Source organism: Oncorhynchus mykiss, chromosome 7 (genome assembly GCF_057628025.1).
Source record: "Oncorhynchus mykiss isolate SJ-2025 chromosome 7, ASM5762802v1, whole genome shotgun sequence".
Lineage (NCBI taxonomy): Eukaryota > Metazoa > Chordata > Actinopteri > Salmoniformes > Salmonidae > Oncorhynchus > Oncorhynchus mykiss.
The window spans coordinates 24,672,498-24,735,220 of NC_143028.1; the positions used below are offsets into that span (position 1 = coordinate 24,672,498).

General features: G+C 41.2%; 4 protein-coding genes across 7 annotated transcripts in view; 1 reads left to right on the top strand and 3 right to left on the bottom strand.

The window, feature by feature from the left end:
• The window catches only part of LOC149982482 (uncharacterized), an 11,857-nt gene extending 2,008 nt beyond the window's left edge, over positions 1–9,849 (bottom strand). The window contains exons 1-2 of the mRNA XM_021609029.3: positions 8,551–9,849; positions 1–798 (exon numbers count right to left, since the gene is read on the bottom strand). The exon at positions 1–798 is cut by the window's left edge and continues 2,008 nt beyond it. Of these exons, the coding sequence (XP_021464704.1) occupies positions 1–798; positions 8,551–8,782 (1,030 nt within the window). The 5' untranslated portion in view covers positions 8,783–9,849. The remainder of the gene's footprint in view (positions 799–8,550) is intronic.
• Positions 9,850–22,267: 12,418 nt separating this feature from the next.
• On the bottom strand, positions 22,268–33,654 carry LOC110527636 (uncharacterized). 3 transcript variants are annotated; one of them, XM_090240577.1, is made up of 3 exons: positions 33,102–33,654; positions 25,961–26,110; positions 22,268–23,016 (listed from the first exon to the last, which is right to left on the bottom strand). In XM_090240577.1, exons 1-2 carry the CDS (start codon positions 33,391–33,393, stop codon positions 25,998–26,000), a joined length of 405 nt encoding a protein of 134 aa, XP_090096703.1. In that variant the 5' UTR covers positions 33,394–33,654; the 3' UTR covers positions 22,268–23,016; positions 25,961–25,997. The 3 variants fall into 3 exon arrangements, with proteins under 3 accessions (XP_090096703.1, XP_021464716.2, XP_090096702.1); XM_021609041.3 differs by having other exon boundaries at positions 33,099–33,650; XM_090240576.1 differs by having other exon boundaries at positions 22,268–26,110; positions 33,102–33,653.
• LOC149982483 (uncharacterized) lies at positions 32,002–41,026 on the bottom strand. 2 transcript variants are annotated; one of them, XM_090240574.1, is made up of 4 exons: positions 40,269–41,026; positions 39,961–40,077; positions 37,833–38,104; positions 32,002–37,724 (listed from the first exon to the last, which is right to left on the bottom strand). In XM_090240574.1, exon 4 carries the CDS (start codon positions 37,563–37,565, stop codon positions 36,927–36,929), a length of 639 nt encoding a protein of 212 aa, XP_090096700.1. In that variant the 5' UTR covers positions 37,566–37,724; positions 37,833–38,104; positions 39,961–40,077; positions 40,269–41,026; the 3' UTR covers positions 32,002–36,926. The 2 variants fall into 2 exon arrangements, with proteins under 2 accessions (XP_090096700.1, XP_090096699.1); XM_090240573.1 differs by having other exon boundaries at positions 32,002–38,104.
• LOC149982484 (uncharacterized) lies at positions 40,937–49,026 on the top strand. The gene is made up of 2 exons (XM_021609027.3): positions 40,937–41,575; positions 46,094–49,026. The coding sequence occupies exons 1-2, from the start codon at positions 41,245–41,247 to the stop codon at positions 47,164–47,166; spliced, it is 1,404 nt and encodes a 467-aa protein (XP_021464702.2). The 5' UTR covers positions 40,937–41,244; the 3' UTR covers positions 47,167–49,026.
• Positions 49,027–62,723: the final 13,697 nt, after the last annotated feature.

Genomic DNA, 62,723 nt, shown 5'->3' on the forward strand with positions numbered 1-62,723 from the left:
TCTCTCCTGTGTGTGTTCTCTGGTGTATAGTCAGATGGCTAGATGTAACAAAACTCTTCCCACATTGATTACAGCTATAAGATTTCTCTCCTGTGTGTTTTCTCTGGTGTGATAACATGCTGCTTGAGTGAGTAAAACTAATCCCACATTGAGTACAGCTATAAGGTTTCTCTCCTGTGTGTGTTCTCTGGTGGACAGTCAGATGGCTAGATGTAGTAAAACTCTTCCCACATTGATCACAGCTATAAGGTTTCTCTCCTGTGTGTATTCTCTCATGTGCTACCAGGATGCTTGACTGAGTAAAACTCTTCCCACATTGATTACAACTATAAGATTTCTCTCCTGTGTGTTTTCTCTGGTGTGATGACAGGTTGCTTGACTGAGTAAAACTAATCCCACATTGAGTACAGCTATAAGGTTTCTCTCCTGTGTGTGTTCTCTGGTGTACAATCCAATGGCTTGATGTAGTAAAACTCTTCCCACATTGATCACAGATAAAAGGTTTCTCTCCTGTGTGAATTCTCATGTGTACTTTTAGTGAATTTGATCTTAAGTAGCTCTTCCCACAATCAAAACAGTGGTAAGATTTCTCTATTGTGTGTACTCGTTGGTGTATTTTAAGTTCTGATGAAGATTTAAAACCTTTCCCACAGTCAGAGCAGCGTTGAGATTTCTTCCCTGTGGGTCTCCGATGATGTTTCTTGAGGTGTTCTGATCTGGAGAGACTCTTCTCTGCCTTGTCAGCATCATGATGTTGTTGAAGCTCCCCCGAGGACCCACTGTAGTCCCGTCTCTCTCCTGTGTGAACAACAAAATCAGACAGATGGTAAAAGGCCCACAACAGCAGAATCCACTGTAAAAAGGGACGCCAACAGCGTAGCCATGATGTTGTACAACAATTGACATCTAATGAATGTTAAAATTATTTGACAATTGTCTTAAAATGAGCAAAAAGTCATATTTTGTTTTGTTTTCACATTAGCAGTAAAATCGATGACTGTAGGCTAGAAATAAGTTAAAGTTGTTGAAACTCTAAGCAATGTGCCAAAAGACTTTTGGTCTTTTGGTCAATATAGGCCGCTTTCTGTGTTTGCCAAAATTGCGGCACGAGGGCAAAGCATACACAATTTGGTTGCAGACAAAATTACTTTGTCCTCTCACTATAGAGAACCAGCCTCAGAGAATTAAACATGCAATAATTGGACTTTAGGACAATGAGTTTCGAACAGTAAGAGCTTTCCCAGTATACGCTTGATGTTTATACATTGATTTGGACATTTTCCACACAACGTACAAAGAGAATGTTTTGGTAAAGATGAAATGTGAAGTTAGTTGTCTAAAATTGGATCTCAGTAAAATCCAGACCTCCAGCCTCTTAACTTGGTAAAAGGCGTAAACGTCCACTTCTGACCCGAGGGTATAAGACATGCGAGTTAAGAATTAGCATGCTAAACTAAGTCATCCGAGCTGCAGTCAAGGTCTGAGTAGTCAATGAACCCAAAATGCAACAAGAGGTTGAAGACAAAGGAACCTTGTACCAAATCATTGCTACGGATGAGTAGCTGCGTCTAAGAGGGTGAATTCAAGCAGGACCACCCAGTCACCACACTCCATCGAATCGTGTATCTACACTGCTTTCTTTCCTAACACTGAGCCCTGAGCTGCAGGGCTGGCTGTCCTCAGAAGACCCCTTTTAGAACAAGGGGGAGGAAACAGACCACGAAGACAAGGACACTGACATCGTGAGGACAACCAGAGAGTAACACCAGAGAAGTGAAACATCCGAGGAACCAGGTCCACGCGGAGACCCCCCATCGGAGACCTTAAACACGTAATTACATCATTATATTCCGACCCATAATAGCGTCAGTTCGGGGCAAGGTTAGGGTTAAAATAAGCAACGCTGATAAATGCACATAAATGTACATTTCTCTCGTGTACATTCTCTTTTTCTCTCTTTTAAATCCCCATTTTGGGTAACACGCCATACTGCGTTGGCCCGTTGTACTAAGTTCTATTCAATAGCCTAGACTGTGTTTTGTGTATGTGTATCTCATATTATAATTTTAGCTTGATAGTAAATAAATAATCAACTAAAATTGGTGTGGTACAGACTCATTGGTGGGAGTCGGGTTTGTACAGATTCCCGGATTATGCGACGTTCAGAATGAGACTGTAGAGGAAATTGATTAATTAGCGACTGTTGTAAAATCGATATTCTGAAATTCTTTGAGTTAATAATTTGGGAAATAGAAACTCAATAAAACCAATTTTCTCATGGTGCCCCAGATTAATGAGTTAATAATTGACAGATTTATTTAATCACGCAATTATAAACCACTAATCATTCGATGAGCAGCAGTCGTCACATTAACCATCACGATAATATGGATGTAGTGTATCTGGTTGCAGAAACTCCCCCTTGCTAACGAGGAAACCGCTAGTTATGGATGTAGTATATCTGCTAATGAGGAAACCACTAGTTATGGATGTGGTATATCTGCTAATGAAGAAACCACTAGTTATGGATGTAGTATATCTGGTAATGAGGAAACCGCTAGTTATGGATGTAGTATATCTGGTAATGAGGAAACCGCTAGTTATGTATGTAGTATATCTGGTAATGAGGAAACCGCTAGTTATGGATGTAGTATATCTGGTAATGAGGAAACCGCTAGTTATGGATGTAGTATATCTGGTAATGAGGAAACCACTAGTTATGGATCTAGTATACAGTGGGGCAAAAAAGTATTTAGTCAGCCACCAATTGTGCAAGTTCTCCCACTTAAAAAGATGAGAGAGGCCTGTAATTTTCATCATAGGTACACTTCAACTATGACAGACAAAACGAGAAGACAAAAAATCCAGAAAATCACATTGTAGGATTTTTAATGAATTTATTTGCAAACTAATGGTGGAAAATAAGTATTTGGTCACCTACAAACAAGCAAGATTTCTGGCTCTCACAGACCTGTAGTTTCGTCTTTAAGAGGCTCCTCCGTCCTCTACTCGTTACCTGTATTAATGGCACCTGTTTGAACTTGTTATCAGTATAAAAGACACCTGTCCACAACCTCAAACAGTCACACTCCAAACTCCACTATGGCCAAGACCAAAGAGCTGTCAAAGGACACCATAAACAAAATTGTAGACTGCACCAGGCTGGGAATACTGAATCTGCAATAGGTAAGCAGCTTGGTTTGAAGAAATCAACTGTGGGAGCAATTATTTGGAAATGGAAGACATACAAGACCACTGATAATCTCCCTCGATCTGGGGCTCCACGCAAGATCTTACCCGTGGGGTAAAAATGATCACAAGAACGGTGAGCAAAAATCCCAGAACCACACGGGGGGACTTAGTGAATGACCTGCAGAGAGCTGGGACCAAAGTAACAAAGCCTACCATCAGTAACACACTACGCTGCCAGGGGCTCAAATCCTGCAGTGCCAGACATGTCCCACTGCTTAAGCCAGTACATGTCCAGGCCCGTCTGAAGTTGGCTAGAGAGCATTTGGATGATCGAGAAGAAGACTGGGAGAATGTCATATGGTCAGATGAAACCAAAATATAACTTTTTGGAAAAAACTTCCATCAGCAAGGGCATTGAAGATGAAACGTTGCTGGGTCTGTCAGCACGACAATGATCCCAAACACACCACCCGGGCAACGAAGGAGTGGCTTCGTAAGAAGCATTTCAAGGTCCTGGAGTGGCCTAGCCAGTCTCCAGATCTCAACCCCATAGAACATCTTTGGAGGGAGTTGAAAGTCCGTGTTGCCCAGCAACAGCCCCAAAACATCACTGCTCTAGAGGAGATCTGCATGGAGGAATGGGCCAAAATACCAGCAACAGTGTGTGAAAACCTTGTGAAGACTTACAGAAAACGTTTGACCTCTGTCATTGCCAACAAAGGGTATATAACAAAGTATTGAGATAAACTTTTGTTATTGACCAAATACTTATTTTCCACTATAATGTGCTAATAAATTAATTAAAAATCCTACAATGTGATTTTCTGGATTATTTTTTTTCATTTTGTCTGTCATAGTTGAAGTGTACCTATGATGAAAATTACAGGCCTCTCATCTTTTTAAGTGGGAGAACTTGCACAATTGGTGGCTGACTAAATACTTTTTTTGCCCCACTATATCTGGTAATGAGGAAACCACTATTTATGGATTTAGAATATCTGCATGGAGCCAAAATGGTGAGCGAAGATTTTAGTTTTCACAATGTGTTCTGAATATTACGGTAGGACCCATAACTTCACCTAACAACAACATAGACCTACTGTAGGACACATACAGTGAGGGAAAAAAGTATTTGATCCCCTGCTGATTTGGTAAGTTTGCCCACTGACAAAGAAATGATCAGTCTATAATTTTAATGGTAGGTTTATTTGAAACAGTGAGAGACAGAATAACAACAAAAAAATCTAGAAAAACACATGTCAAAAATGTTAAATTGATTTGCATTTTAATGAGGGAAATAAGTATTTGACCCCCCTGCAAAACTCTTCTTGGCAATCACAGAGGTCAGACGTTTGTAGTTGGCCACCGGGTTTGCACACATCTCAGGAGGGATTTGTCCAGCTCCTCTTTGCATATTTTCTCCAAGTCATTAAGGTTTCGAGGCTGACGTTTGGCAACTCGAACCTTCAGCTCCCTCCACAGATTTTCTATGGGGTTAAGGTCTTGAGACTGGCTAGGCCACTCCAGGACCTTAATGTGCTTCTTCTTGAGCCACTGATTTGTTGCCATGGCCGTTTGTTTTGGGTCATTGTCATGCTGGAAAACCCATCCAAGACCCATTTTCAATGCCCTGGCTGAGGGAAGGAGGTTCTCACCCAAGATTTGACGGTACATGGCCCCGTCCATCGTCCCTTTGATGCGGTGAAGTTGTCCTGTCCCCTTAGCAGAAAAACACTCCCAAAGCATAATGTTTCCACCTCCATGTTTGACAGGTGGGATGGTGTTCTTAGGGTCATAGGCAGCATTCCTCCTCCAAACATGGCGAGTTGAGTTGATGCCAAAGAGCTCCATTTTGGTCTCATCTGACCACAACACTTTTACCCAGTTGTCCTCTGAATCATTCATATGTTCATTGGCAAACTTCAGACGGGCATGTATATGTGCTTTCGTGAGCAGGGGGACCTTGTGGAAGCTGCAGGAATTCAGTCCTTCACGGCGTAGTGTGTTACCAATTGTTTTCTTGATGACTATGGTCCCAGCTGCCTTGAGATAATTGACAAGATCCTCCCGTATAGTTCTGGGCTGATTCCTCACCGTTCTCATGATCATTGCAACTCCACGAGGTGAGATCTTGCATGGAGCCCCAGGCCGAGGTAGATTGACAGTTATTTTGTGTTTCTTCCATTTGCGAATAATCGCACCAACTGTTGTCACCTTCTCACCAAGCTGCTTGGCGATGGTATTGTAGCCCATTCCAGCCTTGTGTAGGTCTACAATCTTGTCCCTGACATCCTTGGAGAGCTCTTTGGTCTTGGCCATGGTGGAGAGTTTGGAATCTGATTGATTGCTTCTGTGGACAGGTATCTTGTATACAGGTAACAAACTGAGATTAGGAGCACTGCCTTTAAGAGTATGCTCCTAATCTCAGCTCGTTACCTGTGTAAAAGACACCTGGGAATCAGAAATCTTTCTGATTGAGAGGGGAGGGTCAAATACTTATTTCCCTCTAAAATGCAAATCAATTTATAATATTTTTGACATGCGTTTTTCTGTATTTTTTGTTGTTATTCTGTCTCTCCCTGATCAAATAAACCTACCATTAAAATTATAGACTGATCATTTCTTTGTCAGAGGGCAAACGTACAAAATCAGCAGGGGATCAAATACTTTTCCCCCTCACTGTACAACATAACTGTGTTGTCATTCTAAATGTCCTGAATAAGAAAATAGCTATTTGTGTTGTACAATAGCCTATCCATCAAGGAACAGTTCTCTACACATTATGGGATAAGTATCTCTGTTTCCAAACAGACTAACGAGACCCTACTATAAATCAAGCAGACAATAACATTATAAACATCAATTTGTTAGGGATGTTGGATCCAACATGGAGCACGGCATAACTGTCTTTACCAGAGTAATGAATGAAGAAGCCCGTTGGTTGTTGTTGTTGCATGTCGTGATGTTTGTCATTTATTTATTTTTTACCTTTATTTAACTAGGCATGTCAGTTAAGAACAACTTCTTGTTTTCAATGACGGCCTAGGAACAGTGGGTTAACTGCCTTGTTCAGGGGCAGAACGACAGATTTTTACAATCTTGCAACCTTTCGGTTACTAGTCCAAGACTAACCGCTAGGCTACCTGCTGCCCCTATTTGACTGTCATTCAGAAAATGATTTCCTGGATCAGCTGATGATGGTTCACCAACTACTTTGCAGAAAGAGTTCAGTGTGTCAAATCGGAGGGCATGCTGTCCGGTCCTCTGGCAGTCTCTATGGGGGTGCCACAGGGTTCAATTTTCGGGCTGACTCTTTTCTCTGTATATATCAATGATGTTGCTTTTGCTGCGGCCGATTCCCTGATCCACCTCTACGCAGACGACACCATTCTGTATACTTACGGCCCGTCCTTGGACACTGTGCTATCTAACCTCCAAACGAGCTTCAACGCCATACAACACTCCTTCCGTGGCCTCCAACTGCTCTTAAACGCTAGTAAAACCAAATGCATGCTTTTCAACCGTTCTCTGCCTGCACCCGCATGCCCGACTAGCATCGCCACCCTGAATGGTTCCGACCTTGAATATGTGGACATCTATAAGTACCTAGGTGTCTGGCTAGACTGTAAACTCTCCTTCCAGACTCATATCAAACATCTCCAATCGAAAATCCAATCTAGAGTCGGCTTTCTATTCCGCAACAAAGCCTCCTTCACTCGCGCCGCCAAACTTACCCTAGTAAAACTGACTATCCTACCGATCCTCGACTTCGGCGATGTCATCAACAAAATTGCTTCCAACACTCTACTCAGCAAACTGGATGCAGTTTATCACAGTGCCATCCGTTTTGTCACTAAAGCACCTTATACCACCCACCACTGCGACCTGTATGCTCTAGTCGGCTGGCCCTCGCTACATATTCGTCGCCAGACCCACTGGCTCCAGGTCATCTGCAAGTCCATGCTAGGTAAAGCTCCGCCTTATCTCAGTTCACTGGTCACGATGGCAACACCCACCCGTAGCACGCGCTCCAGCAGGTGTATCTCACTGATCATCCCTAAAGCCAACACCTCATTTGGCTGCCTTTCGTTCCAGTTCTCTGCTGCCTGTGACTGGAAAGAATTGCAAAAATCGCTGAAGTTGGAGACTTTTATCTCCCTCACCAACTTCAAACATCTGCTATCTGAGCAGCTAACCGATCGCTGCAGCTGTACATAGTCTATCGGGAAATAGCCCACCCATTTTTACCTACCTCATCCCCATGCTGTTTTTATTTATTTACTTTTCTGCTCTTTCCCACACCTATCTCTCTACCTGTACTTGACCATCTGATCATTTATCACTCCAGTGTTAATCTGCAAAATTTGTATTATTCGCCTACCTCCTCATGCCTTTTGCACACAATGCAAATATACTTTTTTTCCTACTGTGTTATTGACTTGTTAATTGTTTACTCCATGTGTAACTCTGTGTTGTCTGTTCAAACTGCTATGCTTTATCTTGGCCAGGTCGCAGTTGCAAATGAGAACTTGTTCTCAACTAGCCTACCTGGTTAAATAAAGGTGAAATTAAAATTAAAAATGATAGTTGAACATGTGACTAACTAAACAGTGTTAAGAATGTGTACTTATTGAAGAACTGCGTTAATGACAGTATCGATTTGGGTGTTGTCAATAAAGTTAAGGAGACTTTCGGTTAGAACCATTGGATTTAGCAAACTCTGAAAGGATTTAGGATTTCTGTGCCTATGAAAACTGTTTTCCCAGCATAATATAAGTCGAACACGAAATGTTACGTAGGTAGAGTGCATTTCAGAGATCTGAATACAAAAAACTGTACTAACAGGACAATAACCTAAACCACACAATAACCTAAACTACACTGGAGGAGCTTACCAAGATGACATTGAATGTTCCTGGGTGGCCTAGTTACAATCGTATTGAAAGTCTATGGTAAGACTTGAAAATGCCTTTCTAGATCAAAAACCAACTTGACAGAACAGGAAGGATTTTAAAAAGAATAATGAATTTCACATGAAGATCAGTCGCCTATTGGATGACATCACGATTTCCCATCAAGCCAACTCCTTGAAGGGCTTACTATGACATCACTCACTCCTTCTAGTTTGCAGTTGTCTAAAAAAAACACTATTTTGCTCAAAACATTTGTTTCCCATTAGTGTGTTTATACTTTACTGTATTTATGTCACTTTTCAACAGGAAATGTTAAAAATCACTGGAGGACGTCATGAACAATTCATACAGTACAAAAACATATTCAAGTGTAGAACGCCCATTTAAAAATCACACATTAGTTCAACAACTGCAGAGTTTGGGCCCCTATTAAGATAGTACTCACGGTATTTACTGGTGTTAATCAGATCTCCAGTCTTCTCTTCTTCGTCCTCCTCTAATGTGACAGTAATCTCCCCCTCTTCATCCTTCATTCCAAAAACGTCTTTCTCTTCTTCGTTCACTGTAACATCCTCTTCTTCCTTCTTCTCTTTCACGACAATGTTCAGCCCCAGAGCTTCTTTCTCCGTCCAGCAGACCTCTTCTTTAACAGGAGAGGATAAGTTTAGGGAGCTCATGGTCAGGGATGTTAACTAGCTATCATTAGCGACTAGGATTGTGCTAACTTAACCAGCCAGCTACTATAGCTGACTAATACAAAATAACGCAATATTAAATTAAATAGGTTAACAAGTAGATACGACAGAAGTGTGTCGAGTACACAGTAGCTAATATACACCGAAGGCGTATAAATAGCTTGAATCTTTCGGCTATGTTGGTTAGCAAGCTACCGAGGTGGTTGACGAGCTGTTTCTGAAGAACCGTCCACTAGATTATACGTCACGCTAACAGCGTCGCCTGAAAGACGCAAATCGCCGTCTGCTGACTGGAGGGGAAACGCAGTTGAGGATCATATTTTATTTTCAGACAAAGATTATTTTACATGGATTTAATTCAATAATACTATTGTATTGAGACATACAAAGACCTGAATGTGTTGATTGATTAGTGCGAATATTTTTTTTTACTACAGCACATTCAAGGCAGATTCATTAAGTCAAACAACATCTAAATAAGTAGCTAGCTACTGTTGGTCTATACTGTTCCTACATGGTGTAACAATACATCACGTAGATGTATATAATGAACAGACTAGGTCTATACTGTTCCTACAGGGTGTAACAATACATCATGTAGATGTAGATAATGAAAAGACTAGGTCTATACTGCTGGGTTTGATTCAGACCCTGTCAGTGTGCCAGGTGTACATTGGGTTTGATTCAGACCCTGTCAGTGTGCCAGGTGGACATTGGGTTTGATTCAGACCCTGTCAGTGTGCGAGGTGGACATTGGGTTTGATTCGGACCCTGTCAGTGTGCCAGGTGGACATTGGGTCTGATTCAGACCCTGTCAGTGTGCCAGGTGGACATTGGGTTTGATTCAGACCCTGTCAGTGCCAGGTGGACATTGGGTTTGATTCAGACCCTGCCAGTGTGCCAGGTGGACAATGTATTCCAAGGTCAGTAACTTATAACCACAGAACCACCACAGACCTTTTATGCGTAACTAAAAACACCTAAGTATAAGACTTACTGCCATGGTCTAGTATGTCACCGCCTCAGACACCATTCACAATGCTGGCTGAGGTACAAGTAAAACATTACATATTATTTCCTAACCATTCACAATGTTGGCTGAGGTACATGTAAAACATGACATATTATTTCCGAACCATTCACAATGCTGGCTGAGGTACGAGTAAAACATGAAATATTATTTCCTAATTGTAAAAAAAATCAAAGCTCAGTGGGATTTTCCATTGTTGAGGAAAGCAGGGGAAGTGTTGTGAGTAACAGAACTGCCTGAGATGTGGGGGAAGGGAAGCTGCTCACTGATTGGCTGTAGTGACAAGGGTCCCTACAAAAATCTATCATTATTCCAACTGACATGTCAAATTCACAAATTCTACAGCACAACGACAGTTATGTCTTACGTGTAAAACTAACAATGACTCAATAATCCATGCCTTCTGGGAATGTTATGATGTCATAAAGTTATGGGAGGAGTTAGAAAGTTGGCTGTCAGAAGTACAGTATTATAATGTAAAATTCCTTTTAATCTGTCTGTCTGCATATTTTAAGACATGGCATATGAGGGTGCAGTGAGATACCCGATGGTTGGATGATACTTTTCTCATCAATCAACTTAAATATTATACTTAATTAAAACCTGGAAATCAACCAATCCTCTGTTGTTAATTCAATAGAAAGGTAAAATGCTTTATTATCTAAAAGTTGAAAGTGAGTGTGCAACGGAGAGAAATAAAATGGTGCTGATGCGGGTGCTAGAGATGGAGATGTGTTCTAGTGGGTCTGGGCAGGTGTGATGTAGTTAATGGAGATGGGGGTGTGTTCTAGTGGGTCTGAACTAGAGGTCGACCGATTAATCGGAATGACCGATTAATTAGGGCCGATTTCAAGTTTTCATAATAATCGTAAATCGGTATTTTTGGGTGCCGATTTGCCGTAGTTTTTTTTAAAATTACACCTTTATTTAATCTTTATTTAACTTGGCAAGTCAGTTAAGAACACATTCTTATTTTCAATGACGGCCTAGAAACGGTGGGTTAACTGCCTCGTTCAGGGACAGAACGACAGATTTTCACCTTGTCAGCTCGGGGGATCCAATCTTGCAAACTTACAGTTAACTAGTCCAACGCAATGACCTGCCTCTCTCTCATTGCACTCCACAAGGAGACTGCCTGTTATGCAAATGCAGTAAGCCAAGGTAAGTTGCTAGCTAGCATTAAACTTATCTTATAAAAAACAATCAATCATAATCACTAGTTAACTACACATGGTTTTTGATATTACTAGATACAGTGCCTTGCGAAAGTATTCGGCCCCCTTGAACTTTGCGACCTTTTGCCACATTTCAGGCTTCAAACATAAAGATATAAAACTGTATTTTTTTGTGAAGAATCAACAACAAGTGGGACACAATCATGAAGTGGAACGACATTTATTGGATATTTCAAAAAAAATTAACAAATCAAAAACTGAAAAATTGGGCGTGCAAAATTATTCAGCCCCCTTAAGTTAATACTTTGTAGCGCCACCTTTTGCTGCGATTACAGCTGTAAGTCGCTTGGGGTATGTCTCTATCAGTTTTGCACATCGAGAGACTGACATTTTTTCCCATTCCTCCTTGCAAAACAGCTCGAGCTCAGTGAGGTTGGATGGAGAGCATTTGTGAACAGCAGTTTTCAGTTCTTTCCACAGATTCTCGATTGGATTCAGGTCTGGACTTTGACTTGGCCATTCTAACACCTGGATATGTTTATTTTTGAACCATTCCATTGTAGATTTTGCTTTATGTTTTGGATCATTGTCTTGTTGGAAGACAAATCTCCGTCCCAGTCTCAGGTCTTTTGCAGACTCCATCAGGTTTTCTTCCAGAATGGTCCTGTATTTGGCTCCATCCATCTTCCCTGTCCCTGCTGAAGAAAAGCAGGCCCAAACCATGATGCTGCCACCACCATGTTTGACAGTGGGGATGGTGTGTTCAGCTGTGTTGCTTTTACGCCAAACATAACATTTTGCATTGTTGCCAAAAACAATTTTGGTTTCATCTGACCAGAGCACCTTCTTCCACATGTTTGGTGTGTCTCCCAGGTGGCTTGTGGCAAACTTTAAACAACACTTTTTATGGATATCTTTAAGAAATGGCTTTCTTCTTGCCACTCTTCCATAAAGGCCAGATTTGTGCAATATACGACTGATTGTTGTCCTATGGACAGAGTCTCCCACCTCAGCTGTAGATCTCTGCAGTTCATCCAGAGTGATCATGGGCCTCTTGGCTGCATCTCTGATCAGTCTTCTCCTTGTATGAGCTGAAAGTTTAGAGGGACGGCCAGGTCTTGGTAGATTTGCAGTGGTCTGATACTCCTTCCATTTCAATATTATCGCTTGCACAGTGCTCCTTGGGATGTTTAAAGCTTGGGAAATCTTTTTGTATCCAAATCCGGCTTTAAACTTCTTCACAACAGTATCTCGGACCTGCCTGGTGTGTTCCTTGTTCTTCATGATGCTCTCTGCGCTTTTAACGGACCTCTGAGACTATCACAGTGCAGGTGCATTTATACGGAGACTTGATTACACACAGGTGGATTGTATTTATCATCATTAGTAATTTAGGTCAACATTGGATCATTCAGAGATCCTCACTGAACTTCTGGAGAGAGTTTGCTGCACTGAATGTAAAGGGGCTGAATAATTTTGCACGCCCAATTTTTCAGTTTTTGATTTGTTAAAAAAGTTTGAAATATCCAATAAATGTCGTTCCACTTCATGATTGTGTCCCACTTGTTGTTGATTCTTCACAAAAAAATACAGTTTTATATCTTTATGTTTGAAGCCTGAAATGTGGCAAAAGGTCGCAAAGTTCAAGGTGGCCGAATACTTTCGCAAGGCACTGTATTTTCTAGCATGTCCTGCGTTGCATATAATCTGACTGAGCATACAAGCATACAAGTATCTAAGTATCTGACTGTGTGGTGGTAGGCAGAAGCAGGCGCGTAAATATTCAATCAAACAGCACTCCGGTGCGTTTTGCCAGCAGCTCTTCGTTGTGCGTCACGCATTGTGCTGTCTATGACTTTAAGCCTATCTACTCCCAAGATGAGGCTGGTGTAACCGAAGTGAAATGGCTGGCTATTTAGCGGGGGCTACTCGCTCTGAGCCTTGGGGTGGTTGTTTCCCTTGCTCTGCATGGGTAACGCTGCTTAGATGTGGTGGCTGTTGTCGTTGTATTGCTGGTTCGAGCCCAGGGAGGAGCAAGGAGAGGGACGGAAGCTATACTGTTACACTGGCAATACTAAAGTGACTATAAGAACATCCAATAGTCAACGGTTAATTAAATACAAATGGTATAGAGGGAAATAGTCCTATAATTCCTATAATAACTACAACCTAAAACTTCTTACCTGGGAATATTGAAGACTCATGTTAAAAGAAACCACCAGCTTTCATATGTTCTCATGTTCTGAAGAACTGAAACGTTAGCTTTCTTACATGGCACATATTTTACATGGAACATATTGCACTTTTACTTTCTTCTCCAACACTTTGTTTTTGCATTATTTAAACCAAATTGAACATGTTTAATTTTTTACTTGAGGCTAAATTGATTTCATTGATGTATTATATTAAGTTAAAATAAGTGTTCATTCAGTATTGTTGTAATTGTCATTATTACAAATACATAAAACATTTTTTTTTTTTTTAATCTGTCGATTAATCGGTATCGGCTTTTTTGGTCCTCCAATAATCGGTATCGGCATTGAAAAATCATGATCGGTCGACCTCTAATCTGAACAGGTGTGATGTAGTTAGTGGAGATGGAGAAGTGTTCTAGTGGGTCTGGGTAGGTGTGATGTAGTTAATGGAGATGTAGGTGTGTTCTAGTGGGTCTGGGCAGGTGTGATGTAGTTTTTTTTTTTCTCACCTTTATTTAACCAGGTAAGCTAGTTGAGAACAAGTTCTCATTTGCAACTGCGACCTGGCCAAGATAAAGCATAGAAGTTTGACACATACAACAACACAGAGTTACACATGGAATGAACAAAACATACAGTCAATAATACAGTAGAAAAAAAAAGAAGTCTATATACAGTGCTGTATTAGGTGAAATAAGGGAGTTAAGGCAATAAATAGGCCATGGTGGCGAAGTAATTACAAAAGATGGATGTGCAAGTAGATATACTGTGGTGCAAAAGGAGCAAAATAAATAAATACAGTATGGGGATGAGGTAGATAGATGGGCTGTATACAGATGGGCAATGAACAGGTGCAGTGATCTGTGAGCTGCTCTGACAGCTGGTTCTTAAAGCTAGAGCGGGAGATGGTAATCTCCAGCTTCAGTGATTTTTGCAGTTCGTTCCAGTCAGTGGCAGCAGAGAACTGGAAGGAAAGAAGACCAAAGAGGAATTGGCTTTGGGGGTGACCAGTGAGATATACCTGCTGGAACGGGTGCTACGAGTGGGTGGTGCTATAGTGACCAGCGAGCTGAGATAGGGCGTGGCTTTACCTAGCAGAGACTTGTAGATAACCTGTAGCCAGTGGGTTTGGCGACGAGTATGATGCGAGGGCCAGCCAACGAGAGCGTACAGGTCGCAGTGGTGAGTAGTGTATGGGGCATTGGTGGCAAAACGGATGGCACTGTGATAGACTACATCCAGTTTGCTGAGTAGAGTGTTGGAGGCTATTTTATAGATGACATCGCCGAAGTCAAGGATCGGTAGGATGGTCAGTTTTATGAGGGTATGTTTGGCAGCATGAGTGAAGGAAGCTTTGTTGCGAAATAGGAAGCCGATTCTAGATTACATTTTTGATTGGAGATGCTTAATGTGAGTCTGGAAGGAGAGTTTACAGTCTAGCCAGACACCTAGGTACTTGTAGTTATCCACGTATTCTAAGTCAGAGCCGTCCAGAGTAGTGATGCTGGATGGGCGGGCAGGTGCGGGCAATGATCGGTTGAATAGCATGCATTTAGTTTTCTTTGCGTTTAAGAGCAGTTGGAGGCCACGGAAGGAGAGTTGTATGGAATTGAAGCTCGCCTGGAGGTTAGTTAACACAGTGTCCAAAGAAGGGCCAGAAGTATACAGAATGATGTCGTCTGCATAGAGGTGGATCAGAGAGTCACCAGCAGCAAGAGCAACATCATTGATGTACACAGAGAAGAGAGTCGGCCCGAGAATTGAACCCTGTGGCACCCCCATAGAGACTGCCAGAGGTCCGGACAACAGGCCCTCCGATTTGACACACTGAACTCTATCAGAGAAGTAGTTGGTGAACCAGGCAAGGCAATCATTTGAGAAACTGAGGCTGTTGAGTCTGCTGATGAGGATGTGGTGATTGACAGAGTCGAAAGCCTTGGCCAGGTCGATGAATACAGCTGCACAGTAATGTCTCTTATCGATGGCGGTTATGATATCGTTAAGGACCTTGAGCGTGGCTGAGGTGCACCCATGACCAGCTCGGAAACCAGATTGCATAGCGGAGAAGGTACGATGTGATTCAAAATGGTCAGTAATCTGTTTGTTAACTTGGCTGTCGAAGACCTTAGAGATGCAGGGTAGGATAGATATAGGTCTGTAGCAGTTTGGGTCTAGAGTGTCTCCCCCTTTGAAGAGGGGGATGACCGCGGCAGCTTTCCAATCTTTGGGAATCTCAGACGATACGAAAGAGAGGTTGAACAGGCTAGTAATAGGGGTTGCAACAATTTCGGCAGATAATTTTAGAAAGAGAGGGTCCAGATTGTCTAGCCCGGCTGATTTGTAGGGGTCCAGATTTTGCAGCTCTTTCAGAACATCAGCTATCTGGATATGGGTGAAGGAGAAATGTTGGGGGCTTGGGCGGGTTGCTGTGGAGGGTGCCGGGCAGTTGACTGGGGTAGGGGTAGCTAGGTGGAAAGCATGGCCAGCCGTAGAAAAATGCTTATTGAAATTCTCAATTATAGTGGATTTGTCGGTTGTAACAGTGTTTCCTAGCTAGCCTCAGAGCAGTGGGTAGCTGGGAGGAGGTGTTCTTATTCTCCATGGACTTAATGGAGATGGAGGTGTGTTCTAGTGGGTCTGGGCAGGTGTGATGTAAATGGAGATGGAGGTGTGTTCTAGTCTATCTGGGCAGGTGTGATGTCATTAATGTTTGTATGATGTTGTTGTTTGTATGTGTATGTTTGTATTGTTTATAAAATATCAAATAAAAAAATTACAAAATTACAATGCAAAGTAACACCTCACAGTTCTATTTTTGGAGTTGTTACATAAAACCAATCAGAATTCAGAAGAATGATAGTCAGGTGTGAAGTAATATGGAGGACCAGCCTATTCCCTATGATGTCAACTTCAACAGAAATAAACGGTAAACATCTGCAAAAAAGCTCCAATTAAATTGTTGCCAGCAGCACAGTTAGTCACTAACGCTCTGGATAACATGAAAACAGCCTAACCAGCTCTGCTAGGGCAAGTTTAATGGTAAGAGTGAGATTTTCTCTCATTTGTGTCTAGCAAGCTATCCAACGTTAGCCAGTTAGCTTGGGTGCTTTACTGTCATTGTGAGGTCAGAACGCTTGGATCGACCCTACTCCTCAGCCATATAGTATTAGTTTACAAACAGTGGTGTTATACGAGCTTATGTTTTGGTTTCTGGTGGGGTAATACGGTTGAAACATTTGAAGAATTTATAAGTTATATTCTTCAAGAATCAATGGTTATATAGTAAATGGGTCTTTCCATAACTGCCAGTGTACATTTCCTGTTGGGGTCAAATTGTTAGAGCTGTTGAAAAGTCATTGTATAATATTCTGCCAATTATTTTCATGCCATTACATTAAAGGCGAAAGATGGTATTTTCTTAGCAAGGTGTTAATCAAATAATGTTAGCAGCTAATCGCTAGTTAGCGGGCTAGCTAGCTTGCTAAATGTATTAACCTTTCTAGGACACAGGTTCTGCTCGCGGAACCCCCCCCCCCCCCAACATTCCGCTGAATAGGCAGCGCAGGAAATTCAAAAATATTTTTTTGAAATATTTAACTTTCACACATTAACAAGTCCAGTACAGCAAATGAAAGATAAACATCTTGTTAATCTACCCATCGTGTCTGATTTTTAAAATGTTTTACAGCGAAAACACAACATATATTTATGTTTGATCACCACCAAATCCAAAAAAAACAGCCATTTTTCCCAGCCAAAATTGTCACAAAAGCAGAATTAGAGATAAAAATGAATCACTAACCTTTGATAATCTTCATCAGAAAATAAACACGAACCAAATTTACTCCACTACCCTGAATTTCAAACAAAAATGGTACTATTCAGATCCCTACACAGGTTCAGGAACCTGGGAGGGGAGAACGTCTTCATTCAGTACTCCCTGTAACATTTTCTCTGTGATGTCCTGGAGATCCAGAAATCAATTTGCCGCCTACACGATGATGTCTAGCTTCTTAGATGTTTTATTAGTTTATTATTAATGCAATTTATCACTGCGGCAATGAGGGCAATACAAACGCATTTTTGTTGTAGAAACTCCTCCAAGCTAATGCAGAAACTGCTAGTTTTGGACGAAGGTTACTAATAATTTATTAATGCAATTTATCACTTGCTCTATAAACACAACAATGTCCACCTTCTACAATATTAGTGTGTTGGGATCCTTCTCCTGCATGGCTTCACTGCAGACTGTGGGACATCCACAACCTTCCCCTCTCTACTCCTTAAGCTATTTTCACTCCCTCCACATAGGACACCTGCTGGATGGGCCTGATCCTAGCTGCTGTGACATCCTTCATCCGTACAGGGCATTCCAAGGACTTGGGAACGTGATTCCCATCACAATTTCAACATGCTTCATCTGACTACGACGTATTTATTCCTTCGACAAGCACTTGTCACATGTCCAAACATTTTTACAATGGTAACACTGCAGCGGCTTCTGTATATCTCACTTACCCAGGTTTTACATAAGATGGGTGAACCACTTCACCAAACCACAGTAAAACCATCTGTCTATCATTCATTTTAATCAACGTGCGTCTACCTGAAATGTTTAACCTAAACCACACAAAGCTTTCTCCTTTTGCGCTGTTGACATACAATCAGTATCATACCGCTCCTGGTCACTCGAACCGATTCCACTTTACCCAATTCATCCTTCACCATCTTTGAGACCGTTAACAGGTCACCCACAAAAACATCCTTGCTGATGATTCCCACTCAGACCCTAAACTGCTGTTCATTACCAACTCTAGCCCTTTTCACTCCACTGTTCTTCACCATCGTCCACTCAGTCTCACCAACTGTACTCACGCCAAGAGAATCCCACAATACTTCCTCCATTGTTCCTCCAGTCATCCCTGGACTGCCTCGCTCTGTGCTGTGAAAGATGTGAGAGTTTGTGTTCTCAAAGTAGCATCTATATTGTTCTTGTTCCATCTATATTGTTCTCGTTCCAGCACATCTGTTGCTTCGCCAACTTGTTATCACTTTCGTCTGCACTACTTGCTGCCCATTTTCTTGGGCACAGGGACTATGGTCTGCTTGAAACATGTTGGTATTACAGACTCAGACAGGAGATGAAAATGTCAGTGAAGACCCTTGCCAGTTGGTCAGCGCATGCTTGGAGTACACGTCCTGATAATCCGTTTGGCCCTGCGGCCTTGTGAATGTTACCCTGTTTGAAGGTCTTACTCACATCGGCTGCGGAGAGCGTGATCACAAAGTCATCCGGAACAGCTGATGCTCTCATGCATGTTTCAGTGTTACTTTCCTCGAAGCGAGCATAGAAGTTATTTTGCTCATCTTGTAGGCTCGTGTCACTGGGCAGCTATCGGCTGTGCTTCCCTTTGTAGTCTGTAATAGTTTGCAAGCCCTGCCACATCCGATGAGAGTCGGAGCCGGTGTTCAAGGGGTACATCAATCTCCCCAGGGTAGCAGTAATACGTTGAGAGATTTGTTCACAAAGGGTTACCCCTCCCATAGGTGGCTCATTATTGGGATTCATTGCTGATTCCTACCTGTAGCTCACTATGAAGTGTCTCGTGATACAGGTAAAGGGCCCTGTTGGAGATTGGTGGTTGGTAGTGGAGTCGAGCGAACAAGCAGGGTTGGACACGGCCATGTTATTATCCCACACAGTCCCTGTTTTTCATATGAACCCCGTTCCTGGGAATTAAATTTGATTACAAATCGTCCCAGTCTGTTACCACAGAAGGGGCTCGTTTGTCCCATTCCCAGCAAGGTTACGAGGCGCTTTGTCATTTCCAGAGTCATTTTATTTTGGTACTGTCCATATGTAGCTTGTTTTTGGTCACAGAATGGGTAAATAAGTGCAACATTTTACCTGGAGCTTACTATGCAGAGCATAGGACATGTCGAATGACTTTAGCTTCCCTCCAGGCCTGAGTGCACACGCTCTCTAGTAGGCTTAAATTAAAGATACGGAAAATAGGAGTGGCAATATAGCCCGCTATTATCCTCAGTAATTTTCCATCTAGATTGTCAGACCCCTATGGCTTGTCATTGTTGATAGACAACAATAATTGTTTCACCTCTTCCACACTGACTTTACGGAATTCTAAATTACAATGCTTGTCTTTCATAATTTGGTCCGATTTCCTCGGAAGTGTAGTGTCAGCGTTTGTTGCCGGTATGTCATGCCTAAGTTTGCTAATCTTGCAAATGAAAAAATCATAAAAGTAGTGGGCTTTGATGAATGAGCCATCTGATTCAGTTAATGATGGAGCAGAGTTGGCCTTTTTTCCCAAAATTGTATGCAAGGTTCTCCAAAGCTTTTTACAATCATTCTTTGTAATTTATCATTGTTTCATTGTTTTTATCTTCTTTTTCTTCAGTTTAGTCACATGATTTCTCAATTTGCAGGACATTTGCCAATCGGTTGTACAGCCAGACTTATTTGCCATTCCTTTTCCCTCATCCCTCTCAACCATACCATTTTTCAATTCCTCATCAATCCACTTGAATTTAACCATTTTTACAGTAATTCTCTTCATGCTTATTAGTAACTGGAATAAGCAATTTCATAAATGTGTGCAGTGTCTGGTTGCTCCTCATTACACACCACAGAGCAGCAAATATTCTTTACCTCATCATAGGAATCACCTGTTTTATTAAATAATTGAGACACACAAATGACTCGAGTGAACCAGAGATTAAGCTAGCCTAACCAGAAGAAAAAAAACCTCTTCCTTAGCATTCTCCTCACACTGCTGCTGGCCTTCGTAAATTCTGACGTTACGCTCCTGAAGTTTCCAGTAATAGGCTACAACAGCAGTCTTTTCCATTTGGTGCCAATTTATCTGACCATTTCTACTGATCTGGTGCCACTGGAACAGTTTCATTTAATTTATAATTGTAATAATAATAAATAGTCTTTGTATCTCAAAATCATTATCTGTGACTAATCTATATTCTATATAAATCGAAGTGAAAATTATACAAATTTAAAAGTAACTTTTATTGCCATTGCCAACTGTGTAAAAAATAGCCTACATAAAGCCAACAAACAAAAACAGCTAGAAATATCCAGATAAAAATAAATAACTTTGGCTGTGCATGGCCTATCTACATAGAACTTGAAACATTGTATGAACTATCACCTAGGTCGGTCCGAAACTTGATATAAAATATTCTGGGCCCTCAGTTTCCCGCGCCAGTGAGTTTGGAACAGACACAGCTGAAGGCTATTTGTGTAAGGGATAAGAAGTAATCAGATATTTTATGAAATTTCCACTGGATCAGAGCATTACATTTTTGCCTTTCATGTCGAGTGGTTATAAAGAGTGAGAGCTGGAAATATTTTACAAATACTTTGAGGAACTTTGTTTACTTGCTGTTTGAGGTGAAGAAAAAATTACTTTGAGAAGCTCCACAAATCATTAGTGGTGGTGCGTAAATACTATCACATATCTCCAAATAGGTGCATCCCTCTCTGCATCGCTGTGTGCCCTCTGTTTGCTAAAACGCAATTTGGTTGCAGAAACTCCATGCTAATGCGGAAATCCCTAGTTATACCAATACCATAGACCTAATGTAGGACCCATAACTTCACCTAACAACAACATAGACCTACAGAAAGGTGCCTATATTGGAGACCAAAAGCTGTCTGGCACACTGCTTAGGATTTCAACAACTTTAAAACGTATTTCTAGCATACAATCGTCAATGTTACTACTAATGGAAAACAAGACAAAATATGACTTGTTGTTCACTTGACTGTCTTAAGACAAATGTAAAATAATTTACATTCATTACAGATGTCATTGTTTGAACATCATGGCTACGCTGTTGGCATCACCTTTTTACAGTGGATTTTTGCTGTTGTGGGCCTTAAACCACCTGTCCGACTTTGTTCACACAGGAGAGAGACGTGACTATCGTGGATCCTCTGGGGGGCCTCAACAACCTCATGATGCTGACGAGGCAGAGAAGAGTCTCTCCACATCAAAACACCAGCAGAGACCCACAGGGAAGAAATCTCATTGCTGTTCTGACTGTGGGAAAGGTTGCAAATCTTCATCAGAACTTAAAATACACCAGAGAACACACACGAGAGAAATCTTATAGCTGTGATCAATGTGTGAAGAGTTTTACTACATCAAGCTCTCTGACTATACACCAGAGAACACACACAAGAGAGAATCCCTATAGCTATAATCAATGTGACAAGAGATACTCTGATAAAAGATCTCTGATCAAACATCAGAAAATACATGGAGTTGTTTCATGATATCAATGAAATAATGTCACAATGTAGAATGTTTTAACATTGTAGTAAGAGTATTTTAATGATGTTCTACCTTATCGTTTGCCCTGTTCAATGGATTGCAGCATGATATGGATATTAGTCTCAGGGGAAAATCCAGGCTCTGAATTGAAAGAGTATTATTTAACAAAAAGTGACTAACAAAAAAAGAGCTGTGTTACACTTACTGCGTTGGTGACCCACTTTAATCAAAATGCAGCACTCCAAAATGTAGCTAGCTGTTTTCTACAAGTTGAAAAATCTGCTTTTTAAAAAAATACATGTAATATGATCACTGTTGCAGATGTTTCTGTATATACACATGAAAGCAGTATAATAAATTGGTCTATAATCAGTTTTATTAACAATCTGACATCACTCCAGTATTTCTTGATAACATTCAAATACTAATTGTCTTTATTCCACTACTGAAGAAGCATGACTCAAATCACCTCATATTACCAACATCCAGCCTGACAAAAGATACATGTTTTATTATTCCATGCCTCACCCTTAAGTGAATTATTGCAAATACATATTAACAAAGGGGTGTACATTTGGTTTTGATTTTCACATTTACAATTTGTAACATTTAGTAATCAATTACTTATGTGTTACGAATCCCTTTTGGCCCGACAGTCTAGGGGGGGATGGTAATGAGACGCGTAACATAACTCAAGCAAATTATAATTGTGACAAAGTAAAAGTGTGAACGAAATAACCAGGACAACTGAAATCTACCGTCAAACTCAAGGTTTATTAATAAACACACGGTAATGGGGGGGGAGCAGGAAAAGGGGCTGAGCTGGACCCAAGGAAAGAAACAATAAGTATTCAAAACACCCCTAAGCTAGACTAGCCTATTTCAACAACAGCTAACTAACTAACCAAAAATACAGTGGGTGGTCCGCCCAGTTCTAACTAGTGTATTTAACAAAGTCTACCTACGGGTAGTGTATGCCCATGGGCGACTTGTCTTGGTTTCCCCTTTTCCCACCAGCAAAAACAATACTCACAGGAGATGACAAAGTGATTTGGAGGTGCTCAAACAAAAGATAGGTTAAGACACAAAGACAGTGAAACACAGAGATCTACATACATCGCATTTACAGAGAGATTGCGCTCTAGAGCAAACAACTGATGGTGTTTTTAAACAAAGGGAAAGGAACTGTGATAGGGTAGGAAACAGGAGGAGGTGTGTCTTCTGATTGATGATTGATTGTTGACTGATTGGGGAGTGATGATTTTCACCTGTGAGGGGAGAAGGAGAGAAAAGAAACAGACACAGGATACCTGTATCCGTAACATATGCAACCAGCTGACCATTTTTGGGTACAATTATATTGGTTGCCCTGCTTTTAGATATAATTATATTGAAGTTTTTACCCTTATTTTAGAATATCAGGATTCATTCTCAGATGTGCCAATCCAAATGCATGACATTGGGGACTGGGCCCCGATCCCACAACATGCCTATCGAGTGAACCCTGAAAAGAGAGAGAAGCTCCGCAGTGAGGTGGAAAGTTACTATGGATATTGCAGGTGTTGGTTGCGGATTGTCACAAGGGTGGGCAGTCAGCAAGATTTGTGTTTAGCCAGTGAGTTGCCATGGATTACAATGTATTTTGACTGCATGTTTTTCCGAGATTAGAATTACAATGTATTCTGTTCCAAGGGGACGAGAGTTGAACTCGGTGAGTTCTAGAAGCTAGTGTTGTCTTAAGGGGAAGGTGTTACAGGCTTTGGTTTTTCCATTTATGTTTTGAGGTTGGACTTTCGCACATAGGACACACTGATTGGTGTCACCTCATTAGTCAGTATGTGTTACACCTGTGCTGGCTTGTCCATCTCTTTAGTGGGAAGGTGTTTCAAGTCAAGAAATGGAACGGCAAGGCTGCAGAGCTGTGTTCGACCACCTCAAGCCCCTGGTAGAGCCGGGGGTAGTGTTTACCATGCCTTCAGCAGGCCGGAAAAGTGGGATCTATCCAAGTTTTCGGCTGTTGAATCCTTTGACGTATTGTTGAGTTCAACAAATGCACTGCGTTGGTTGAAAAGTGATACTAAAATGACATACCATAGTGGAAGATATCTTGATCAATCTTCGTGTAAATTCAGTATATATTGGTTTTGCAAGAGTCTGATTGGTTGGTCATTGGGTTCATAATGTTTAAATCAAGCTTTATTTATACAGCACATTTCAGACATGGATGCAACAATGGCTTCACAGGAAAAAACAATGAAAATAAACAAATATTTAATACAAACATAACAGAAAAAACAATAACTCAAACTAAACTGGAAGACTAATGGGCATTCTAAGTAAATGTCATATTTAAAATATTAACAATTCACACATATCCAACCCAAAATATCTTGTCTTACTCCATTGTTTGATGTTACGTTCTCCAGCAAGAAAACCAAAAATGTCCCTCAAACAGAAGAGGGAACAAACAACAACTAAAACTAAACAGGTTTTAGGAAGGGCTCTGAAAGACACTGAGGGTATCCACTGAAAGTTTTCTAGTAACAACAACTGGGACCTTAAAGACACCCACCATGAGACCCACTAAATCTGCCCAAGAAGAGGCAAACAAAAAAAAAAGCCACACCAAACTTAAAGACAGGAAGCAAACAAAAAAAGATGGAGCAACTAAAGGTGTTGACTCTCCACATCTATCAAGACAACAGGAGCACTGGACCAGACACTCTTAAATAAAACCTGGACCAGCTCAGGAAAAACACCTTCCTACTAAAGAGATGGACAAGCCAGCACAGGTGTAACACATACTGACTAACAAGGTGACACCAATCAGTTCTCCCTACATGCTAATGAGCTATACGTGCTAAAGTCCAACCTCAAAACCAAAGCCTGTAACACCTTCCCCCTTAAGACAACAAATATATCCTATACTTTTGTTGGACAAGTTTGCTCACCACCAACAGAAAACAATTTCCATTTCACATTATAATCAACTACAATGCTTCACCAATATCAACACGGTGTCTACTGTCAACAATTTAAAATTTTAAAAACTATTTTTTCCCACTAGCTTCTAGAACTCGTCTTTCTAAAACTCACTAGATTCGAAAACTCTCGTCTGCTTGGAATGAGCCCAAACAAAACTAATCTCAATACAAAAAAACGTGCAGTCAAAATAAATTGTGATCCATGGCAACGCACTGGCTAAACACAAAACACAAAACTTTTTGACTGCCCACCCTTGAGAAAATCAGCAAGCAAGTTGTCCTTACCACAGACATGTCTGATTTCAAGAGGACTCCTGCAATATCCGTAGTAATTTTCAGTTTTAATGTGTCCAAATCAATAACCAATATGCAGAAACAGTTTGGGATCAATTGAAAACCTAAACATAAAATGGGCTATATACACAAACATCTGCCACAATAATAATATTACTTGTAATTTTTAAAACAAACCTTTTAAAATGCTGTTGTTTTGACAAGTAGCAATAAATCACTGATATCGATTTGGGGGAAATCAGGCTGTATGTGCTGTTGAAACTAACTCAAAAACCACACGGAATATGGGAATAATGTGTACATCCCTGGTTAGAGCACAACTTGTAGAAAGCAGATCGCTACATTTTGAAGTGTTGCATTTTGATTCAAGTGGATCACCAACGCGGTAAGTGTAACAACTCATTTTTTGTTAGTCACTTTTTGTTAAATCACATAAATAGTACTCTTTCAATTCAGAGCCTGGATTTCCCCCCTGAGGCTAATATCCATATCATGCTGAAATCAATAGATCAGGGGACAAACGTTTAGGGTCCTACATTGTGACATCATTAATATATTCCTAGTACAATGTTAAAACATTCTACATTGTAACATTAATTCCCTGATATTATGAAACAACTCCATGTATTTTTAAATAATTGATATGAGATCTTTAATCAGATTATCTCTGGTCACTGCTATAAAATGTCTCTCCTGTGTGTTCTCTGGGGTACTCTCAGACTGCTAGATTGAACAAAACTCTTCCCACATTGATCACAGCTATAAGATTTCTTTCCTGTGTGTGTTCTCTGGTGTGATATCAGGTTGCTTATCTGAGGAAAACTTTCCCCACATTGATCACACCTGTAAGATTTAACTCCTGTGTGTGTTCTCTGGTGTACTGTCAGATCGCCAGATTGAACAAAACTCTTCCCACATTGAGTACAGCTAAAAGATTTATCTCCTGTGTGTTCTCTCAGGTGTACTGTCAGGACGCTAGATGAAACAAAACTCTTTCCACATTGATTACAGCTATAAGGTTTCTCTCCTGTGTGTGTTCTTTGGTGTATTTTAAGTTCTGATGAAGATTTGATTTGCAACATTTCCCACAATCAGAGCAGCAGTGAGATGTATCTCCTGTGTGAATTCTCTGGTGGAGTTTTAGTGAATCTAATCTTAAGTAACACTAACCACAGTCAGAGCAGCAGTGAGTTCTCTTCCATGTGGGTCATTGCGGGTGTTTCTTGAGATGTTCTGATCTGGAGAGACTCTTCTCTGCCTCTTCAGCATCATGAGGATGTTGAGGCTCCCCAGAGGACCCAAGATAGTCCTGTCTCTCTCCTGTGTGAACAACAAAGTCACACAGATGGTTAAAGGCACACAACAAAAAAACACAAAAAATGTGATGCCTACAGGGTAGCCATGATGTTGTACAACAATCAACGTCTGTAATGAATGTTAAAATTATTTGACAATTGACCTAAAATGAGCAAGAATAGTAATATTTTATCTTGTTTTCACATTAGTAGTAACATCGATGATTGTAGGCTAGAAATAAGTTATTCATGTTGTTGAAACTCTAAGCAGTGTGCCAGACGACTTTGGTCTCCAATATTGGCCCCTTTCTGTGTTTAATAAAATTGCGACACGAGGGCGATGCCCACACAATTTGATTGCAGAAACACCTCCCTGCTGATGAGGAAACCGATAGTTATGGATGTACTATCTGCCTGAAGCAAAAATGGTGAGCAAAGATTTTAGTTTTTCACAATATATGTGAATGTGAATGGGGGAAAACTCAGGGGAGTAACCTCAATTTACAGGTTGCTTATGAGTGCATTTCACACTACTTTGGATTATAATTGTAAGGCTCGTTTGAATGTCCTGCTTAATATGTTTGTGTCACCACAGCAAATCAACCGCTTTGTACTTAAAAAAACACTTCAACCAGTAAAATGCTCTTTGGCTAGCTTTTCCATCAGCCTGACAATGAGGGGTTGTACATTGTTTGCCAAATTGCCCATAACTTCACCTAACAACAAATATACCTATGTTGTTGTGATGTTTGTCATTTGACTGGCATTCAGAAAACGATTTCCTGGATCAGCTGATGATAGTTGAACATGTGACTGTAACTAAATAGCTACAGTATTAAGTATTATGTGTAATTATTGAAGAACCGCGTTAATGACAGTATCCATTTGGGTGTTGACAATAAAGATATGATTTTTTAAATGTTTTTTTTTTAAATGACATTTTTCTTCACCTTTATTTAACCAGGTAGGCCAGTTGAGAACAAGTTCTCATTTACAACTGCGACCTGGCCAAGATAAAGCAAACAGAGTTACACGTGGGATAAACAAACGTACAGGCAATAACACATTAGAAAGTCTATATACAGTGTGTGCAAATGGAGTAAGGAGGAAAGGCAATAAACAGGCCATGCTATGGGTGGGTGTTGCTATGGTGGCCAGTGAGCTGAGTTAAGGCAGAACTTTACCTAGCAAAGACTTATAGATGACCTGGAGCCATTGGGTTTGGCGACGAATATGTAGCGAGGGCCAGCCAACGAGAGCATACAGGTCGCAGTGGTGGGTGGTATATGGGGCTTTGGTGACAAAACGGGTGGCACTGTGATAGACTACATCCAGTTTGCTGAGTAGAGTGTTGGAGGCTATTTTGTAAATGACATCGCTGATGTCAAGGATCGGCACGGTAGTCAGTTTTACAAGGGTATGTTTGGCAGCGTGAGTGAAGGAGGCTTTGTTGCAAAATAGGAAGCAGATTCTAGATTTAATTTTGGATTGGAGATGTTTAATGTGAGTCTGTATGGAGAGTTTACAGTCTAGCCAGACACCTAGGTATTTGTAGTTGTCCACATATTCCAAGTCAGAACCATAAAGAGTAGTGATGCTAGTCGGGCGGGCGGGTGAGGGCAGCGATTGGTTGAAGAGCATGCATTTAGTTTTACTAGCGTTTAAGAGCAGTTGGAGGCCACGGAAGAAGAGTTGTATGGCATTGAAGCTCATCTGGAGGTTTGTTAACCTCTCTACACTACTGTCCCACCTGACCAACATCCAGTGAAAGTGCAGGGCGCCAAATTCAAACTACAGAATTGTAAGTATTTAACATTCTTGAAAAGACACATGCAATATGTCAAATTAAAGCTTGACTTCTCGTTAATCCAGCCAATGTGTTAGATTTCAAAAAGGCTTTATGGCGAAAGCAAACCATGCGATTATCTGATGACAGCACCCCATAAAACAAACACAGACAATCATATTTCATCCCGCCAGGAGCAACACAAAACTCAGAAATAACGATATAATTCATGCCTTACCTTTGAAGAGCTTCTTCTGTTGGCACTCCAATATGTCCCATAAACATCACAAATGGTATTTTTGTTAAATTAATTCTGTCGTTATATCTCCAAAATGTCCATTTATTTGGTGTGCTAGATCCAGAAAAACACCTGGTTCCAACTCGCGCAACATGACTACAAAATATCTAATAAGTTACCTGTAATCTTTGTCCAAACATTTCAAACAACTTTCCTAATACAACTTTAGGTATTTTTTAACGTAAATAATAGATAAAATTTAAGGCGGGATAAACTGCGTTCAATAGGGGATAAAAACAAAGTGGAGCGAGATTTCAGGTCACGCGCCCCAACCACAACATTACATTAGACTCGACCCTTGTTCTGAACAGGGCTACTTCTTAATTTCTCAAAGGAAAAACATCAACCAATTTCTAAAGACTGTCGACATCCAGTGGAAGCGATAGGAACTGCAAGCAAGTGCCTTAGAAATCTAGATCCCCATAGAAAGCCCATTGAAAAGAGAGATTTTCCTGGATGGTTTGCCCTCGGGGTTTCGCCTGCCAAATAAGTTCTGTTATACTCTCAGACATCATTCAAACAGTTTTAGAAACTTCAGTGTTTTTTCTATCCAAATAGAGATGGATAGAGTTGGGGTAGCCAGGAGGAAAGCATGGCCAGCCGTAGAGAAAGGCTTATTGAAATACTTGATTATCGTGGATTTATTGGTGGTGACAGTGTTTCCTAGCCTCAGTGCAGTGGGCTGCTGGGAGGAGGTGCTCTCATTCTCCATAGACTTTACAGTGTATCCCAAAAACTTTTTGGAGTTCGAGCTACAGGATGCAAATTTCTGTTTGAAAAAGCTAGCCTTTGCTTTCCTAACTGACTGTGTGTATTGGAGCATGCCCAAAATAAACGGCCTGCTACTCGGGCCCAGAAGATATAATATGCATATAACAGATTTGGATAGAAAACACTCTAAAGGTTCCAAAACTGTTAAAATAGTGTCTGTGAGTATAACAGAATTGATTTGGCAGGCGAAAGCCTGAGAAAAATCAATTCAGGAAGTAGTTTTTTTTGTTGGTTTTGTAGTTTTCTATTCAATGCCATTACAGTATCCATTGACTTATGACTCAAATTGCAGTTTCTATGCCTTCCACTAGATGTCAACAGTCTTTGGAAATTGTTTCAGGCTTGTATTCTGAAAAATGAGGACGTAAGAGCAGTCTGAATGAGTGGACCCTAAAGTGTCACAGAGCTTTTTCATGCGCGCGACCGAGAGAGTGCCTTTCTTGTTTAACTTTCATATTGACGACGTTATTGTCCGGTTGAAATATTATCGATTATTTAGGCTAAAAACAACCTGAGGATTGAATATAAACATCGTTTGACATGTTTCTATGAACCTTATGGATACAATTTTGATTTTTTTTGTCTACCTGTTTTGACTGCATTTGAGCCTGTGGATTACTGAAGAAAACGCGCGAACAAACTGAGGTTTTTGGATATAAAGAGACTTTATCGAACAAAGGGAACATTTATTGAGTAAATTAATGTCTGCTGAGTACAACCATTTAAAGATCAAAGGTAAGGGATGAATTCTCCCTCTATTTCTGACTTGTGTAACTCTTCTACTTTGCTGGTTACGGTTTGTAATGATTTGTTTGCTGGGCTATGTTCTCAAATAATGTATGCTTTCGCCGTAAAGCATTTTTTTTTTAAAAATCTGACACCGTGGTTGGATTCACAAGAAGTTCATCTTTAAACCTATGTAAACTGTTTTCTGAATTTTGGCGCCCAGCAGTTTCACTGGCTGTTGAAGAGGTGGGACGCTAATGTCTCACGTACCCAAGAGAGGTTAACCCAGGCCCTGTGTCCCCCCAGGCACTCTCACTTGTTAACTTCTGTAACCATAAAAGCCTTGGTTTCATGCATGTTAACATCAGAAGCCTCCTCCCTAAGTTTGTTTTACTCGCTGCTTTAGCACACTCCGCCTACCTTCATGTCCTTGCCGTGTCTGAATCCTGGCTTTGGAAGGACACCAAAAATTCTGAAATTTCCATCCCCAACTACAACATTATCCGTCAAGATAGAACTGACAAAGGGGGAGGAGTTGCAATCTACTGCAGAGATGGCCTGCAAAGTTCTATCATACTTTCCAGGTCCATGCCCAAACAATTCAAGCTTCTAATTTTAATCTTCTAATCTCCAGAAGTAAGTCTCTCATTGTTGCCACTTGTTATAGACCCCCCTCAGCTCCCAAACAGGTGACCAAACTGGGATATGCTCAACACACCGGTCATCCTACAATCCAAGCTAGATGACCTCAATCCCACACAAATAATCAAGGAACCCACCAGGTACAACCCTAGATCCGTAAACATGGGCACCCTCATAGATATTATCCTGACCAACTTGCCCTCCAAATACACCTCTGCTGTTTTCAATCAGGATCTCAGCGGTCACTGCCACATTGCCTGCATCCGTTATGGGTCCGCGGTCAAACGACCCCCCCTCATCACTGTCAAACGCTCCTTAAAACACTTCTGCGAGCAGGCCTTTCTAATCGACCTGGCCCGGGTATCCTGGAAGGATATTGACCTCATCCCATTAGTAGAGGATGCCTGGTTGTTCTTTAAAAGTAATTTCCTCACCATCTTAATCAGCTAAGACAACAACAGGTAAAATGACGATGAATGGGCAGATAGGGTCAGTTAACTACACACAGGGCCTGAGTTCAAGGCTGGGGCCGACAGATAAACAAAATAGAGATTTGTGATTAATGAACAGTCCAACAGGTATCAGCTATGTAGCCAAGTGATCATAGGGTCCAGCGAACAGCAATATATGAACCAAGGAAGCCGTTAGGTAGTCGATATTAGGCTAGCCAGGAGATGCGCCTGGCTCAAGGCTAACTGGTGCTAGCTTCGGGACAAGGACGTTAGCCACTATAGCCACTTCGGTGAAAAGGTCCAGAGCTTACAGCAGGAATCCGGTGATGTAGTGGCTTCTAGTCATGTTAGTGAAGAGTCCGGGAGGCATCAGCTGTGTAGCCGAGTGATCATAGGGTCCACTGAGCAGGCCAGAAGATGGGCCTGGCTCAAGGCTAGCGTCGGGGCTGGGCCACTCGGTAGCAGCTAGCTAGCTGCGATTATCCGGAGCTTATGGCAGGAATACTGTGATGTAGAGGAGAAAAACAGTCCGATATGCTCAGAGTTGATATCGCGCTGTGCAGACTGGCAGATATTAAAAAATAGCAGATCCGTATCACACTGGGTGAGGCGGTTTGCCGGAAGGTATATTTAATTTAAAAATGGAAAAAGAGATTGAAATATATTGCAACATATACAAAGACTTAAAAATATAACATTTACAACAACAAACACGTCTTACTAGTTTTGGAATAGTTTTCATTTTTCAAACAGGTTTGTTATTTTATTTCAGTTTACTAAATAGTTTTCCTCTAATTACTTTTTCTATAATAAGCATGTGGGTTTCCCCTATCAACCAGTCATAGGTACTGGCGACAAAGCGCCTCGTAACCTAGCTGGGAATGGGACAGACGGAACCATTCTGTGGAAACAGATGGGGGCTAAATGTAATCAAATCTAATTCCCAGGAATGGGGTTCATATGAACCACAGAGACTGTGTGTGGGATAATAACATGGCCGTGTCCAACCCTGCTTGTTCACTCGACTCCGCTACCAACCACCAATCTCCAAAAGGGCCATTAACCTGTATCACTAGACACCTCATAGTGAGCTACAGGTAGGAATCAACAATGAATCCCAATAATGAGACACCTCTGGGGAGGGGTGTCAGAAACATTTTAAAAAAGAAAAAAATAGATATACATATATATAGTGTTTTAAGATTAACTGTTTTTTTTTACAAATCCGTCAAGACACCAACTTAGACTTTACCGTGAAATGCTTTACTTACAAGCCCTTAACCAACAGTGCAGTTCAAGAAGAAGAAAATATTTACCAAGTAGACTAAAATAAAAAGTAATAATAAAAAGTAAACAATGAGAATAACAATAACGTAGCTATATACAGGGGGCACCGGTACCGAGTCAGTGTGCAGGCTAGTTGAGGTAATCTATACATGAAGGTGGGGGCGTAGTGACTATGCATAGTTAACAAACAACCAGCGAGTAGCAGCAGTGCACAAAGGGGAGGGGGGTGGGGGGTCAATGTAAATTGTCTAGTGGCGATTTTATGAATTGTTCAGCAGTCGTATGGCTGGGGGGTAGAAGCTGTTGAAGCTTTTGCTTCTAGACTTGGCGCTCCGGTACCGCTTGCCGTGCGGTAGCAGAGAAAACTGTTTAAAACTTGGGTGACTGGAGTCTCTGACAATTTTGTGGGCTTTCCTCTGACATGCCTATTACATAGGTCCTGGATGGCAGGAAGCTTGGCCACAGTGATGTACTGGGCCGTTGCACTACCCTCTGTAGTGCCTTAGGGTCAGATGCCGAGCAGTTGCCATACCAGGAGGTGATGCAACCGGTCAGGATGCTCTTGGTGGTGCAGCTGTATTACCTTTTGACGATCTGGGACCGATGCCAAATCTTTTCAGTCATCTGAGGGGAAAAAAGTTTTGTTGTACCCTTCATGACTGTCTTGTTATATACCCACGTAGGTGATTGAAAGATGAACTGAGGTCCACACTCCAGTCCAGTTGATGGTGGTAATGCACCTTAAAGTTGGTTTCCAACCTCCATATAAAGTCCAAGTAAGAAAAAGAAGCCTGAAGGAAGGAGAAATTACGAGAAACTAATTTGGTTTACCGTTTGGGGCATCGCGACTGGTTACTTATTTTGATGTGATATGAAAGTATTGTGTGAAATTATTTTGATGTGATATGAAAGTACAGCGATTTGTTTCTAGAAATTCATCCCAATTGAGAATCGATTCACATTTAGATGCTTCAGCCATTCCTACAGAACAACATTAAAGTGTAGAACCCCTTTACTGCATATTGGTTCAACGACTGGAGACGGTACATACTACTGGTGTTGAACAGATCTCCAACCTCCTCTTCTTCCTCCAATGTGACAGTCATCTCCCCCTCCTCTTTCACTCCAAAAACTACATCCTCCACTTTCTCTTCCTCCTCTTCTTTTACTGTAACATCCTCCTCCTGTTTCACTCTGAACGCGTCTTTCTCTTCTTCTTTCACTGTAACAGCCTCACCCGCTAATTGTTTTCTTATTGTAACATCCTCCTCTTTCACAAGAGCTTCTTTCTCCGTCAAGCAGACCTCCTCTTCTTTATCAAGAGGAGAGTAGCTTAGTGAACTCATGGTCGGGGATGTTAGCTAGCTAGCATTAGAGACTAGCCTAGTTCTAAACTAACTTATGAAACCAGCTAGCTGACAAACAATGTAAATATATAATTAAATGGGCCAACAAGTACATACGACAGAAGTGTGTTTAATACACAGCGACTAATATACACCAAAACAGTGTAAAGAGCGTGAAAGTTGTAGCTATGTTTGCTAGAAAGCTACCGAGGTGTCTGACTAGCTGTTGTTGTTGAAGGAGCGTCCCGTTCACTAGATTACACGTCACACTGGCAGCGTCGCCGGAACCTAAAATACACACATCGCCAGCTGCTGACTGGAGTGGGCAACGCAGTTGAAGAACCAAAAGTTTATTTTTAATTTATTTCATAAAAGTTTAAAATTTTATTAAGTAGTTCAAAGAGAAGCATGTGTTGATTGATTCGTGTTTAATGAGTGAGAATTTAAAACAAACTTTACACCCACTACATATTTTCATTGAACCATACTTCTGAAATGGATCATTTTGACTCCAGAGGCACATCTTTAATCATAGCCTAAATGTGGTTTATTCAATTTTTCATGACTTTGTCAATCAACTTGTTCTGAATAAATCTAAATCATGGTTTAGGGTTTCTGTATCAAAATGGACTTTTAACAAATTAAAATCCTTTGGAGTAATATTGACCCCAGCCAATAGCACCTTTGATAAATAGGACATTTATTTCAAATCAAAATCACATTTTATTGGTCACATACACGTGTTTAGCAGATGTAGTGAAATGCTTGTGTTCCTAGCTCCGACGGTGCAGTAATGTCTAACAAGTAATATCTAACAATTTCACAACATATATCCAATACACACAAAACTAAATATTTGAATCTAGGTTTCTCTGTAGACATGATCCATACCACCAGAGCGTGGAGGGGCAACTGTATCGGTGGTTTTGACCAGATCAACACCTGCAGATATACAGTATACTGCCTCCCATGTACACTCCTAAGATTGGACTTTTCTATACCACATATCACATGACTGTGTTCCTGCCAAGGCAGCAGCTACTCTTCCTGGGGTTTATGATGGATCTCCATTAGTTCCTGCCAAGTAAGACCTAAGGTCAGGGAGCGCATCAGCAGGGAGCAACATGATAATTAATGATTTCTTAACAACCATTTTTTATTTAATGTCTATTAAGAGTATCTTGTCAACTTTATTTCACTTGGTGATGTTTCATTATAGAGAACATAACATGACAATACATGACATCTAAGTAGCTGAATATGATTATGGACTAACAGTCTAACAGTTTGAAGGACACAACTCATGTTATTCTGGTTAAACAGTGAGATACTAGTTGATTAAGGAGTGGGGAGTTTTTTACAGTTAGGAAATAATATGTCATATTTTACTCGTACCTCAGCCAGCATTGTGAATGGTTAGGAAATAATATGTCATATTTTACTCGTACCTCAGCCAGCATTGTGAATGGTTAGGAAATAATATGTCATATTTTACTCGTACCTCGTACCAGCATTGTGAATGGTGTCTGATGCAGTGACATACTAGACCATGGCAGTAAATCTAATACTTAGTTGTTTTTAGTCAGGCATGAAAGGTCTGGGGTGGTTTAGTGGTTATAAGTTACATCTCTTGTCATGCTGGCAGGGTCTGAATCAAACCCAATGTCCAGTGGGATTGATCTGTTTGATCCAATCGTTTGTTTCAGTAGTTGAATCCTTTGCCGGATTGTTGATTTCAACATTTTTCATTTTCAACATATGCACTGGGTTGGTTGAAAAGTAATACTAAACTTACCATGCACTTTATTGACAAAGTGGAAGAATTTTATTTATATATAAGTTATTACAATGCCATTCATACAAAACAAACCATCAATATTCCAAACAAAATCAAATATAGGCATTTTTTAATTAAAAACGAAACAAAAACCCAATAACAAAAAACTCAGGGGAGAATCTTCCCTCCCCTTCATGCCTACAAACTACATGTCCCCGTCCCTAATCTATCCCCTTAAATCATCTAAATTAACCCCAGCCCTAAACCTCCCTTCCACCTCTCACAGGCAGCATGCTGCCCCAACTTCCTCTCCTCCCAAATTTCCTTCCAACCTCCTCACTATCCCCTCCACCCCCCAATCTCTCCCTGTCTTTACCATGTCCTACCTGGCTTCCCACAGCCCCCATTTAAAGAGGCTTATGAGAAGTCAGAGCAGAAACCTGTCCCTGACCGTCCCCCTCACTCTCCCTACACCTCTCTCTACCCTAGCCCAAACAAAACAAAATGCCCTTTCACCCACCTAACAACAGCCGTGCCCTAGCCCATACTACTCCGGCAAAGGCACAGTCCCAAAAGGTGTCTCCTCCCCGCCACAAGATGGTCTTGGACATGTGGGGGATGGTGCCAAGCTATGCCTGTACATGATGGAACGTACCGGCAAGCACTTATGGAGGCTCAACCAATTCAGGTCCTTGAGCTTGTTGTCCAGAGCCCGCGCCTGAACTCCCTCCCAGACCACTACCGGGATACCCACTACAACCTACAACCCACCACTCTAACATCCCCTCACACATGGACCAGAGGCCTTCAATCCCACGAGACAAACCAGTAAAGGCTTCAATGAAAGCTAATCCAGCACATCCCGATCTCATTTCCAGTACCCCCTACCAAAGAGGCAGACTGGTGATCTCACCTGCAGGAGCACCCCGTCATGATCCGAAAAGAAAACAGGCAACAGCTGCCTAGACAACTGACCCAAGGACCTAGACAGAAAAATATAGTCAAGCCTCCACGCAACCCCCCGGGAGTTGCACCAAGTGGAACCAGCCATTGTCGGAGTAGTATGCAGTTCTCCAACCATACCATGGCAAGCACTATCCCCCCTACCCCTAAATCTATATTAAAATCCCCCCCTATCACCACTTGCCTATTTGTGGCGCACAGGGGCGCCATCTCCACCACCTCCTTCCTGTCTGCCGCCACCTGTGGCCCGTACACCCCCACTAATCTATATCTGCAATCCCTTAAGGTGACATCCACAACCAAAACCCTCCCCTGCAAAACCACAAATTAACCCTCAACCTTTACCTCCCTGTGCCCACATAAAATCCCTACCCCTGATGAGTGCAACCCCCGTATACCCCAAACCGAATCCCCCTTGTCCCACTCCCTCCTAAATCTATTAACATCCCAGGTGAACCCCCTTTAGGTGAACCCCCTTTAAAAAACAAGTCAAAACCCACACCCTCTAAATAACTAAAAACCGCCCTCTTAACAAAATCTCTTAAACGCTTACATTTAAACTAACAAAAGTTATAGTAGGCTCCATTAAAAAAATATATAAAATAAATTCAAAAACAACCATCACCCAACTACTAACCCCCTGCCTCAGTTGACCAGCCCTGAGCCGTGCTTGGTGTATCAAGCTCCTCCAGGAGTTGAGGGGCTGGGGAAGCCAGCGAGGACACAGAAGTTTCTCCCACCCCCATCACTCGATTGGCCACCCCCTCCATGCCCCCTTCCCTCTCGCTGTCTGTCAAGAGCCCCTTCCTCTTCCCTCTCTTCTTTGACGATGGTGGTAACAGGAAGACACCACCCCCACCATTCCCCCATCACTTCCACGAGGACACTCGGCATTCTGCTGTCCCCCCACTCCCTCTTCCTCCACTGGTCCTGCCACCGACTCCTTCTCCACCACCTCTACCGCCTTTGCTGCTCTCTCTGGCACCTCCACTCGCTTGATTCCTTCCGCCTCTTTTCCCCTCCTCTCCTCCCGGTTCTGCTGCTCCCGTGCCTTCTCTGTCCCCCTCTCCTCCTGCTGCCGCTCTTTGCTCCTCCACCTTCCGTGAGGCCATCCCCTCTGGGCCTGTGCTCGGTTCTTGGTCTGGGCCTCCTCCCCTTCCTCCCCCATCCCCCGCTCCTGCTCCCCCCCAACAGCAGACACATATGACCTCTGACAAGCCGGGCATTCCTGCCACAGGTGTGCTGACGAGCCACACCCGTGGCACACCTTGAGCTCGTCACAGTCCTTTGCCTCGTGCTCCCCAGATCCACAAAATCTGCACTTTCTTGTGCTGCACGAGACTAGTATGTGCCCGTAGGCCATACAACGCCTACAAAACAGGGGCTGACGTGCATAAAACAACGTCCCCCTGTCAGCCCCCAGGGAGAACATAGCTGGAGGATGAAGGTAGCCACCCAGTCCCTTTGGGTCCTCCCTGAGGAGGGCCTGGAAGTCTCACCTCCCGTTCCAAAAACCCAGGGAGTCCTTGAGGTGCCTTGCTGAGGAGATGTCATCCATGTATCTCGCCAGAAAGGCCCTCACGTCCTCGTCCTTGACGTATGGGTTATAAATGTTCACAGTTACAATCCTGAAATAGTTTTTTGCCAAGCTGGTTACCTCGTAGTGGCACATCGACCTCGCACCTCCCACTTCTCTCACCTTTTTCAGGATCTCGTTGTGTTTTTCTTCTGAGTGTAAAGCCACATCATAAGTTCCCTCCAACAGGTAACCTTGGAGGCAAAACACATCCTTCCCTGTCAGTTTAAGGAGCCACATCAAGATAGTCCTTCCAAACGGTTCACGTCCGAATGTCTCAGTCTCCTTGTCCTTCCATGCAAAGCGAACTGTATTCGCCAGACCGATCCCAGGGACCGACCTATTTGAAGAATTTTGCACCATATCCAGTCCGCTCTCTTCTAAAAAAGGAAAAACTGAAAAGAAAAGCAAAAATGGCTGAGAATCATTACCCCAAAAAACTTTACCGGCCTTCGGCTTTCAGCTAAGGGGTTACGGTACCTCAGTACCCAACTTTAACTTAGCCACACAGGAGAGAAGCCTTATAGCTGTGGTCAATGTGGCAAGAGATACTCTGATTCAAGTGGTCTGATTAAACATCAGAAAATACATGCAGGAGACCCACAGAGTGTAGAATGATCTCCAACACCAGACCTGGGTAGTCAAACACAGAGTGTGGAATGATCTCCAACACCAGACCTGGGTAGTCAAACACAGAGTGTAGAATGATCTCCAACACCAGACCTATATACATCATATCACATTTTATTTGTCACATACACTTGTTTAGCAGATGTCATTGCGGGTGTAGCAAAATGCTTGTGTTTCTAGCTCCAACAGTCCAGTAATATCTAACAACTAATATCTAACAATACACACAAAGGAATGGAATTAAGAATATATAAATATTTGGACGAGTGATGTCAGAGGGGCATAGACTAAGTTCCTTGGAGTACACATCACGGACAAACTGAATTGGTCCACCCACACAGACAGCGTTGTGAAAAAGCAGCAGCGCCTCTTCAACCTCTGGAGGCTGAAGAAATGTGTCTTGTCACCAAAGGCACTCACAAACTTCTACAGATGCACAATCGAGAGCATCCTGTCGGGCTGTATCACCGGCTGGTACGGCAACTGCTCCGCCCACAACCGTAAGGCTCTCCAGAGGGTATTGAGGTCTGCACAACGCATCACCGGGGGCAAACTACCTGCCCTCCAGGACACCTACACCACCCGATGTCACAGGAAGGCCATAAAGATCATCAAGGCCAACAACCACCCAAGCCACTGCCTGTTCACCCCACTATCATCCAGAAGGCGAGGTCAGTACAGGTGCATCAAAGCAGGGACCGAGAGACTGAAAAACAGCTTCTATCTCAAGGCCATCAGACTGTTAAACAGCCACCACTAACATTGAGTGGCTGCTGCCAACATACTGACTCAACTCCAGCCACTTTAATAACGGAAATTGATGTAAAAAATGTATCACTAGCCACTTTAAACAATGCCACTTAATATAATGTTTGCATACCCTACATTACTCATCTCATATGTATATACTGTACTCGATACCATCTACTGCATCTTGCCATGCCGTTCTGTACCATCACTCATTAATATATCTTTATGTACATATTCTTTATCCCTTTACACTTGTGTGTGTGTATAAGGTAGTAGTTGTGGAATTGTTAGGTTAGATTACTCGTTGATTATTACTGCATTGTCGGAACTAGAAGCACAAGCATTTCGTTACACTCGTATTAACATCTGCTATGTGACATAAAATGTGGTTTTATTTTAAATACAGTAGAATAGAATACAGTATATATGAGATGAGTAATACATAGACTAAGATACATTAGAATAGGATAGAATACAGTATATACCAGAGGTGGGACTAAATCATTGTTTTACAAGTCACAAGTAAGTCTCAAGTCTTAGCACTCAAGTCCCAAGTCAAGACAAGCTATGGGGCGCAATCAGGCAATGTAGGCTTTTAGACAATCGCCCAACCTTAACACACACCTACACCCTCTCGGTGTGGTTACAGTAGGCTAACGTATGTCAATTGTTTTAGGAACAGCAGTAACATCAGGCAGGATTTAGGCTACCAACTGCCTGGCCAGTTGTTGCTCAATCTTGAGTGCAATGTTCACGTTCCCGCATTGACTGGCTGTGTGGAGGCTCATTGATTTAATGTTACGTTAGCCTACATGCTATACTAGCAAAACAATTAATCATATAGCTGTCGGCTATATTAGCCACGACTTACCGTTCTTTGTGCAGCTTCAAATGTCGAACGAAGTTGTTGCGCCTCCGTCTGTAATGTTCTTCCTGATGTTTTGCAAGTTGCAATCCGTTTTTTGTTGATACAGCGTAGTCTTTATATCTGAAAATAATAATTACTTAATTACATCAAGCGTTCCAATGGCAAAACGTTTGATTTAATTACATCAAGCGTCCCAATGGTAAAACGTTTGAGTTCATTGTGACACGGTCACGTTGCCTGCTGTTTATTGCCACGTTGGGATGCAACCTTTTTTTAATATCCTTTTTTTTATTTATTTTTTATAATCTTACCCCCGTTTTTTCTTCCCAATTTCGATCTTGTTTCATCTCTGGGTGAGGCGAAAGTCAACTCCTCTGAAACATGACCAAACCGAACTTCTTCACACCCGCCCGCTTAACCCGGAAGCAAGCCGCAACAATATGTCGTTCACCTGACGACCGAGTTCAAGCCTGCAGGCGCCACAAGGAGACACTAGAGCGAGATGAGCCAAGTAACTATTGTGTTATTGACAGTACATTTGTTAATTCCATGTGTAACTCTGTGTTGTTGTTTTTGTCGCACTGCTTTGCTTTATCTTGGCCAGGTCGCAGTTGTAAATGAGAACTTGATCTCAACTGGCCACCAGGTTAAATAAAAGAGAAAGAAATAACACATAATAATATATAAAAATGTAGGAGCAGTATAGACCTAGTCTGTTCATTATATACATCTACATGATGTATTGTTACACCATGTAGCAGCAGCATAGACCGACAGTAGCTGGCTACTTATTTAGATTTAGTATGACTTAATGAAACTGCCTTAAATGTGCTGTAGTAAACATTTTTTATTCGCACTAATCAATCAGCACATTCCTGTCTTTGCATGTCTCAATATAATAGTATTATTTAATTAAATCAATTTAAAATAATCTTTGTCTGAAAATAAAATATGATCCTCAACTGCGTTTCCCCTCCAGTCAGCAGACGGCGATGTGCGTCTTTCAGGCGACGCTGCCAGCGTGACGTATAATCGAATGGACGGTTCTTCAGAAACAGCTGGTCAACCACCTCCGTAGCCTGCTAGACGACATAGCCGAAAGATTCAAGCTATTTATACGCTTTCGGTGTATATTACCTACTGTGTTTTACACACTCTTCTGTCGTATCTACTTGTTAACCTATTTAATTTAATATTACGTTATTTTGTATTAGTCAGCTATAGTAGCTGGCTGGTTAAGTTAGCACAATCCTAGTCGCTAATGATAGCTAGCTAACATCCCCGACCATGAGCTCCCTAAACTACTCTCATCCTGTTGAAGAAGAGGAGGTCTGCTGGACGGAGAAAGAAACTCTGGGGCTGAACATTGTCGTGAAAGAGGAGGGTGATGTTACAGTAAAACAAGAAGTAGAGGGTGTTACAGTGAAAGAAGAAGAGAAAGACGTTTCAGTGAAAGAAGAGGAAGACGCGTTCAGGGTGAAAGAGGAGGAGTATGTTACTGTGAAAGAAGAGGAGGAAGAAAAAGGGGAGGATGTAGCTTTTGGAGTGAAGACGGAAGGGGAGATTACTGTCACATTGAAAGATGAAGAGGTGGAGATAGGAGATCTGATTAACACCAGTAAGTACCGCCTTGCATGTCTTTTTAACTTTGGATATTCGGAGTTGGCTCGTCAATACCTCTTCAACGGAGGACCCAGGATGATGACTAATATGTCTAGAATCAGACGACATAGAGAACAAGCTACCCCTTGTTTTCTCCGTTCCGTTTCCAAAAAGTGACTTAACATATATATTTGAGAAGGGTCTATCTGCTGACCGCAGACTGGGGGGCACGGCGTGTAGTGATTTTCGTGTAGTGATGATTTACTACACGGTGCCCCCCAATAGTGCCATTTGAGAGTTGGGTTGGCTACACCAAAGATTATGGATATACTGACAAGATGTCTCTCCGGCCCTAACAAGGGGAGTTGTTGTCCACAAAGCGGCACTGCGGGTTGTCTAGCTCCTGTCTATCCTTTCTTTGGATTGATGGATTCATCTTATTATTGTAATCTATTGTTTATATTCTATGAGGGTTGTTGTCGTCAACTGCCTGTATTCAATGAAGAGAGATGCTAAGCTACTAGCATGAATTTGCATAGCGATCTGGAGACAACTCTTAGTGTTTTTATCAAAGTTGTCGGTATATCACGTGTCCACATAACAACTTAAGCATTACGAAACTTCTGTTAGATCAAGTAAACCTCACATAGCAAATAAGCCATTAATTTTGTTGTTGACCAAATTTGACACTTTCCACATAATAATAATAATTGTTTCCACTTGGATACAACCAACTGTAGCCCACTGGCATGACCGAGAGAGCTACAACCTACTGTATCCTACTGGCATGACCTAGAGAGATTCAACCTACTGTAACCTACTGGCATGACCTAGAGAGTTACAACCTACTGTAACCTACTGGCATGGCCTAGAGAGTTACAACCTACTGTAACCTACTGGCATGGCCTAGAGAGTTACACCCTACTGTAACCTACTGGCATGACCTAGAGAGTTACAACCTACTGTAACCTACTGGCATGACCTAGAGAGTTGCAACCTACTTTAACCTACTGGCATGACCTAAAGAGTTACAACCTACTGTAACCTACTGGCTTGACCTAGAGAGCTAAAGTTGTAAAGTTCCTGGATTTTAAATGAATTTTTTTCTAGTAACAATGATAACTTGTATCTTCCTATCCACTTGTGGGATCCCTCTCCTTTGTCGTCCTCTCTACACCAATAACAGACAACTACTGTGGGATCCCTCTCCTTTGTCGTCCCCTCTACACCAATAACAGACAACTACTGTGGGTTCCCTCTCCTTTGTCGTCCCATCTACACCAATAACAGACAGATACTGTGGGTCTCCCAATCACGGCCGGATGTGATACAGCCTGGATTGGAACCAGGGACTGTAGTGACGCCTCTTGCACTGAAATGCAGTGACTTAGACCGCTGCTTTCGTGTGTATGTGTTTAACTTTTTAACTGTACTAGAATGCTTAAAAGGCTGCTAAAATTTTAAATATCGGTTATCGGTATCGTTTTTTGGGACAAGGCAACTATTGGCCAAAAATGTAATATCGGTGCATCCCTTTATTCTAAAATTGATTATTATTTTTTAAATCCTCATCAATCTTCACACAATACCTCACAATGACATCACAATACTCCATAATGCCAAAGCAAAAACGGGTTTCGATTTTTTTGCAAATGTATTAAAACTATTCCCCAGGATAACTAGTCTGAGTAATGTAAGATCCCAGGATAACTAGTCGCAGAGTAATGTACAATAACTAGTCTCAGAGTCTAAGCCTTGTCTGAGCGGGAGGTTTTTCTAAGCTATATGGAATTGTTTTAAGAAGGTTTAAGTAACATGAAGGGCTTCCCGAGTATAGTACTGTAGAAACACCCTCCAACATGAAGGGCTTCCCCAGTATAGTACTGTAGAAACACCCTCCATCATGAAGGGCTTCCCCGGTATAGTACTGTAGAAACACCCTCCAACATGAAGGGCTTCCCCGGTATAGTACTGTAGAAACACCCTCCAACATGAAGGGCTTCCCCAGTATAGTACTGTAGAAACACCCTCCAACATGAAGGGCTTCCCCAGTATAGTACTGTAGAAACACCCTCCAACATGAAGGGCTTCCCCAGTATAGTACTGTAGAAACACCCTCCAACATGAAGGGCTTCCCCAGTATAGTACTGTAGAAACACCCTCCATCATGAAGGGCTTCCCCAGTATAGTATTGTAGAAACACCCTCCAACATGAAGGGCTTCCCCAGTATAGTACTGTTTTAAGGTTATACCAATGATAATTAGGCTTTATGATTTAGAACTGTAAGACTCCTTGAAGTATCAACCAAAAATATTAATAAGTTAATTTGTGTCAAATTATTAGGCCATACTGCTATAACCCATAGTAACACATTGGATAACATTCACAACATGGAACAACAGTAACCATAGTAACATTGTTTCCCTCAAAACATCTAAAGGAAGTTTGTTCTGAAGTGTCTGGTTTCCTAATTAGCAGGGAGGAGTTTCTACAACCAGATATACCACATCCATAACTAGTGGTTTCCTCATTACCAGATATACTACATCCATTCCTAGTGGTTTCCTCATTACCAGATATACTACATCCATAACGAGTGGTTTCCTCATTACCAGATATACTACATCCATAACTAGTCGTTTCGTCATTACCAGATATACTACATCCATAACTAGTCGTTTCGTCATTACCAGATATACTACATCCATAACTAGTGGTTTCCTCGTTAGCAGATATACTACATCCATAACTATCGGTTTCCTCATTACCAGATATACCACATTCATAACTAGTGGTTTCCTCATTACCAGATATACCGCATCCTCAACTAGTGGTTTCCTCATTACCAGATACAGTGGAGCAAAAAAGTATTTAGTCAGCCACCAATTGTGCAAGTTCTCCCACTTAAAAAGATGAGAGAGGCCTGTAATTTTCATCATAGGTACGCTTCAACTATGACAGACAAAATGAGGGGGAAAATCCAGAAAATCACATTGTAGGATTTTTAATGAATTTATTTGCAACTTATGGTGGAAAATAAGTATTTGGTCACCTACAAACAAGCAAGATTTCTGGCTCTCACAGACCTGTAACTTCTTCTTTAAGAGGCTCCTCTGTCCTCCACTCGTTACCTGTATTAATGGCACCCGTTTGAACTTGTTATCAGTATAAAAGACACCTGTCCACAACCTCAAATAGTCACACTCCAAACTCCACTATGGCCAAGACCAAAGAGCTGTCATAGGACACCAGAAACAAAATTGTAGACCTGCACCAGGCTGGGAAGACTGAATCTGCAATAGGTAAGCAGCTTGGGTTGAAGAAATCAACTGTGGGAGCAATTATTAGGAAATGGAAGACATACAAGACCACTGATAATCTCCCTCGATCTGGGGCTCCACGCAAGATCTCACCCCGTGGGGTCAAAATGATCACAAGAACAATGAGCAAAAATCCCAGAACCACACGGGGGGACCTAGTGAATGACCTGCAGAGAGCTGGGACCAAAGTAACAAAGCTTACCATCAGTAACACACTACGCCGCCAGGGACTCAAATCCTGCAGTGCCAGACGTGTCCCCCTGCTTAAGCCAGTACATGTCCAGGCCCGTCTGAAGTTTGCTAGATAGCATTTGGATGATCCAGAAGAAGATTGGGAGAATGTCATATGGTCAGATGAAACCAAAATATAACTTTTTGGTAAAAACTTCCATCAGCAAGGGCATTGAAGATGAAACGTGGCTGGGTCTTTCAGCATGACAATGATCCCAAACACACCACCCGGGCAACGAAGGAGTGGCTTCGTAAGAAGCATTTCAAGGTCCTGGAGTGGCCTAGCCAGTCTCCCGATCTCAACCCCATAGAAAATCTTTGGAGGGAGTTGAAAGTCCGTGTTGCCCAGCAACAGCCCAAAACATCACTGCTCTAGAGGAGATCTGCATGGGGGAATGGGCCAAAATACCAGCAACAGTGTGTTAAAACCTTGTGAAGACACAATTGGTGGCTGACAAAATACTTTTTTGCCCCACTGTATACTACATCCATAACTAGTGGTTTCCTCATCAGATATACCACATCCATAACTAGTGGTTTCCTCATTAGCAAATATACTACATCCAGAACTAGCGGTTTCCTCATTACCAGATATACTTCATCCATAACTAGTGGTTCCTCATTAGCAGGGAGAAGTTTCTACAACCAGATACACTACATCCATAACTGCAAACAAATTGCGTGTGCATCGCCTTCGTGCTGCAATTTTAGGAAACACAGAAAGGGGCTTATATTGGAGACCAAAAGTCGTCTGGCACAGTGCTTCGAGTTTCAACAACATGAATAACTTATTTCTTGCCTACAATCATCGATGTTACTACTAAAATATGACTCTTCTTGCTCATTTTAAGACAATTGTAACATTCATTATAGACTTGAATTGTTGTACAACATCATGGCTTCACTGTTGGCATCACCTTTTACAGTGGATTTCTACTGTTGTGGGCCTTTAACCATTTGTCTGACTTTGTTGTTCACACAGGAGAGAGACGTGACTATCGTGGAGCCTCTGGGGTGCCTCAACAACCTCATGATGCTGAAGAGGCAGAGAAGAGTCTCTCCACATCAGAACACCTCAAGAAACATCTGCGGAGATCCACATGGAAGAGAACTCACTGCTGCCCTGACTGTGGGAAGAGCTTCACCTCATCAGGCATTAAAATTCATCAGAGAATCCACACAGGAGAGAAACCTTTTTGCTGTGATCAATGTGGGAAGAGTTTTACTACATCTGGCTCTCTGACAGTGCACCAGAGAATACACACAGGAGAGAAACCTTATAGCTGTGGTCAATGTGGGAAGAGGTTTACTCAATCAAACAGCCTGATATCGCACCAGAGAATACACACAGGAGAGAAGCCTTATAGCTGTGATCAATGTGGTAAGAGTTTTACTACATCTGGCTCTCTTACTTTACACCAGAGAATACACACAGGAGAGAAGTCTTATAGCTGTAATCAATGTGGGAAAAGTTTTATTCAATCTAGCTATCTGACAATGCACCAGAGAATACACACAGTAGAGAAATCTTACAGCTGTGGTCAATGTGGGAAGAGTTTTTGTCAATCTAGAGATCTGACAGTGCACCAGAGAACGCACACAGGAGAGAAACCTTATAGCTGTGGTCAATGTGGGAAGAGTTTTATTACATCTAGCATTCTGACTCGACACCAGAGAACACACACAGGAGAGAAACCGTATAACTGTGGTCAATGTGGGAAGAGTTTTATTACATCTAGCATTCTGACTCAACACCAGAGAACACACACAGGAGAAAAACCTTATAGCTGTGGTCAATGTGGGAAGAGTTTTGTTCGATCTGGCCATCTGACAATACACCAGAGAACACACACAGGAGAAAAACCTTATAGCTGTGGTAAATGTGGGAAGAGTTTTGTTCGATCTGACTATCTGACATTACACCAGAGAACACACACAGGTGAGAAACCTTATAGCTGTGACCAATGTGGGAAGAGTTTTACGACATCTGGCTCTCTGACTTTACACCAGAGAATACAAACAGGAGAGAAACCTCATAGCTGTGATCAGAGATAATTTGATAAACGATCTCTGATCAAATATCAGAAAATGTATACATGAAGGAGTTGTTTCATGATATCAATTCATTAATGTCACAATGTAGAAGCCTAAACGTCACCCTGTTCTATGGATTTCAGCATGATTAATATTAGCCTCAGGGGGAAATCCAGGCTCTGAAATGGAAGAGTACTATTTATGTGATTTAACAAAAAGTGACTAACAAAAAAAGAGTTGTCCTCTAACCAGGGATGTTCACATTATTCCCAGAATCCGTGTGGTTTCTGAGCTGTTAGTTTTAACAGGACGTGCAACCTCATCTCCCTCCTCTCTCGGCACAATTGATTTCGACGTGATATCGTTGAGTGATGACAAATAAGTGTTGTGTTCCTTTGTTTTGCAACCCCTAAATTTAAATGCATCACTCCAAAATGTAGCTGACTGTCTTCTGCAGGTTGTCCTCTAACCAGTGAGGTAAAATATATCTCCCATTTTCATGTGTTTTTTAGTTGTGTTAGTTTCAACAGCACGCACAACCTGATTTCCCCCCTAATCGATATCAGTGATTTATTGCTACTTGTCAAAAACAATATCGTTTTTGGTGCTTGTGTCCGTGGTGAGGACCACTTGGTTCCTGATTGTCTCAAGGGTGGGCAGTCAAAAAGTTTTGTGTTTAGCCAATGCGTTGCCATGGATTACAATTTATTTTGACTGCACGTTTTTCCGTATTGGAGATGAGTTGTGTTTGGGCTCGTTCCAAAGGGACGAGAGTTCTAGAAGCTAGTGCGTTTTAGGAAGACGACATGTAGGGAGAACTGATTCAAATAAAAAATTATTAAAAAAAAAATATATATATTATTTTTTTATTGTTTTTAATTGTTGACAGCCAGCAGACACCATGTTTATATTGTAGTTGATTATAATGTGAAATGGAAGTTGTTTTCTGTTGGTGGTAAGCATTCTCTTAAGGTGTTACAGTCTTTAGTTTTTCCATTTATGTTTTGAGGTTGGACTTTAGCACGTATAGCTCGTTAGCACGTAGGGCGCACTGATTGGTGTCACCTCGTTTGTCAGTATGTGTTACACCTGTAATGGCTTGTCCATCTCGTGGTGTTTCAGGTTCTATTTAAGAGTGTCTGGCCCTGTGCTCCAGTTGTCTAGATAGATGTGGAGAGTCAACACCTTTTAGTTGCTCCACCTTTTTGGTTTGCTTCCTGTCTTTAAGTTTGGTGTGGGTTTTTCTTTTATTTGCCTCTTCTTGGGCAGATTTAGTGGGTCTCATGGTGCATGTCTTTTATGTCCCAGTTGTTGTTACTAGTCAACTTTCAGTGGACACTGAGAGCATAACTGCAACATTATGTTATACTTTTATTGGATCAAATGGTTGTTTTTTGCAACCGAATAGATGGTTCTTTGAACAATCTGTGTGTTCTACTGAGGATGGGCCTCTGGGAGATAACTGACAGGAGATTTACAATGTCTTTTGGGTGATGAAACCTAAAGAGACCGCATTCCAGAGCATGAGTTAATGTTCTATATGGTACCGGGGAGAGATGACCCCAGGGCCAGAACCTGGTCTCTACACAAAGAGTACTGTTTTTACATGAGATGCTGTGAATTATAAGTACCTTTCATACAAATCTTAACCTTGTTACCCGTTCTATACGTCTATTGTTGGTCATGTAGGTTGAAAGGGGTGTATCTTGGCTATAAAAGACCTTTGTACTTTTGTCTCGTGGCTCTCAACAAATCATCTGGGGGTGATTTGTCGACCAGCCATCATTATCGTAGAGCACTCAATTGAGTCACTTTATATGTGTACGCTGTATTGACCTGCTCCCTTATTATTAAGTGAATAAAGATTTAGTTTAAGAATAACTCTGACTTGTGTGATAAGTTTGTCTCCTCATTTGATATTAAAGAAATTAACCACATTTGGCGATTGGGATGTGAATCTTTACTTGGTGACCGCTCCTGACGACCTGGTTAAATGGAACACGAGGGATCCCTCAAACTTGGAATTTCAGGAGACCACACTTTGGGAACGGAGCAGATGGACCCACCTTTGATCTGAGAGGCAGCGAGCCAAGTGGATACCACATCTCAAACGTAGTCTACAAAAAAGAAAAAGGTGAGCGAAACAAGCAGAGTTTTTATAAAATCCTCATAGGCTTTGAGTGTGTATTCCTGTGTGAGGGGGGCACCTTGGAGGCGTAAACAGGGGCGAGGCAATAGGCTCTGAGTGTGTATTCCTGAGTGAGGGGACACCTTGGAGGTGTGAAGAGGGCTGAGCCAGCTATCTATGTGAACTGGATGAAAACTAGAATCTGTGTTTACTAGTTAAGACCATGTATGATATAGTATAAGATAGTAAGGTATAAGATAGTAAGGTGCACCTGTAATTATTCTCAGTATGAGAGGAGTTGCAAGATTTATTAATTAAACATTTTTCCGTAAAGTTAGAGTGAACCAAGGTGGCTGAATAGCTGTTGATGTTGAAGAAGCGTCCCGTCCACTAGATTATACGTCACAGTGGCAGAATCACCTGAAAGACGCACATCCCACAACTCCCTTTGAAACCGGGTGACGTGGCATCAGAAACATTTATTTTCGTGTAAAAATGTACTACAAAGTGCAGCTAAATATAATAACTTTGATCATACCCACTCAGCACTTGACGTCCTAGGACGTCGAATTATGGGCGATATCAGGTCTGTCTGTTCTGGCTGCTATTTCGCCCCAAAATAGTCATCCCAAATGGGGCTGTGTATAAGTATGTAAATGTCTCTCGGACAAGGTGACTTTTATCAATATACACTCTAAAAAGTAAAGGTTCCTGGAGTATCCTTTAGGGGTTCTTCAAATTGAAACTGGGGGGGAACCCCTAAAAGTTATTTGAAGAACCCCTTATCATGGTTCCTCAAATAACCTTTTGGGGTTCATTTTTTTAACTCCCTGTCCTCCCTCCATTCTAAAAACATATTTTGATAATAACAATATTGGCAATGTTGATTTAAATAATTAATTGTTTATTTACTGGCACCACAAATATGAATTAATATTTACAAAAAAACTTACCAAACAAAACACATTACAAAATTACAAAATTTCTGTAGACATGTCAGACCATACAAAATAAAACATTTACTTTGTATAGTGCTTTTCATGACATAAAAAAAAAATCACATAATGATGTACAATAAAAACAACATATATTAAAAATGAATCATAGGTAAACTAACAATATTGTAGACTTGATGCTAAATACAGATTTTTCAGCTTTAGTGTGTATATTGTATCCACTTAGTTATGTTAGGAAGTTTGCCATCTTTATGACCGGCCCTGGTAACTTCACCCCAACTTCTCTTATCCCCAGAACACAGTCACTTAATAACATAAGTGTTTTTCTGACAAGTCCCATGGGGACGTCATCGAGGGCGTGGATGTTCTCCCCATCAAAGGTCAGCTGGATTTTCACTCATGGTGAAATGGATTTCCGCCGATGTGCAGTAAAGGAGTGAAGAGCGGTGAAATCTGTGTCAACAAAAGTAAGAAAAGATTAATACACCTACAATTAACAAAGACCATAAATGTTCAGCTGTAGTTTTATATAAGCATCCACACCTATATTTATGAAGAAACAGATGATTGGTGCATAGGCATACCTTGTCACGGACATAAAGGCCACACAGGTCCTCATTGAAGAGGTTGGGCAAGAGCAGAATCGCTGCTGTGGTCTCCAGTCCGAGTAAAGTAAAGCAATGATCTTACTACACTTGCTAATTTTATTACAAAATACATTAGAGAAAGGGAAGGAATAAGAGCAAATACCCCTGCTGTATTGTCCATCAGGGACTGTCAAAATAGCAGGATGATGTCCTCACCCCTGCCTCACCTCTCTATCTTTGATAGTTCTTGAATTCTCTTTTTGTCTATATCCATTCCATGGACTTGATTAATTTTTGAGAAGATCTGAAAATATAATTTGCACACATTTGTATGCTAATATATTTCAGTTTGTATTGACTGCTATGTAGGTTAAATGTACACTTCAAATGCAGCTGTCCTACAACATATCTGTACCTTCTTCTTGATCCCAATTGCATTATGTCCATGTTCTGTCCTATAAGAATTTCAAAGGAAGAGAAAAGGTGTCAAAGAATAGTCTTAAAAGCATTCAAACATATACAGTGCCTTGCGAAAGTATTCGGCCCCCTTGAACTTTGCGACCTTTTGCCACATTTCAGGCTTCAAACAGAAAGATATAAAACTGTATTTTTTTGTGAAGAATCAACAACAAGTGGGACACAATTTATTGGATATTTAAAACTTTTTTAACAAATCAAAAACTGAAAAATTGGGCGTGCAAAATTATTCAGCCCCTTTACTTTCAGTGCAGCAAACTCTCTCCAGAAGTTCAGTGAGGATCTCTGAATGATCCAATGTTGACCTAAATGACTAATGATGATAAATACAATCCACCTGTGTGTAATCAAGTCTCCGTATAAATGCACCTGCACTGTGATAGTCTCAGAGGTCCGTTAAAAGCGCAGAGAGCATCATGAAGAACAAGGAACACACCAGGCAGGTCCGAGATACTGTTGTGAAGAAGTTTAAAGCCGGATTTGGATACAAAAAGATTTCCCAAGCTTTAAACATCCCAAGGAGCACTGTGCAAGCGATAATATTGAAATGGAAGGAGTATCAGACCACTGCAAATCTACCAAGACCTGGCCGTCCCTCTAAACTTTCAGCTCATACAAGGAGAAGACTGATCAGAGATGCAGCCAAGAGGCCCATGATCACTCTGGATGAACTGCAGAGATCTACAGCTGAGGTGGGAGACTCTGTCCATAGGACAACAATCAGTCGTATATTGCACAAATCTGGCCTTTATGGAAGAGTGGCAAGAAGAAAGCCATTTCTTAAAGATATCCATAAAAAGTGTTGTTTAAAGTTTGCCACAAGCCACCTGGGAGACACACCAAACATGTGGAAGAAGGTGCTCTGGTCAGATGACACCAAAATTGAACTTTTTGGCAACGATGCAAAACGTTATGTTTGGCGTAAAAGCAACACAGCTGAACACACCATCCCCACTGTCAAACATGGTGGTGGCAGCATCATGGTTTGGGCCTGCTTTTCTTCAGCAGGGACAGGGAAGATGGTTAAAATTGATGGGAAGATGGATGGAGCCAAATACAGGACCATTCTGGAAGAAAACCTGATGGAGTCTGCAAAAGACCTGAGACTGGGACGGAGATTTGTCTTCCAACAAGACAATGATCCAAAACATAAAGCAAAATCTACAATGGAATGGTTCAAAAATAAACATATCCAGGTGTTAGAATGGCCAAGTCAAAGTCCAGACCTGAATCCAATCGAGAATCTGTGGAAAGAACTGAAAACTGCTGTTCACAAATGCTCTCCATCCAACCTCACTGAGCTCGAGCTGTTTTGCAAGGAGGAATGGGAAAAAAATTCAGTCTCTCGATGTGCAAAACTGATAGAGACATACCCCAAGCGACTTACAGCTGTAATCGCAGCAAAAGGTGGCGCTACAAAGTATTAACTTAAGGGGGCTGAATAATTTTGCACGCCCAATTTTTCAGTTTTTTATTTGTTAAAAAAGTTTGAAATATCCAATAAATGTCGTTCCACTTCATGATTGTGTCCCACTTGTTGTTGATTCTTCACAAAAAAATACAGTTTTATATCTTTATGTTTGAAGCCTGAAATGTGGCAAAAGGTCGCAAAGTTCAAGGGGGCCGAATACTTTCGCAAGGCACTGTATATATATTTTTTTAAATTTGGCTGACACCCCTCCCCAGAGGTGTCTCATTATTGGGATTCATTGCTAATTCCTACCTGGAGCTCACTATGAGGTGTCTAGTGATACAGGTTAAGGGGCCTGTTGGAGATTGGTGGTTGGTAGCGGAGTCGAGGGTACAAGCAGGGTTGGACACTGCCATGTTATTATCCCACACACAGTCTTTGTGGTTCGTATGAACCCCATTCCTGGGAATTAGATTTGATTACAAATCGCCCCTGTCTGTTACCACAGAAGGGTTCCGTCTGTCCCATTCCCAGCTAGGTTACGAGGCGCTTTGTCGCCAGTACCTATGACTGGTTGATAGGGGAGAGGTTTCCGTCTGCCCACTCTACCATAAAGGTCTGATTGGTGGAGTGCTGCAGAGATGATTGTCCTTCTGGAAGGTTATCTGATCTCCACAGAGGAACTTTGGAGCTCTGTCAAAGTGACCATTCAGGTTTTTGGTTACCTTCCTGACCAAGACACTTCTCCCCAAGTTCTTAGTTTGGATGGGTGACCAGCTCTAGGAAGAGTATTCCATTTAAGAATGATGGAGGCCATTGTGTTCTTAGGGACCTTCAATGCTGCAGAATTCTTTTTGGTACCCTTCCCCAGATCTGTGCCTCGACACAATCCTGTCTCGGAGCTTTAAGGACAATTCCTTCGACCTCATGGCTTGGAATTTGCTCTGACATGCACTGTCAACTCTGGAACCATATATAGACAGGTGTGTGCCTTCCAAATCATGTCAAATCAATTGAATTTACCACAGGTGGACTCCGAACAAGTTGTAGATACATCTCAAGGATGATTAATGGAAACAGGATGCACCTGAAAGCAATTTTGAGTCTCATAGCAAAGGGTCTGAATACTTATGTAAATAAGTTATTTATGTTTTACCTGTTTTCACATTTTCCTTATTGTGTGTAGATTAATGAGGATTCAATTTTTTTTTTAAATCCATTTTAAAATAAAGCTGTAATGTATCAAAATGTGAAAAAGGGGCAGGGGTCTGAACTTTCTGAAAACTATGTTTCATTTATTTTTAAAAATGTTTTAACTTTTATTGAACTCCCAATTACGGCCGGTTGTGACACAGCCTGGACTCGAACCGTCTGTAGTGACGTCTCAAGCACTGAGATGCAGTGTCTTAGACCGCTGCACCACTTAGGCACCCCAAAATTGTGTTCTAGTGCTGTCCCCACCTAAAATAAATCTTGGTCAACCAAGAGCCTGTTCTTTCTACCAATATAGATCAGTATTTCAATGCATTCTTAATCTAAATTACTATAATTTTACATGGTGTAGACCTCTACAATCAACCTGATACCACAAAAGTCTAAACCATTTTATTGGCACAGTTGACCAACCCCTCCTCTCAGGCACTGATTCGTCTGGCGTCCTTTTCATTCTTCTTCAGATAGCTGTACAGTTCAAAGTGGACGGCCCATGATAATGTCCCAATTTCAATGTCTCATCTTTACCACTCATTAAGTCATGTCCATTCGTCAACCAGTATACCAGCAACATAAGAAAAGTTTAGAACAGATCTCTCTCCATGCTCACTCCACGTGGACTCCTCTCACACCCCTGAGAGAAACATGAGAGAAACGCAGTTGATAGCTTAGATCGGACACTGTACACCGATTTCTGGCTTGGTTCCAGTGGTCCAGACAGGGCCTTATTCAACGACTTTGTCACTCTTCTTCAGCCAGTTAGAGGGGGTTTTGACGTACACCCACTATTCGGTCCAATTATCTCTTCCATGCATTAAGATACCGTCTGATGTCACTTTTCATGATAACCTCGAAACAACAGTTTAGTTCAGTTCATTAACTACATGATAAATGATTACTTTTACCAATTTTTCTTAACACACATATCTAAGCATATTTCAAAGAGAATATCAACACATTCTATTGAAACTATTCTTTCAAATTGGCTTATACTCCCCAGCACACTGTCAACTCTATCGTAGAGCCAAAGATCAAGAAGTTAGACCTATATTCCCTCGGGAATAGAACAAAACAAACACAACAATACAATACACTCAACAATATAATACACTCCTTCACATATCACTCAAGGTGTATAAACTTCAATCCAAAACCTCAAATTGAATCGTCCCCCATTTTATACACATACAGTGGGGCAAAAAAGTATTTAGTCAGCCACCAATTATGCAAGTTCTCCCACTTAAAAATATGAGAGAGGCCTGTAATTTTCATCATAGGTACACTTCAACTATGACAGACAAATTGAGAAAAAAAAATCCAGAAAATCACATTGTAGGATTTGTAATGAATTTATTTGCAAATTATGGTGGAAAATAAGTATTTGGTCAATAACAAAAGTTTATCTCAATACTTTGTTATATACCCTTTGTTGGCAATGACAGAGGTCAAACGTTTTCTGTAAGTCTTCACAAGGTTTTCATACACTGTTGCTGGTATTTTGGTCCATTCCTCCATGCAGATCTCCTCTAGAGCAGTGATGTTTTGGGGCTGTTGCTGGGCAACACAAACTTTCATTTCCCTCCAAAGATTTTCTATGGGGTTGAGATCTGGAGACTGACTAGGCCACTCCAGGACCTTGAAATTCTTTTTACGAAGCCACTCCTTCGTTGCCCGGGCGGTGTGTTTGGGATCATTGTCATGCTGAAAGACCCAGCCACGTTTCATCTTCAATGCCCTTGCTAATGGAAGGAGGTTTTCACTCAAAATCTCACGATACATGGCCCCATTCATTCTTTCCTTTACACGGATCAATCGTCCTGGTCCCTTTGCAGAAAAACAGCCCCAAAGCATGATGTTTCCACCACCATGCTTCACAATAGGTATGGTGTTCTTTGGATGCAACTCAGCATTCTTTGTCATCCAAACACGACGAGTTGAGTTTTTACCAAAAAGTTATATTTTGGTTTCATCTGACCATATGACATTCTCCCAATCTTCTTCTGGATCATCCAAATGCTCTCTAGCAAACTTCAGATGGGCCTGGACATGTACTGGCTTAAGCAGGGGGACACGTCTGGCACTGCAGGATTTGAGTCCCTGGCAGCGTAGTGTGTTACTGATGGTAGGCTTTGTAACTTTGGTCCCAGCTCTCTGCAGGTCATTCACTAGGTCCCCCCGTGTGGTTCTGGGATTTTTGCTCACCGTTCTTGTGATCATTTTGACCCCATGGGGTGAGATCTTGCGTGGAGCCCCAGATCGAGGGAGATTATCAGTGGTCTTGTATGTCTTCCATTTCCAAATAATTGCTCCCACAGTTGATTTCTTCAAACCAAGCTGCTTACCTATTGCAGATTCAGTCTTCCCAGCCTGGTGCAGGTCTACAAATTTTTTTTTCTGGTGTCCTTGGCCATAGTGGAGTTTGGAGTGTGACTATGTGAGGTTGTGGACAGGTGTCTTTTATACTGATAACAAGTTCAAACAGGTGCCATTAATACAGGTAATGCGTGGAGGACAGAGAAGCCTCTTAAAGAAGAAGTTACAGGTCTGTGAGAGCCAGAAATCTTGCTTGTTTGTAGGTGACCAAATACTTATTTTCCACCATAATTTGCAAATAAATTCATTAAAAATCCTACAATGTAATTTGCTGGATTTTTTTTCTCATTTTGTCTGTCATAGGTTTAATGTACCTATGATGAAAATTACAGGCCTCTCTCATCTTTTTACGTGGAAGAACTTGCACAATTGGTGGCTGACTAATACTTTTTTTGCCACACTGTATCTCTCCATATGAGAGTAATGTAAAAAACAAAACTACTACTGGAAAACAATAAAACAACATTTCAAATAACCTAATCAAATTAAAATCACTAAACTGAAAAAACTCCACAAAGATAAATTATTTAACCCATATGGTCATAGGAAAATAGAATTAAAGCAGCACACCCTTAGTTAATATGGCTAAGAACTGTAAACTCAAACATATTCATCAATTACACAAATTACCTTGAAATCAGTATTACAAATGACCATAAATTCATTATCCAAATGGCTTTCCAATGCGGGTGATCAAGTCACAATGGAAGGTCATGATAAAGGTCATAGGTCATACAAAACCTTTCAAATAAGTGTTTTTGACTATATTAGACAAATTGCAAACAATAGTCAAATAGTTCCTACATGTTGTATCCTGGGTTCCCAGAACATTCCTTTATCAAAAGAATTAACGTGTTTAATTAAAACTATAATTATAATTCCATGTGCGTGCGTGCCCCTTTAAGATACCTTTGCACTAAAACAAATGGAAAACTCACCAAACCCAAAGGAAATAAAAAACAAATCAAACATAGTATTTTAAAAACACCAACCAATAGTCATAACACATGTTTTATGTGTGTGTATTTGCAAACCTTAAGGTAAAAACAAAAGCTTCCAGGCCCTTTTCAATTTGGTAGTTTATGGCCTCAGTCTCACTCACTCTTCCCAAGATTATAGGTCTAGGAAACATTTCAAAGAGAGACAATGAAAAACCAATTTTCCCAGAAAAAACACAAAACACTTATTCATTATTCATTATTAAACATCAATTCAGAAACTCAAAAGTGAACTATAAACCAAACCTAATTATAATTCCACTGTACCTCAAATCATTAATCATACATTTTAATCAACATCAATGTACAATGTATGCTTAAGTGAACATGCTACCCTTAGGTACAATCATCCTGATATCATTACTATCTAAATGTAATACTTTTTTTCTCTGTCGCAAATGTAGTACATTTCTCAACGTAAGGAATCAATCATTTAATCCCAGGCATTTAATAAAAATGTAGACGTGTTCTCCCATAGCTCCTTCAACTTACATATTTTAGATAACTTCCATCTGTCCCGGAAGAAAGAATCCTACTCAAACACATCAATGTTACAATGTTTAATTAAGTAAAATCAACTCCTAAAATCAACAATACACAGTAAACAAATAAACAAACCACACAACAACTCACTACTATAATGGTTCAGATGACAAAATTGCTCAGAGACTCATGTTTACATCTCAATAAAATAAAACACAGTCTGCATGTTCCTCAAAAAACAACAACTGATGCCCCTGAGACAGATGTCTATGTATCAGGGGAAAAGCTCCCGGTGGTATCTGATTTTAAGTACCAAGGCATCATACTTAATTCCAACCTTTCTTTTAAAAAGCAAATAAAAAAAGGTAACTAAAATAACCAAATTCAACCTAGCTAATTTCCCAAAACATATGCAATTATTTTTGACTATAGAGGTAACAAAACTATAATTAAAATCTATAATACTCCCCCACTTAACATACTCCCTCACTAGTTTGGCCCAAGCTTGCTTTTCAACATTAATACCCATTCAGTCTTCTGCCAACAGGCTCTCAAACTTGATTGGAAACCCAATAGCTATAGAAAGCAAAAGCTCCTAAATTGGAAAAAATCTTACTCAATACACTGACTCCTATCTTGTATTCAAGATTCTAAATGTCTAGGCATTGTTCAACACAATGGAAAGATTACAATGTTAGACTACATGAACTTTCCTGCTCAAATTCACTGGTGTTAACTAAACAATCAAACCAAGAATCAATAACCATCAGAATACATTATCACAATGTTTCCTTACTCACACCTGAATCACTTTCAGCTCAACATATCCTATTTCTTTTTTTTTCCAGTGGGCAAAAATATAACCCCTCTCATTTCAACGTTTAAACCCAAACTCTACAACATTCTCTTCTCTTTCCTCTTCACACTTATGAAATGTCCAAGACATTAAAAATAACATACACAGCGCCAAAATTATAACATGTGACAGTCAATCTATAAGAATGAAAAACATTTTGGTGGGCACCACTCTATCGCCATTATCTCTCTGCTACTATTTAGAATTTCTTTAATTTAGGCAACTGTCTCCTCTATTGATACAGTAATTTAAATACGACTCAATTCTCAATACATTATTCCAGCAGATAATTTAGTGAACAGACATCGACTTGCATCAAAATTCACTTCGCTCTTATTTTAAGTTGAATGAATTAGTCTTTCAATTTGAACCAAACAAGCTATTTAAAACATTCAGTTTATATCTTATACAAACAAAAGTGACTATAACTTTCCAGGCAAAACATACAAATAGTTTAATTACAATCAAAAACTGAGAATTTAGTTAACGCCTCGGCTGGGAACCAAACCCGGACCTCCAGCTTGGAAGGCAGCTATGCTCACCACTATACCACCAACACTATGTGAATGACCAAGATTCTCCGCAAATAAACCACTTTACAATTGTCTGTATTCGTAAAATCAAGACACTTCACTATCGAGACATTTCCCAGAAGAATAGCCCTAATTTTAAAGGTCCAAGCGTTATTCCAGCTATGATTCTCCCATGCGAAATGAATAGATTAGCAATCAAAGAATAAAATCGACATTTATAGACTAGGAAACAGATCTTGCGCCTTTTAATAAAAGTAGATTATGTTTATTCATGCAATGTATTTCAATTACTTTACTACATCACCCAATGATACGGGGGGGGTCTATAACAGGCGGCAACAGTGAAAGACTCCTTTCTGAAGAGATTAATTTTTATAATTAGAAGCTCAAACTGTTTGACAGAACTTTGCAGGCCATCTCTGCAGTAGATTGCAACCCCTCCCCCTTTGGAAGTTCTATCTTGATGGAAAATGTTGTAGTTGGGGATGGAAATTTCAGAATTTTTGGTGGCCCTCCAATGCCAGGATTCAGACGCGGCAAGGTCATCAAGGTAGGCAGAGTGTGCTAAAGCAGTGAGTAAAACAAACTTAGGGAGGAGGATTCTGATGTTAACATGCATGAAACCAAGGCTTTTACGGTTACAGAAGTCAACAAATGAGAGCGCCCGGGGACACACAGGGCCTGGGTTAACCTCTACATCACCTGAGGAACAGAGGAGTAGGGTGAGGGTATGGCTAAAGGATATCAGAACTAGTTGTCTAGTGGGAACAGAATAAAGGGAGCAGATTTCTGGGCGTGGTAGGATAGATTCAAGGCATAATGTACGGACAGGGCTATGGTAGGGTGCGGGTACAGTGGAGGTAAACCTAGGTTTCGTGACGATCACAGATGTTGCATCTCTGGAAGCACTAGTTATGCTAGGTGAGGTCACCGCATGTGTGGGAGGTGGGACAAAATAGCTCTCTGAGGCATGTTGAGTGGGACTAGGGGCTCCGCAGTAAAATAAAACAATGATAACTACCCTAAACCACAGTATACAAGGCATATTGCCATTAGAGAGAGACAAAGCGAGGCATAAAGCAATCACAGGTGTTGATTGGGAGAGCTAGCGAAGACAACAACTGCTGAGACAACAACAACAGGTAAAATGGCTATCAATGGGCAGAGAGGGTCAGTTAACTTCACACAATGCCAGAGTTCGAGGCTGGGGCCGACAAAATGGACTTAATTAATTGATTAATGAACAGTCCAGCAGGCATCAGCTATGTAGCCAAGTGATCATAGGGTCCAGTAAACAGCAATATACAGTTTAAGTCGGATGTTTACATACACCTAGTGTGTCAGAAGTCAGAAATACACTCAATTAGTATTTGTTAGCATTGCCTTTAAATTGTTTAACCTGAGTCAAATGTTTCGAGTAGCCTTCCACAAGCTTCCCACAATAAATAGGGTGAATTTGTGCCCATTCCTCCTGACAAAGCTCGTGTAACTGAGTCAGGTTTGTAGGCCTCCTTGCTCTCACATGCTTTTTCAGTTCTGCCCACAAATTTTCTATAGGATTGAGGTCAGGGCTTTGTGATGGCCACTCCAATACTTTGACTTTGTTGTCCTTAAGCAATTTTGCCACAGTTTTGGAAGTATGCTTGGGGTCATTGTCCATTTGGAAGACCCATTCGTGACCAAGCTTTAACCTTCTGACTGATGTCTTGAGATGTTGCTTCAATATATACACATAATTTCCCTCCTCGTGATGCCATCTATTTTGTGAAGTGCACCAGTCCCTCCTGCAGCAAAGCACCCCTACAACATGATGCTGCCAATCCCGTGCTTCACCGTTGGGATGGTGTTCTTCGGCTTGCAAGCCTACCCCTTTCCCTTCCAAGCAAAACAATGGTCATTATGGCCAAACGGTTCTATTTTTGTTTCATCAGACCAGAGGACATTTCTCCAAAAAGTACAATCTTTGTCCCCATGTGCAGTTGCAAACTGTAGTCTGGCTTTTTTATAGTGGTTTTGGAGCAGTGGTTTCTTCCTTACTGAGCGGCATTTCAGGATATGTCGATATAGGACTCATTTTACTGTGGATGTAGATACTTTCATACCTGTTTCCTCCAGCATCTTCATGAGGTCCTTTGCTGTTGTTCTGGGATTGATTTGCACTTTTCGTACCAAAGTACATGAATCTCGAGACAGAACGCGTCTCCTTCCTGAGCGGTATGACGGCTGGTGTTTATACTTGAGTATATACTTCCTTCCCTGAAGCAGGGCAACTAGGTACAACATATTATTAAATTCACGCCTCGCTGGTAGCCCCACCTTCCACAGGTGATGAGCGTGAGGCACGGGATTATTCCTTAAATTTAATACCACTCTTCACCGACCCAGGAAGGGGTGGGGCCAAACAGGTGTTGTACCACGTTTCGCTCCTTCAGGGAACACTAATTATAGTGTTAGGTTCTAATTTTTCAGAGTAAATAACTCACGGACACTAGAGAAGCTTAACCAAGTTTAATTCTTCCCAAAGGGTTGTTACAGCTGTAATTCAGACCAAAGACGTGTTCACCATCACAAGTATATATACCCCACTTTGATCACTCCTTCTCTCCAATACTTACATCTTCTGGTTCGACAGGAAGAGGGTAACAGGATACTAAACCCTTATTACTCCCTTCAGGGGATCTGACCTGACTTCAACCCCTCCTTCGCCCAATCCACAGATGTCCATCCTCTTCCCCTATAGCAATCCTGTGATCTCCTCCTATCCACCCAGCACATTCCAAAGCCACTCTGTCTTTCTACAGATCTCACTCCTTTATATACTCTGCACCTGACCTATCATGTCTTTAATATCTCAATGTTCAAAGTTTAGCCCGAATCCAACAATAGTCAAAGTTACACTCCTGTCGTGTCGTGTCTTTGGCTATGCCGGATTAAGTGATATGACATGCTATTCTATAAAATAATTTCTCCATAAGTAATATTACCTGATTGAACTAATCATGTAAATGTCATTAACTAGAGAGTCGGGCACCACAAAATAATATTTATAGAGCTGTTATCTTCCGAATAAACTCTTAAAGACCTAATAATATTTGACATCAATAGCAGTCAATATTAATCATCATCTTAATTCAGTCTCATCTGAAAGTTGTAAATCCTTAGTTATCTGCACGAACCCTGGCTAACAAGTTGAATCAGCAATACAAAATTGGGTGTAATTATTTATTTACTAAATACCTAACTAATCACACAGAATTACACATACACATATTTAAATCATAACTTGATTACACATTACGTCATAAAGGAAAACGTCCCTAGCGGGCGGAACAGATATGACAGATTGTTACACAAAAGAAAAGGGTTGGGTGAAAGAGCGGGAAGACTGAAGAACAAAGGGAAGAAGCTGTGCTATTCTAAATACAGTATCTTATGCATTCTAAATGACCGCCCATTTGGAAAAGGAAAATGCAATAAATATTTACTCTGAGCTGTGCTTCGGTAGGTTGGTGGTAGATGGAAGGCCGTGTTGCCCAACCGAGTCCTTTGAAGAATGTCTATGGT

Coding starts and splice junctions, on each gene's coding strand:
- LOC110527636 (XM_021609041.3), bottom strand. CDS start 33,393: ATGAGTTCACTAAGCTACTCTCCTCTTGATAAAGAAGAGGAGGTCTGC. Junction 26,111..33,098: donor AGATCTGTTCAACACCAGTA/GTATGTACCGTC, acceptor TTGTTCACACAG/GAGAGAGACAGGACTATCTT.
- LOC149982483 (XM_090240574.1), bottom strand. CDS start 37,565: ATGTTCTCCCTGGGGGCTGACAGGGGGACGTTGTTTTATGCACGTCAG.
- LOC149982484 (XM_021609027.3), top strand. CDS start 41,245: ATGAGCTCCCTAAACTACTCTCATCCTGTTGAAGAAGAGGAGGTCTGC. Junction 41,576..46,093: donor AGGAGATCTGATTAACACCA/GTAAGTACCGCC, acceptor TTGTTCACACAG/GAGAGAGACGTGACTATCGT.